This window comes from Magnolia sinica, chromosome 13 (assembly GCF_029962835.1).
Source record: "Magnolia sinica isolate HGM2019 chromosome 13, MsV1, whole genome shotgun sequence".
Lineage (NCBI taxonomy): Eukaryota > Viridiplantae > Streptophyta > Magnoliopsida > Magnoliales > Magnoliaceae > Magnolia > Magnolia sinica.
The window spans coordinates 70,257,435-70,329,523 of NC_080585.1; the positions used below are offsets into that span (position 1 = coordinate 70,257,435).

A 72,089-nucleotide genomic window follows, 5' to 3' on the forward strand; every position below is an offset into this window, starting at 1 on the left:
TGCGAAGCCATGCAATGGGGTCCTAACAGGTCAGAGGCCTGACCTGTCAATGCCCATTTTTTGAGCGCATCGGAGTACAAGATGTTGGCTGAGCTCCTATTATCAACCAGGATGCGGTACACCTTACGATTGGTTATCGTCATCGTGACTACCAAAGCATCATCATGGGGTCATCCTCTATAAACATGAGACTACACAGGCTCGCTCGGAGCTCCTTTCTCGACCTATCAGCCAAATGGATGTAGTGATCAGGGTCGATGTTCCGAGCATGAGCTTTGCGAGCTTGGTTCGAGTTACTGCCTCTGGACGGACCTCCGTATATCATCTGGATCTCAGTACCATCGTCTGTAGCTCTACCTGGTTACTCATCCTTCTGAGCTTCTCTTTCTTCTTTTATGTACTGATGCAACTGACCCTTGCAGATGAGGGTCTTGATCTCCTCCTTCAAGTTGACGCAATCACTTGTGTTATGCCCATGGTCGCAATAAAAGTGACAATATCTGTGCTTATCTCGCTGACCTGCTTCTATCTTCATACAACTCGGCAAATGAAACAACTTTTATCTTGGATATCCAATAAAATCTACTCTAGAGATGTATTGAGAGGGGTTTATGAACTGAACTTACTTTCAGGCCTTCTATTCAGCCTCTGACTTCATGAGGAACCTTCATCAAATCTCCTTTTACATGGCTGGGTGGGGTTTCCTCCTTTCGCTTCTTGTCTTGGGATGAATGCTCCGAGGCTTGGGCACTTTTCCTCGAGCTAAAGGACTCCTCAGTGTTAGTATACTTCTGGGCTCGATTTATGAGATCTCTCAGAGTGGTTGGGGGTTCTTCCCTATCGAGAAGAGGAACCTCCCATCTTTGAGTTCGTTGATCATTGTGGTTAGAGCCATCTTGTCAGAGTAATCATCGACCTGCAAAGCTTCCTCATTGAATCGAGAGATGTAGTCCTTCAATGATTCTCCGCTTTTCTGTTTGACCGTGAGTAGATGAGTTGACAACTTTCAACTCATCTTCTTGACAATGAACTGCGTCAAGAAAGGTCTGCTGAGCTCAGCGAACATGCTGATTGACTTTGGTTTGAGTTGTCGGTACCAGTTTCTCACAGCCCCTGTGAGGGTTATGGAGAATGCTCTAACGTCATCGCCTCCGATGCTGACTGGATCTGCATCCAGGAGCGATAAGACTCCATGTGTTCTGTCGGGTTCCCAGAACCTGAATATTGAATGATGAGGGGCATCCTGAACCTTTAAGGCATTGCTACATCCATGATTTCACTAGTAAACGGAGGCTTGGTCTCCTCCATCCTTGCTTCTACTATAGTTGAAGTCTGCGTCTGGTGATCCCTGTGTATGCTTGTAACGCCCTGAAATTCAGGGGTCGAGTATAACTTAGCTCCCGAGTTCCAAAACATCACTTATGCAACATATGCAATGATGGATGTATGTTGTCTGTATGAGTGCATAAAACATGGAATAGATTAAGCCAAACTGCAACATAATTCAGGGATAACTGAAAGTCGTAAGCGAAAGACTTAAAGAAATATATGTATCAATATATGTCCCTGAGATATGCATACTCTGCCAGGTTATAATTACATTCATGTGTGTCTCTAATGCAAGTATCAAGTAAAATAAACCATTACAAAATAAACTCTGTATCCCCGTAGATCAGGACAAGGCTCATATGAACCCGCCTGAGAACTGCATAAAAGAAAATGCGTCCTCATCATCCTCATACTCTTGCTCTGCCTCAGGGGTCGCGTCATCATCTGCATCTAAGACAGAGTCTGGTTGGTGTTGAAACACCGTCCTAGAATGTGGGAGTGAGTGATCAACTCAGTGGAACTATACAGTAATAGTTAACATGTTATCAAATCAATCAAGCAGTAATGATAAGGCAATACAATCAAACACGTCCTAATTACTCTTGTTAATGCAAGGATGTATGAAGAAATGATACATGCCCTCGCCTGCACTCCCTCAGCGTCTTCATCATACGGTATGCATGACAACTTCTCGCAGTGCCAACGACGCCAACGCACATGCAATGTGGTGCATGAATATGATTACCAAGTTGTTATTAGTCCTTTTCATACAGCAGGATTGTGAAGCTAAGGTACCTTCCTCATATCAATTTCCACACAGTGATCCATTCTAGGGTCGTCAATCCTAGGCAGTCTCATACAATCATATGGTTCTAGGTCGCTCCAAAGGGCTCGTCACCAATCAATGCATGCCTATCATACCTTAGTTACTACGTTAAGGCTCGTCGCCTCAATGCAGTATCAAGGTATGCTCGAGGTCACTACAAAGGGCTCTTCACCAATCAATGTAGGCCGACAGCGCGAATATAGTGTCCTTTACCACCATAAGCTCACGAGTCTAGTGTGCTCACTGGTCACTACGGGGAGGCTCGTCACCCCAGCGTAGGCCGACAGCTCGACCACGGTGTCCCATACCACCATGCCCGGCTTATGAGTCTTAGCGGATCAAGGTACAATGGTTAACGGGATTGCATTGGTAAGTTTGGTACCCTAGATTCAAACAATAGCATCCATACACGGTGTACATCCACCGGAACAATCGGGTTATGTGACGAACTCGACTAGCACGAGTGCACGTTGAGTTGAACGACATAAAGTGCACAAACACTCCGTATGGCCAAACCACTGCCAACAACACTAATATGACTTAGGTTCGTCAAACACGTCTTACATGGCGAAAACAACCTCAGCCACAAACTCAAGGTTTGTTACCGATTTCCTGGACTATTTCATAGTCCCAAACACATTCGATTATAACAGATATTCATATTAACAATTTAGAATAGTAATGGAACAACAATTCTAATCATACAATATGGAAGCATTTGATGAATATCAACTTAACATGGATTTACACATAAGTAGTACTTAAAGTTAAACAACAAAGAATGTAAATTGCATGTAGGAAATCATACACACCAATAGGATAGTTGAGAATCTCTCCTCAATGACCGTAAATAGGATAATATATTACACATTAGATCATTCAGACATTTCTACAAACACTTAGACTACATATTCCAACATACATGACGTTTGTTGGTGATAACACACATTTGGACAATTCCTTTCGCCAAGGAGTTGACACACATATAACTAGCACAAATACACGACAATTAATCATGGCAAACACATGTTCGTATTTCATACGTATACGATACTTTCTACATATACTAGGAATACACAAATTTCAATATATCTCATATATATCAGGAACGCAATATAAACATCGCATTTGGTATGTGAAATTGCACCCACAACAATAATAAACCATTATCTGACATTGAAAGCCTTGAAAACCATAACCTATACGAATATAGTCTGCACCTTAAACCAGAAAAAGTGCACAGATCTGATTCAGACGATAAGTCTTCGTCAACGGTGACTAGATAACCTAAGGCATGAATAGAAATGAGCTACATCAACACTTAGACTATTCTAAGCCCTAAAACAGACTAGGATTTGATTAACTTACTCAAGAATGAACTTAGAATCGCCGGAATAACGATTCAGAAGTGACGGTTTAGGGATGTAGAGTAACAAAGAAGAATCTCAAGATGATTCACCAGCTTCTCTCTCACTCTCTGTCTTTTCCTCTCTATTTCTTAGCTAGGGTTAGAAAATTCGTATGGAATTGAGAGTAAGGGTTTTAAGGTCTTTATATAGGCCTAATATAGATGAAAATAGCCCAGGGCCAAGGTATACTTAGGTTATAACCAAATCAGGTCTATATTGGTCTAACAGAGCACTTCTGGTGGTCCTTTTCCCACGTGCGGTCGGACTTAAGCTCACTGACCATGGATCTAGGTCAGTCTGAGTTTTTGTACCGATTGGATTTACAGATCAGCCATGGCGGACCAGTCTCAATTCAACGGTCACTGAAACTCGATCAGGTCCACCGGCACTATGACATGCCTGGGCCATCTTCCCTGATCCGAGGGTGAAATGGGGTCAGAATCCAATAGTCAGAAAGCTTAAAATCGACGCGCAAGTGACACGACTCAGATTTCATAAATTTATATTTAATTTCTCAGCTTTCTCACACTCTTTACTTCGGACTCAAGCAAATCGACCCACGACATCATCTGGACTTGATTTTTGAGGTGATGGCCAAGCCCAACCAGGAGATTATAATTGTCTAAGATCATCGCTATCGGACTTTCGACGCGCGATCCAGGTCCGATACAAAGATTCCAAGTACTCCCGAGAGCAACTAGGTTTAGCATTGAATCCCAGATTTCAGGGTAACATAGCGTTAACGATCCTACAGGTTTTGAGTCCTGCAGATCAAATTTAAAGTGATTGATGCTAATTTCATAAGTAATCAAGTTTAACACTAATTAACCCACATTAAACTTCAACGAAATTTGAGGTAGTAGTCGGGTCTTTGCACGAAATTTTCTAGGTCATTATAATCTACCCCCCTTAAAGAAAAATTTTGTCCTCGAAATTCGTACCTTCTCATACTCCTCAAGGATCTGAGGGTAACTCTTTTTGACCTCAGCTTCAGTCTCCCAAGTAGCCTCTTCTTCACCATGATGCGTCCACAATACTTTCACAAGAGGGATGACCTTGCTACGCAATACCTGCTCCTTCCTATATACGATACGTGTTGGTCACATAATATATGTGGCATCCTCGCTCAACTGCACCTGCTCCCAACTGATAATATGCGAAGGATCAGGAATGTACTTCTTCAGCATAGAAACATGAAATACGTTATACACGCCCGCAAGTAGTGTGGGCAAAGCAAGGTGGTATGCTACCGCTCCCACTCGATCTAGAATTTGAAATGGACCAATAAATCTCGGCGTGAACTTTCCCTTCTTACCGAACTGCAGAACACCCTTCATAGGGGAAACCTTAAGAAATACATGGTCTCCAACCTCAAACTCAAGCGGTCGCCGCCTCGTATCAGCGTAACTCTTCTGCCTGCTCTGGGCTGTCAGAAGTCGACATCAAATAATGTCAGCTTTCTCTAAAGTCGCTTGCATCAATTCTGGGCCAATCAAACTACGCTCGCCAACTTCTGCCCAGCAATGCGGTGCTCTACACGGCTGACCATACAATGCCTCGTAGGGAGACATGCCAATACTCGCCTGGAAACAGTTGTTATACCCGAACTCTGCATAAGGGAGACAGTCATCCCAACTATCCTTGAAATTGAAAACACAAGCTCGCAACATGTCTTCCAGAACCTGATTCACACATTCCGTATGCCCGTCTGTCTACGGATGAAACGCGGTGCTGAACTTCAATTTCACACCCATCACTTCTTGGATACGAGTCCAGAAGATAGATGTGAATCGCTTGTCTCCGTTAGACATAATCTCCAAGGGAACTTCGTGCAGACGTACAATCTCCTTGATGTATAACCTAGCTAACTCGTCTGCAGAGTTTGTGACTCTGATCGGTAAGAAATGAGCGGACTTCGTCAATCGGTCGACGATCACCTAAATAGAGTCATGTCCCTTCCTCGTTCTCGGTAACCCTGAAATAAAATCCATAGAGATGAAGTCCCACTTCCATTCTGCTATGGGCATGAGCTGAAGCAGTCTAGGAGGTCGACGATGCTTTGCCTTGACCTGCTGGCACGTGAGACAACGAGATACAAACTTTGCAATGTGAACCTTCATGTTGTCCCACCAATAAGATCTTCTCATATCTTGATACATCTTCATGCTACCAGGATGCATTGCAAGCTTAGAATTATGGGCTGACTCGAGAACCTCCCGTCTCAAGTCAGGAATGTCTGAGACACATAGCCGGCCACGATATCGAAGGCCCCCATCTGAACCAACACTCCACTCGGAGTCCTCATCTGTACCAACCCGCTCTCTCATCTTCACCAATAGCTCATCATCTGCCTGAGCTGCAATGATCCTTTCATCAATGAGGGGCTGTACTTAAATGTGTGCGATAACCTCATACGGCTCTTCCACCGTAAGTTTCTGCTCAAAGTCCCGCACAAACTCTATCATGTCCCATTCTGCTATCATTAGCGGAGCAACAAACTCTATAGCCTTCTTGTGACTCAAAGTGTCTGCCACAAGGTTTGCCTTGCCCGGATGGTAAGAGACATCGAACTTAAAGTCTTTCAATGTTTCCATCTATCGGCGTTACCTCATATTTAAGTCACGCTGCGTGAAGATATACTTAAGGCTCTTGTGGTCGCAAAAGAGCTCGAACTCCTCTCCGTAGAGATAATGTCTCTAGAGCTTTAATGCGAAAATGACAGTTGCCAACTCCAAGTCGTGTGTGGGGTAATTCTCTTCGTGTTTCCTCAACTGTCTCGAGGTATATGCAATCACCCTATCCTTCTGTATAAGGACATAACTCAGACTAATGCGAGAGGCATCAGTATATATCGTATACTTAACCCCTTGCTCTGGCAATACTAGCACAGGGGCGGACGTCAACATGTCCTTCAGCTCCTGAAAAGTTATTTCCGCCTTTTCATTCCAAGCAAACTTCAAGTCTTTCTGTGTCAACTAAGACAACGGTCTAGCTATCTTAGAGAAGTCTCATATGAAATGTCGATAATAGCCTGCTAGACCCATAAAGCTTCTCACCTCAGTAACCGAACTAGGCTACTTCCAGTCCTGAACTGCAGCTACCTTAGCGAGATCGACAGTTATCCCTTCCTTAGACACCACATGTCCTAGGAACTTGACTTTCTCTTTCTAGAAATCACATTTCTTGAACTATGCAAATAGCTGATTCTTCCTAAAAGTATCCAAGACTGCTCTTAAGTGCTCCTTGTGCTCTTCCCGACTTGCAGAGTATATCAAAATGTCATCGATAAATACAATGACGAATCGGAACAAAAATGGCCGAAACACCCTGTTCATCAAATCCATGAACACGGCTGGTGGGTTCATAAGAGCGAACGACATCACAAGGAACTTATAATGGCCAAAGCTAGTCCTGAATGCGGTCTTCTGCATGTCCTCATTCTTGACGCATAACTGATGATACCCTGACTGCAAATCAGCCTTCGAAAAGTACCGTGCCCCCTTCAACTGATCAAATAGATCATCGATCCTGGGCAAGGGATACTTGTTCTTCACAATCACTTGATTTAACCAGTGATAATCTATACATAATCGCAAGGAACCATCCTTCTTCTTGACAAACAGAACAGGTGCTCTCTAAGGGGACACACTAGGTCGAATAAATCCCAACTTCAACAAGCCATCTATCTGCTTCTTCAATTCCTCCATTTCACTCGGAGGCATACGATGGATGGGCAAAGAAATAGGTGTGGCACCAGGCATGAGATCGATAGTAAATTCAATCTCGTGCTGAGGGGGTAATCCAGGAATCGACTTGAAATATCTTTAAAATCTCGAACTACTGGCGTGCTTTCAAGCGCCGAACTAGCAATATTATCCAACAAAGAAGTATAATATCCAAAACGGAAAGGGTAACTGACCTGAACAAGGAAAGTAAATGTCTCACCCTCAGGTCCATGGACTGTCACCAGCCTAGTTTCACAATCAATCTCTGCTCGCATCTTCGTGAGCCAATCCATACTCAAAATGACATCGTAATGGTATAGAGGTGCGACAAACAGGTCAACATGAATCGATCTACTCCCTAGATCAATCAAACAACCCATACAAATCTTGGTAATATCAGAGGAGGTCCCTATAGCGGTAGTGAGCGTTACTCCCTTCATAGTAACAGTGCCCAAACTCAGGCGCTTAACTGTCGCATACGATATAATAGAGGTAGTGGACCCTGTATCCACCAACATAGAAATGAGAATACCTTGAATGTGAGCTATAACCTCAAAGGATCTCATTGCCAAGTCAGCCCCAGGGGCTTCAGCTATAAGCGCGTGAACTCAAGCCTGCTGTGGGCGATTCGGCGGAGGAACTATGGGCCGTTAAGGTGGCCTGAAACGAGGCACAGAAGGTCTGAAGGATGGGTGTGTTCGCGCTGACCGAAGGGGTGGAGATGATATGACCTGAGGCATCGGACGACTAATCATCTACGGTGGAGTAAATCCACTGTCCCGCATTCGCGTAAAGTAATTACTATCTGAATGCCCAATCTTCCCTCATCATGAACAGCATAAGTCAGAACGCATTGGCTGAGCGGGCGGCGCTGAACGCCTTGGAGGAGAATCCGCCAGTGGCCTCTTGCCGAGAAATGGTGTACTCGGAAAGTCAGGTCGTGGTTTGGGAATCATAAGTGCTCGCATATGGGACGACCTGTCCCCATCCTGCTCAGCTCGCGGGGACATGCTCACCAACTTAGTGTAAGAAGATATGCTAGCACAACACATCTTCGATCGAATCTCAGGCCTCAACCCCTCAGAAAAATGCCGCATCCGCATCGGCTGATCACCCAGAAGCAATAGAGCATAACGACCCAGCTTAGTAAACCGATTCTCATACTCAGTTACCAACATCCCTCCCTGACGGAGGCGAAGGAACTTACTCTCCTTCTCGTGTCGGTAAGTGACCGGAAAATACTTCTCGTGGAAGCGTGCCTCAAATGCCTGCCATGTCCACTCAAAGCCCTCCGCAACTGTGAGGAGAACACTGTCCCACCATAAACTGGCCTCCTTCTCAAACATGAAGGAGGCAAGCACGACCTGCTCAGCCTCAGAATAGTAAAGCGGCCTTAGCATCTTAGAGATGCAATCAATCCAATACTCGGCCTCCTTAGGTCTATGAGAACCCACAAATGTGGGAGGTCGTAAGCGGTGGAATCGCTCGAATGTGCCGCTAGCACTAGCGTTCCCAGATGGGTGCATAGGTGAAGCAGGTAGAGTCGCCCCCATCGACTGAGTAAAGATGTCAGCCATGGAAGATAAAAACTACTGCTGCTGCTGCTGCTGGATCTGCTACTGCTACATCAATAGTATCATCTCCTCAAACCTATCAGGAGGCGAAGCGGACGAAGATGCATAAGGCGTCGACGCAGATGCACGGTTCGACTTAGGAACCGAAGGCGTGACTGGTGTAGCCATGGGTGGTATCACAGGAGTCGGCCTAGCAGCGGGGCCAGTAGCTGGCTAAGAGTCTGGCCCAGCACCGAAATGAGACGGGCCCGACCGTGGATCCGTCGGGATATCACTTAGGGGAGAAACCCTGGCAAGCGACTCGCCCAAAGAGAGATGGGCCGAAGTCTTTGAACCCTTAGGAGGCATACCCTACATTCAATAGAGGATGCAACCTGTGAGATTCAACATCCACATAATCCACCCACACAGCATTTACATCACAACTCAAGGAAAAGCAACATGCATTTCATTTAACAAAATTGTCGCAATATAAGAAGTACAACATTACATGAATCGTGACAAAGAGAGCATGCGAACTAATACATCTAAAGCTTCAAACAATAAACAACTTCCAAACTACTACGCCTGTAACGGCTACACATAATAACAAACAACAAACAGAGCAAAGGACGATTAAATCTACAACTACTCGTCAGAACCAGGAGATGGAGGATGGGCACCCTTATCCTGTGGACAACACAGGATAGACTTCAGAGTTCAAGACATCTTCTTGAACTTATGCTTCATGAGGCCTCGAAAATCCATAATATCCTGGCGTAGGATAGCTTGACCCTCCTCAAGCCGAGCTATACGAGCATACCTGGTGGCCTGATGTGTGCCCTGCTCTGGTGCCGTAGGAGGAGAACTCTCACTCGTGTCTTGGGCCTCCACTTCTTCCTCATCCTGCTCTTCTTCTTCTTCCTCTATCTCAGCTCCACCTTCTTCATAACTCTCTTCCTCATCGTTCTCAGTCTCATCCTCACATTCTTCAAGTGAGGCTTGTCATCGACCAGGCCCAACGTCCATCTGATTAAGGGTCATCTCATTAATATAACAAACAGGTACCAGCTTTTCCGCCCCAAACCTGTAGCCAAACTCATGTGCAAGCTTACAGATGATTCGGCCAAATAGGAGCGATTCGGTCCTCCTATTCGAACGAGCGATAAGGATAATCTGACGCAAGCTGTACGTTGGCACATGTAGCTTCTTTCCTTGCCCCACCTGATATAGAAAATCCACCATCAGGCACGTACACTTGCTGCGGTTGCTCCACCTTGGATAAATATTGAATGTGCACATATGGTGAAGCAAGCGGAAGTCATCCGTCATGTTGGTAGCTAAAAGGCTTCTGTTAGGCTGCCATTTGACCAGACGACTACACAGGAACCGCGTGCGGCGATCCCTCTTATGCGCACTACTCAGATTCTTCTCACTAGCATGAACCTCGCCAAGTGGCACGTTCAAAAGTCGGGATATCAAGGCGACGTTAATCGTGGCCTCCCGATCTCTTTCGCAAGAGATCTTGAACTGCAAAGGCTCCAGTGAAAGTTCCCAAATGTGGGCATAAAAAGCTCGGACAGTACCCACATTGGCACGGTATTCACCCTCGAATAGGGGACACCAACCGGCCCCTTCCAGGTGCTCCAATAAGAGAAATTCGCCAAATAGCTGCGGATCTACATGAGCTTCAAAAAGGACCCTGCGGCTTTCATAAACTCCATGAGATAGCTCTGCCAACAAGGTTCTTCCAACAGGTTCCACTACAAAAATATTCATATCTATAATTTAGAATAGTAATGGAACAACAACTCAAATCATATGATATGTAAGCATTTGAAGAATATCAACTCAACAAGGATTTAAGAATAAGTAATACTTGAAATTAAACAATAAGGAATATAACTTGCATGAAGGAAATCATACATACTAGTGGGAGAGTTGAGAATCTCTTCTCGACGCCCATACTAGATTGATATATTACACTTTAGATCATTCAGGCATTTCTACAAACACTTAGAATACATAATACAACATACATGACGTATATTAAAATACACACATTTGGACAATTCCTTTTACCAAGGAGTTGTCACACATACAATTAGCACAAGTATACGACAATTAATCATGGCAAACACAGGTTCGTATTTTATACGTATACGGTACTTTATACATACACAGAATACACAAATCTCAATGTAACACATGCATATCAGGAACGCAAAATAAACATAACATTTGGCATGTGAAATTGCACCCATAACAAGAATAAACTATTACATGGCATTGAAAGCCTTGAAAACCATAACCTATACAATTAAAGTCCGCACCTTAAACCAGAAAAGAACACCGAACTGATTTTAGACGATATGTCTTCGTTAACGGCGACAAGATAACCTAAAGCAAGAATAGAGATGAGCTACAACAACACAAAAACTATTCTAAGCTCTAACACAGATTAGGGTTAGGTTAACTTACCCAAAGATGAACTCAGAATCACCGGAATAACGATTCTAAAGTGAAGGTTTAAGGATGAAGAAGAACAGGAAAGAATCGAAGATGATTCACCAACTTCTCTCTCACTTTCTCTCTCTTTTCCTCTCTCTTTCTTAGCTAGGGTTAGGAAATTCGTATGGAAAAGAGAACTAGGGTTTTAAGGTCTATAAATAGGCCTAACATTGATGAAAATAACCCCAGGGCCAAGGTATACTTAGGGTATAACCAAAACAAGCCTCTCTCGATCCAACGAAGCACTTCCGGTGGGCCTATTACCACGAAAGGTCAGACTTAAGCTACTGACCATGGATCTAGGTCAAGTTGAGTTTTTGTACCGATCGGATCTTCAGATCTGCCGTGGTGGACCACACTCAATTCAACGGTCACCGAATCTTGATCAGGACCACAAGCACTATAACATGCCTGGGCCACCTTCCCTGATCTGAGGGTGAAATTGGGTCAGAATCCAACGGTCAGATTGCTTAAAATCATCGCGCAAGCGACACGACTCAGATTTCATAAAATCTTAATTAATTTCCAACCGTTCTCACACTCTTCACTTTGGACTCAATCAAATCGACCCAGAACATCACATGGACTTAATTTTTGAGGCGATGGTCAAGCCCAACATGGTGACCGCAACAGCTTAAGATCATCACTATCGGACTTTCGACGCGCGGTACAGGTCCGATTCAAAACTTCCAAAAATTCCCAAGAGCAACCAGATTTAGCGATGGATCCTAGATTTCAGAGTAACCTAGCGCCAACTATTCTACAGATTTTGAGTCATGCAGATCCAATTTAAAGTGATTGATGCAAATTTCACAAGCAAATGAGTTAAGCGCTAATTACCCCAAAAAGCTTATAAGGACAATAGAGGTAGTACTCGGGTCTTGGCACAAAATTTTCAGGGTCATTACAACCAATTCCAGTTTAGGGGATACGAAATGCTCTACCACTCACTGAATTCAGACGACCAGAGTGGGATGCTAAAAATTCTGTTCATGAGATTCGAAATCAGGGTTTAATGGGAGGACAACCTTTCTAATAATTACTTAGGATTCTATTCTTTCACGAGGGACAAAACTGAGTAGGTCTTGATCCACAACCAATTGCTGAACCTCAACGAGTGGATCGTAACCAAATCATGCAGATGGTTTAAGAGATAGTAAGCCAAGTACTTGGCCGCAATACTATCTTGTCCTTTTATAAGCCATATCCCAAATGGATTGAACGATAACACCCATTGGATCGGCACACCGTGCCTATTGCGATATAGGATTAGAGGAATGCTATACCGCCCGCCGAGTTCATGCAACCAGAGCGGGTGGTCAAGAATTTTTTCACTGAAGAAGGAAACCAGGATATACCTGGGGGGTAACCCTTTCTTGGGAATTATCATGGATGACAAAACTAGGTAGACCATGAATCACCTCCAATGGCTGAATCACGCTGTTTTAATTACGACCAAATTATTCAAATGGTTTAGGAAATAATAGACTAAGTTCATGACCATATTATTACTATGTCACCCATAAGCTCTATTTGGAATGGATTGACTAAGGTCTCCATTGCATGGTCAAATTTACCATTTTTTTATCAGGACAACTGAATTTGATCAAGCCGATCGAATTTGTTGTCTCTTGATCAAGATGGCTGATTTCGACCAAGACGGTTGAATTTACTATTTTTCAATCAGGACTTCTGAATTTGTTGTCTCTCGATCAAGATGGTCGAGTTTGACGTAGACGACCAAATTTACTATTTTTTAATCACAATGGCTGAGTTTGACCAAGACGGCCGAATTTATTGTCTATCGATCAAGACGTTCGAGTTCGACCAAGACGACCAAATTTATCATTTTTCGATCGCGATGGCCAAATTCGACCAAGATAGCCAAATTTGTTTTCTCACGATCAAGATGGCCGAATTCGACTAAGATGACCGAATTTACCGTTATTTGATCACGATAGCTGAGTTTGACCAAGATGGTCAAATTTGTTATCTCGATTAAGATGACCGAGTTTAACCAAGATGACCGAATTTACCGTTTTCGATCACAATAACCAAGTTCGACCAAGATAGCTGAATTTGTTGTCTCTCGATCTAAATGGCTGAGTTCGACCAGGAAGGCCGTTTTTGCCATTTTTCGATAAAGATGGCTGAGTTTGGCCAAGTCGGCCGACTTTGATGTTTTTCGATCAAGATGCTCGAGTTTGACCAAGATGGCAGAAATTGATACTTTTACATGGCTAAACAATCATTTTTTTTTGTTAGCTTGTTAGTACACCCACTGTCAGTTCACACTTCACCGTTAGCCACCCCCATTAGGTAATCGATACCAAGATGTCAGTGTTGAAACGAGGTTTCTTTCAATCAGTCTATATGGCTAAGTAATCATATTTATTACGCCAAACAACAAATTAACATTGCATTCACCTTTTACCAAAGGAGAAGTTTTATAGGGGGAAATATTGTACAATATTTTTTTACTGTTATTGGGAAACCCAATTTGAAAGGATATGTGTTATAACAAGGAAAAAATATTATAGGCTAAAGATCTTCAAGGATACTTGAAGTGCTTTTTACACAGTCACAACTGACAAGATGATAAGACATGAGTAGTTGAAGGGAATTTAAAAGCAAACCAAGCAGTCGACCAAACAACTGATAGCTATCCAGGAGGTCAAGCAAGTGGTTGATATTCATCCAAGAAATCGATCAAGCAGCCGATGGTCATCCAGGAGCTCGACCAAGCGGCCAATAGCCATTTATGAGGTTGAGCAAGCGATCAATATTCATCCAGGAGGTTAATTAAGTGGATGATGGTCATATAGGAGGCCGATCAAGCAATTGATAGTAATCTAAGATCTCGATCGAGCGACCGTGTGGAATCTGGTCGAATCAGTAAGGAGGCCTAAAATGATTACTAGAACATGTGATAAGGAAGTCTCCATAAGGTAGTGTAGTGCCGAACGATTATAATAACCGTTGGAACAAAAGCATCCAAAAGGTTAGGTAGTGTTGAACGGTTAAAACAATCGTCAGACCATAGAAATGATCCAGATGGCCGGATCAAGGCTATAAATAGCAAAGGAATTAAGCCAAAAGAAGAATATCATACCAACCCAATCAAAACCATCCTCTCAATTACCAGTCCTTATACATTTCTTAGTGTAATCCTTTACTTCTTTCTAATTAAATTACATTTCTTAGTGTAATCCTTTACTTTCAACTTGCCATTTACATTCTTTAGTGTAATCCTTTACTTCTTACTAATTAAATTATATTTCTTAGTGTAATCCTTTACTTTTAGCTTGCCATTTACATTCCGTAGTGTAATCCATAGCATTAATCAAGTAGCTGATAATCTTAGCTGTAATTCCCCTTTGAATGATAATCAAGTCCGCCCGAATCTTTTGGGCTGTAAAGTTTTTTATTTTTCCCCCCTTTGAATGAATATATCTTTAAAAAAAATAAAAATAAAATCTTAGCTGTAATTTAAGTTTACACTCACACGTTAGATTCAATTCTGCATCAGGAGAGGTATTTTACAACAATTTTTCATCACTGATTATAAGAATCTTTTCGTTTCTCTTTATCTGCATAAAAAAAAAATAAAAAAAAATCATTTTATACGGAAGGCAAAGGTGTAACCTATCATCATAAGATTAACCCTATCATTTGCATATCGCCTAATCTTATTTACATGTTGATCGAGTGGCTGAATAGGCGGCTGATATCATCATAACTCAGTCTTATATTATATGTGTGCATATCTTAACGCTTGGAGTCATAGTTGTCCAATTTGAATTCAAATTGGAACTCCCCTTTCCAACTCTCGAAAACAAGCAGCAACACAATTGATGCTTAGATATTCCTCATTTTTGATATCATGATCTAAAATGATATGAAAAAAATTGTATGAACATGACAGATAAACACATACATCACAGTGGGCCCCACAGAGCCCCCCGTGGCAGGACGCAATCCATTTTCCTTAGTCTGAACACACTCCAAACCATAATAATAATAAAAAACGTCAGAAGGAAAAAGCGTGTTGTCCTCATCCTACCGCTGGGGATTGGAACACTACCTAGTTTAGTCTATTTGATTCGACAACCCAACCTTCGGCCCGGTCAATCATGTTAGGATTTTCCGAATTCTTCGAGGCCCAAGCGTCCTCTCACATGATCTTGGTTGCGATCGCTCTAATTTCCTTCTTCTTCCTCTCAAATCTCCTCCGTCGAAGGGATGATCATCGGTTGAAGAATCTTCCACAAGGATCACTTGGGCTTCCGATAATCGGCGAGTCATGGAGTTTCTTAAGGGCCATAAAGAACAACCGAGGCGCTGATTGGGTTAATGAGAGGGTTGCCAAACATGGCCCAGTATTCAAGACATCCATTTTGGGGTCTTCCACCGTAGTGCTCACCGGTCAGGCGGGCAACAAGTTCGTACTCAGTACCGATGAGGTGGCCCTATCCATGAAACAGCCGCCATCATCTGTAAGGATTGTTGGAAAACAGAACATCTTCGAGCTCAACGGAAACAGGTACTTGATCACAGTTATTGGATGATTCAAACCATTTCATTAATTTAAATGGCAACTGCATGGTTCAACTAAGTCTAACTGCAATCCTAATAATGTGTTAGATCGCTTCCAATGTACAGAAATTTAAACATTCACATAACAAAATAAATTAGCTATTAAATTTATTTAGAAAATATACTAATTATTGTACATCTTATAAATATTTCTTCACAATTTTTATTTCTACAAATTCCGTGGTGTGTAGGTACAAATTGGTGAAGGGTGCCATGATGAGGTTCCTTAAACCCGAAAGCCTACAAGAATACATAGGAATTATGGATGATTTGGTTAAAACCAATCTTCTAATGAAAATTAAAGAAGAGGAAACCATTAAGTTGGTACCTCTTCTAAAAGTGCTCACATTCGATGTTTCATGTAGTCTACTATTTGGGATCCACGACAAGCCCACCAAAGAAGCCTTGTTTGAGGATTTCGCCACAGCTCTCCGTGGGGTGTGGTCCATTCCAGTGAATTTCCCTGGGACCGTCTTCTGGCGGGCCCTTAGGGCACGGTCAAGGATTGACAAGCGGCTATTCCCAATTATAAGGAGGAGGAAGGATTTGCTTGAGGAGGGTATCGTTAGTTCCAGGAATGATGTGATTTCTTACCTAATTGCTTTGAGAGATGAAAATCAACAGCCCCTCACCGAAGATGCAATTATGGACAACATTGTCGCATTGCTCATGGCTAGCCATGACACCACAACGTGCCTAGTGAGCTTGGTGGTGTGGAAGTTGGCTAGAGATCCCAGGCTTCAGCAGAACATCCTGCAAGGTAAAGGATTACAGCCTCCTAGTGATAGGAAAATTTAGCTAACTCAAAAGTACTTGGTAATCATCATAGGTCAAATAGCGTGTTTGGTTTTCATGATCAATTCCATGCTAGGTTGATAATGGGCTAATTCTGAAAGCCCGGCATAAAATGGGCCATCTTGGAGTTAGCGAGCAAGTGTTTTTGTTTGCTCCCAGAGCACTATAGTGATTCTAATGGACAACTCAATTGTCAATCTCTCAAATCTAGGCTGTCCATTAGATCCAGGGAACACCTCATGGGCCTACATTCCAATACCAAACAGATCATTTAGTTCTAACCATTAGATCAACAGCCTATGAAATGAAAGGTCAAGATTCTTTATGGAAAATATTTCCAATTGACAGTCTGAATGATCAATTTGGTAGGACCAGGATTCGTAGAACCAGCTATTGATGGCTTATTGTTCCGAAGAATCATGGTAATTGACATCCAGGGCTTGTTTAGACTGTTGGAAAAGAGTAGAAATACTCAGGATTTTCCAATGTCTATGCCTTTGGCATTGTTTGGATGGCAAAGGAGACGTTACTATTGGAAGTATCAATTATTAGCCTCTTTCATGCTTCAAATTCTCATTCAAACGTTTTTAGAGGTAACCATTATAAAAAGGGTTATACGATTTTAATTTACTACTCAACGTTACTCTTAAAATTAGATTCCATATTTCAATAATGCTCATAAAAAAATACATTATGAAATAATTATTACACTTTTCATTTCTTTCTCACTTTCCACCATCCAAACATGTAATAAATATTTCGTTTCAAGTGGTAGACTGAGTGAAAGATACCTCGTTTCAACACTTGAGGTCTTGGTAACGATCCCTAGTGGGGTTGGCTAACAGTGAAGTGTCAACTGACAGTGGGGTGTACCAAGCTAGCAAAAAAGAAAAGAAAAGTGCAATGGTGGTTTCAGGCCGAGAGAAACATTCACATACATCCATTATGTACAATCATCTGGAGTCCATGAAAACTATTTGAAGTAATTACAAGTAGAGAGCTGCTATTTGAAATTATTGTAGGCAGAGAGTCGGTTCCTTCACAATAAGCTTATTCTACCAGTTGTACGCATGGAACCCAAAAGTCCAGTGAATGGCATCAAACCTGTCCGGCAGGGTCACCCGGCCATAAAAGTTGGACACTTGATAAATTAGCTGAATGCAGTCATCATAGCCAACAGGTGAATTTGGAAATTTTACGTCGTTGTCCGTTATTTTTATGGTGTGACCCACTTATATATATATATATATATATATATATATATATATATATATATATATATATATATATATATATATATATATATATATATATATATATATATATATATATATATATATATGTGGCATCCCATTGTCAACATGGTGGTCATTTAATGCATAGGTTAGATGGCATGTATATAACATAGTAGGCCTCACCCTAGCATGTTTGGTAGTCCAACTTTTAATGATGGGGAATCCCGATGGATACATTGGGTGTTACATGCACAACCTGGTTGATCTCACGTGTAGCAATTGTAGAATAACCTTCTTACCCAAGCACTTGTGGAGTTAATGTCCTCATGATCACAATATAATATTCCATTATAAAAAGATACCCATTATATTATTTATCCAGTTCCACATGGATAACGAGTTCTTTGATTGTTGGGAAATTGATTATCAATTTTTGTTATACTAGAGAAGGTTCATCGGATCAAGGATGTGTCGCCAATCAAGGATGGGATGCACAAGATGGATAGGCAACATGAATTATTGGACCTTCTGTAGTATAACAAATATTGATAATCAATTTCCTAAGCCATTTATCAGATGGTTATGAGTTCTTTGCTTCCACATTAGTAATATTCATTATAATGGATAAGGTCAATAATTTATTTTGTCTGCCCATCATGTGCATCCCATCCTTGAATGGCTATACATCCTAAAATTTACTTGGATCAAATGTCTTAACTGTTGATGTAGTTTTTTGGTCGTCTCGGCTAGACCTTCATGTACCTACAAAACCAAATCACAAGGGGGACCGTGGCTGCTGCAGGGGACCCTCCGATGCCAAAGTTAGAATATGCACTCTGGGTCTAGTAGAACTAGAATTTTCGTGCATACCTCCTACTATTGGCGGGTTCTTATTTATAGCCCTATGGTGCTAGTTATGTATATGGCAATGAATCTACAATACTGTCGCGTATCATGCAAGGAGTCGTTCTCGGGATCCCAAGCATTGTTCTCGGCATGATTCTCAGTGAAGATCTCGAGGAATCAATCCTCCCTATGTTGGCAATAGATCTCCTGGTGGTCGGGTCCCGAGGAGGCTGGTGGATGGTCGATGCTGCTTCTAAACTGAGGTGTTTGGCTTCTGAGGACGTTGTGGTCGACAATCAAGACCGACCTCTAAGCTAGTTTGGCCAAGGTTCTACAGACCTAGCTGAACAGTTGATTGTGGTCGGAGCTTGTCTTTAAGGTTGAGTCGATACTCATAGTCGTTCCTTGGTCGTGATAGTGAGATATTACCTAGAGCCGAGGTCGCTACATGTGGATAGTGCTCGAGCTAATCACGAAGGTCAGGCTCGGTGGTCCAAGCCGAGCTTCTTATCCGATCTTCCTTTACAAGCCATTGGCCTTCCGTTGCTTCCATGTGATTCTAGTTGCTTGGTCAATCCGTTTTTACCCATAAAAGTAGCCCCCCTACTTCTGAACGTTTTTTAGAAGCTCGGGAAGTAAGTCGAGTTGGACTTATATTTATGTAATGCCTTATGCGCAGGAGGTCGGAAGCACTCATCATTATGGTGGAAGAGGGTAAGGTGGCAAGTGAGGGAATCAAGGTGGATCCACTAATGATCATGACGGGCCGCTCGATGAGACGTGTGCTGAAATGACGCCTCTTCGACTTTTAGAATATAAGGCGAGGATACGTGGTCTTGCCTTGGTAGTTGGGTCTATGAGTGAACTAGAGGCGGCCCGTTTTCTTTCACTACTTCTCATTTCCTCCCCTCTCCACAGGACTAAAAAAATTTCAATAAGTTAGAAATCCTTCTGTTTTATACTTTTCCGACCATCCTTTCTTCTCTTTGACTTTTTTTTTTTCGTTTCTTGTCATGGTCGGGATGTCAAACACGTCGGACGTGTTGTTATTGTCGGGGGGTGTTCCGCGGGGATTCCCTTCCTCGAATCAATGACTCCTAGCTGGGCACCCCTTCTCCTGCATCGTCTCCGATGTCGAGAGGCCAGGGGACGGTGGTGCAGTCCCCTCCAACAAGGTTGGTAGTTGCGCCCCCTGTGGGGCCTTCTCAGGAGAGTGGCCTCTTTAGGTCGACATTAAAGGATGCCGACTTAATTCGAATCAGGTCAGAGCTTCACATCCTCGAGTTGGTAGTATTACAAGCTCTTAAGTTCAGGGAAGTCCCAGGCACCCTCGAGAGGCCGAGGTGGCCATATATGTTGTAGCTTTACAGTGTGGCCTCCAGCTCCCTCTCCATCTCATAGTACTCTCTAACTCTCTCTTATCCTTCTCCATTTTCTTTCGCTACTTCTCATTTCCTACCCTCTCTACAGGACTAAAAAAATTCCGATAAGTTAGAAATCCTTTTGTTTTATGCTTTTCCGACCATCCTTTCTCCTCTTCGACTTTTTTTTTTTCATTTCTTGTCATGGTCGAGATGTCAGACACCTCGGACATGTTGTTATTGTCGAGGGTGTTCCACGGGAATTCTCTTCCTCGAATTAATGACTCCTGGCCGGGCACTCCTCCTTCATCGTCTCCGATGTCAAGAGGCTAGGGGGTGGTGGTGTAGCCCCCTCCAGCAAGGTTGGTAGTTGCGCCCGCTACAGAGCCTTTTCAGGAGAGTGGCCTCTTTGGGTCAAGATTAAAGAATGCTGACTTAATTCGAATCAGGTCGGAGTTTCACATCCTAAAGTTGGTAGTATTACTAGCTCTTAAGTTCAGGGAAGTCCCAGGCTCCCTCGAGAGGGCGAGGTGGCCTTATATGTCGTAACTTTGCAGTGTGGCCAACCTTAGGATTATGGTGACCTCCTATACTATGGGATGGGGGGTCGCCTTAGCCTTCTCCAATTTCTTTCACTACTTCTCATTTCCTCCCCTCTCCATAGGACCAAAAAAATTTCGATAAGTTAGAAATCCTTCTGTTTTATGCTTTTCCTACCATCCATTCTCCTCTTTGACTTTTTTTTTTCCGTTTCTTGTCATGGTTGGGATGTCAAACACCTTAGACGTGTTGTTATTGTTAGGGGGTGTTCCATGGGGATTCCCTTCCTTGAATCGATGACTCCTGGCTGGGCACCCCTTCTCCTGCATCGTCTCCAATGCCAAGAGGCCAGGGGGCGGTGGTGTAGCCCCCTCCAGCAAGATTGGTAGTTGCGCCCGCTGCGGGGCCTTCTCAGGAGAGTGGCCTCTTTGGGTCGAGATTAAAGGATGCCGACTTAATTCGAATTAGGTTAGAGTTTCACATCCTTGAGTTGGTAGTATTACAGGCTCTTAAGTTTAGGGAAGTCCTAGGCACCCTCGAGAGGGCGAGGTGGCCATATTTGTTTTAGCTTTGCAGTGTGGCCTCCTGCTCCCTCTCCATCCCATAGTATAAGAAGAGGGGGGGTTCGCCTTAGCCTTAGATCAAAAAAATTCCGAAAAGTCAGAAATCCTTTTGTTTTATGCTTTTCCGACCATCCTTTCTCTTATTCGACTTTTTTTTTTGTTTCTTGTCATAGTTGAGATGTCAGACACCTCGGACATATTGTTATTGTTGGGGGTGTTCCACAGGGATTCCCTTCCTCGAATCGATGACTCCTGGCCGAGCACCCCTTCCCTGCATCGTCTCCGATGCCGAGAGGCCAGGGGGCAGTGGTGCAACCCCCTCCAGTAAGGTTGGTAGTTGTGCCCGCTGCGGGGCTTTTTCGGGAGAGTGGCCTCTTTGGGTCGAGATTAAAGGATGCCGACTTAATTCGAATCAGGTCGGAGTTTCATATCCTCGAGTTGGTAGTATTACGAGTTCTTAAGTTTAGGGAAGTCCCAAGCACCCTCGAGAGGGTGAGGTGGCCATATATGTCATAGCTTTGCAGTGTGCCCTCCGGCTTCCTCTCCATCCCATAGTACAGGAGGTCACCAAAATCCTAAGGTTGGCCACATGCCAGTTGATCTCAAATGCTTAGAGGGCCTTATTTGGGACCTACATCCCGTGACATCAGCTCGGGCATTGCAAGATGACTGTGGATGAGTACGTGTACTTATACAGGGCGAAGGCCAGCCCTACCCATCGTGGCCGGTTCTATTTCTCCACTTGGGCAAACCAAGGACAGGCTCTCATTACCGACAACCCTTCCTCCGACAAAGGATGGAAAGATAAATAGTTCTTTGCATTGGGGGGGTGGGAGGTGATAGACATTGTGTGCTGTCATGTCCCTACCCTCAATGCTATTGAATAACATTATCGATCCTCGTGTTGATCACCTTTAACTTGGCTGACACCATGCTCAGTCAGGAGCTTTTTCGTGAGATGATAGGTAGACACTAGAGCTCGCATGACATTGAGGGATGGTCGTCCCAGAATGATATTGTAGATGGAGGGATAGTAGCTATTAGGAAGTTGATCATCACGGTAATTTGGTTGTGACCCTCTCCTGCGGTCACGGGTAGTAGTATACTTCCTTTGGATGCAACCTTCTTTCTTGCAAATCTGAGTAGTAGAGTTCAGATAGGACGTAGTCAGGATCTCTCAATCCCCATCTTATCGAAAGTAACAACGAAGAGGATGTCGGCCGAGCTACCCATGTCCACCAATATGCTATGCACGTTGTGGTTGGCCACTGTCATGGTCACCACTAGGGCGTTGTCGTGAGGGTGGTGGATTCCTTGAGCGTCCTCCTCAGTAAAAGTCAAGCTACAGGGAATCAACTTTTGCTCCTTCACAGTGTTAATTGTGAGGTTGATGTGATGCTTGGTGTTGCTGCCACTGATGCCCCGGGCATGAGCCCTACAAGCTCTATTCGAATCCTCACCCCCTGCGAGGCCTTTGAATATTGTGCGGATTTAGTATGTTGCTTCATTGTCGCTCCTGTCGCTTCTTTGCTCGTGCCTCTTATCTGGTTGCTCATCCCCATTCCTATGGACACTCCCGGAGATGTCTGCTGCAAGTGAAGGATTCAATCTCTTCCTTAAGATCAAAATAGTCAGTAGTAGTGTGGTCGTGGTCACGGTGGAAGGGACGATACTTCCTTTCATCTCTTTTATCGGCATCAACTTTCATCTTGCTCAGCCATTTCAGAATCCTTTTGTTGTGGACCTCCATAAGGACTTGCTTGGGAGTCGCATTTAGTGGAGTATAAGAATAAAACTTACTCTCTAGTCGTTGGTTCGGGTGTTGTCCTCTGCTTGAGTCATCGTCCCTTTTCTTCTTACTACTAACGGTGGGTGGCTGCTCCTTACACTTTTTGTCCCTAGCAAAGTTCTCGACACTCTGAGTAGCTTTTTGCAAGTTAAAGAGCTCCTCTTTGTTAGAGTATTTTTGTGCTCGGTTAAGGAGATTAACCAATGTGGTTGGAGGGTTCTTACCGATTGAGAAGAGGAATCTCCCTTCCCCAAGAATGGATATCATGGCGACCAAGGCTATCTGGCCTAAATACCCCTTTACCTACATTGCCTCCTCATTGAAATGAATGATGTAATCTTTCAATAGTTCATCTTCTTCCTGGGTAATCATGAGGAGGTGGGTTGCTAGCATTTATCTATCCTTTCCTCTGATAAATTCTGTGATAAAGGTCTTGCTGAGCCGCAAGAAAGAGCATATGGACCTCGACTTCACCTGCCTTAAAAATTTTTGTGCTGCTCCTAACAAGGTCAGGGAAGAATGCTCAGCACATCACCAAACTGGTTGCACCATGCAATTCCATCCAAGCTTGTAGGACTCTAAATGCTCGGCTGGGTCTCCGGTTCCATAGTTGGGAGTAATCTGTGGCATTCAAAATCTCAGTGGAAGTGGAGCCCCCATAATGTCATCAGTAAATAGTGGCTTCGTTTCCTCCATTGTGGCCTCGACTGAAGTTGGTACCCGGGCGCAGTATGCTTGTCAGATGTCGTCGATTTGTCCTTATATCTCCCTGAGCTTGGCCTCCCATGGGACCTTATTTTATGAGATCACTTCGGGAGACTTCCCATGCCTTATTTTCTCCAGCGTGTGGCATAAGTTGGAGTTAGCAAGCGCGGTAGTTCCCGCGATATGAGTGGGCACGTGGCTATGCTACCTGGGTTGTTGCTTAGCTCTATGTGAATCAATGGGTTCTTGAGGAGGTCGAGAGAGCTCAATTTTTACTGGTGCTTCCTTTCCATGGTCAGGAGGTTGATTTTGCCTTTCTAATATCTGCATTATACAATTCATGTTGCCAGTTAAGGCCTCGACTTGGTTTTCCAGAGAAACAAGCCATCCTCCCCGATTGTGGGACCTCTGCACGAGAATTGCAAGAGCAAACTCGGCTTGATGTTGTGAAGGGGCATCCTGGAGATTAGTTAGTTACTCTTCTAGTGCTGGGGTTTCTGCAGTAATGGTGGCCAAAGCTCTCTTCCTCCCTTTTGCCATTGTAGGTGGATGGAAACAAAAGGCGAATTTGGGAATGGCTTGACTTATCGTTCCCACAGATGACACTAAACTGTTTGTATAGTTTTCTAGTCATCCTAGCTAGATCTTCGTCTACTTACAAAACCAAATCACAAGGGGGACCTTGGCTGCTGCAGAGGACCCTCTAATGCCAAAGTTAGGATATGCATTCTGGGTCTAATAGAACTAGGATTTTCGTGCATACCTCCTACTATGGGCGGGGTTCTTATTTATAGCCCTGTGGTGCTAGTTACGTATATGGCAATGAATCTGTTATACCGTCGCGTATCATGCAAGGAGTCGTTCTCGGTATCCTAGGCGCTGTCCTCGGCATGATCTTGGGGAATTAATCCTCCTTATGTTGGAAATGGATCTCCGGGTGGTCAGGTCTCGAGGAGATTGGTGGACGGTCGATGATGTCATCTAAACCAAGGTGATCAGCTTCTGAGGACGTCATGGTCGACAATCGAGGGCGACCTCTAAGCTGGTTTGGCTTAGGTCCTATAGACCTAGCATTACTGTTGATTGTGGTTGGAGCTTGTCTTTAAAGTTGGGTCGATACTCATAGTCGTTCGTTGGTCGTGATAGTGATATATTAGCCAGAGCCGAGGTCTCTGCTTGTAAATAATGCTCAGGATAATCACAGAGGTCATGCTAGGTGGTCCAAGTCGGGCTTCTTATTCAATATTCCTTTTCAAGCCATTGTCCTTTTATTGCTTCCATACGATTCCAGTTACTTGGTCGGTCAATTTTTACCCATAACATTTACTATTCGATCAATGGCTAGTAAATTGGATGATCTACACTGATTATAATAAAAGGGTAATTGATAACTGATATGGGATTAGTGTTGTGTGCCTTACAAAGCCAATGTGTTAATCTAAACATTGGTTAGTTAATCTTGACCTAGATAATGATAATCATTAGTCTTGTGTGAATATGAATTACCTGACTATTATGTGGCTACATCTTAAATTATACATGTATAAAGGTTAAAGAAGAGTGATTCCTCTTATTGTCCTTCATAGTTTGATATTTGAAACAACGACCACTTGTTAGGGAAGAGTTGCCATCCATCGACCTTAATATCATGTTATTCTATGAAAGCCTAACAGGTTGCTGGACAAACTTGTGGTAGTTGTCCTTTTTAAGGGGTCATCCTATATGAGGTAACCAATGATGAATTGGGATAGGAAGTCTTCAGCATCGGGTTTGATGATGAGTTGGACTCCTTGTGCCTTAACTTACATAGGAGTGTAAGTGTGCATGAGAATAATGTCACGCTCCAAACCCAGAAATCGGATTCATAGGAATCCCGATCGCCGAATCCGGTGCCGACATCCTTCGTAGTACCCCATTCTCGGCTCCCAGCACCCATATGCCAGGTTCCGATCCTGGGATCCTACAAGGAGGATTTTCCAACGTACATTTAACTCGTAAGAAACATAACCACAAGTTTACCTAAATCACAAAGGCAACATCATTATCACATATCCACTAATATAAACATTTGAATACAATGCTGAAAGGGAAATACATATATCAAAATCAAAGCTCCAAAAGTCAGGTACATGCTCCAAGCTCCATGCTGTTATAACCTAACATCACCTGCACGCATCTATCTTGCATAAGCTTATAGAAAGTTTAGAAGGTGGTGTAAGTGTGTGCACAAGGTAAGTGCCAAGTATACAATACAATGCCATAATCAAACAATATTGGAAATACTGGTAAGATCATGAATCATACAATATCAGAGTAAGCGGAAATACTAACAAGTCCATGAGTCAAACAATATCAGAGTATGCAATACAGATCAGCTATGTAAATGAAGAGTCACAAAGATCTAAATATCAGATGTCGAGGATGTAATGCAATATACAATTCCTGATGAGTTCATAAATACCGTCAGTCGTATCTAAACCATATAAATGCAGAAACATAGTAACCCAAAATGACATATGCCGAGGATGTAATGCAATATGCAATATGTAGTGCGAATGAAATGACTAAGCTGCAATGTGAAGTCGGGATGATAGTACGTGGTACCGCAGGCTATAGGGCCTATCACAAAGGACTTCTATTCAAACCAGTCTCATACCTAAATTTGGATAGATAAACTCAATGTGGTAAGCTCCTGATCTCAGGTTAGTCGCGCGCCCTAACCGAAATCCTAGCCATTACGAAAGTACACATAACAATTAGTTGGGCATCACTAGCCCGAGTAGATAGTGAATGAATGAATATGATGCTGAATATGTAACTCCTACTCCACTAATCAGTACTGTACATCTCTGGGATCATCATCGGGGTCTAGTACACTCCAAGTTGGCTACCACCTAAGCTGGCCGCGTGGCCGAGTGAGTAAAAAAGACCTCACTACTCGCCTGTTAGTAGAATACCAATGCCTACCCGGCTCGTCGATAGCAGACCTATTTGGGAGCTGGTCAAACTCAGCCTAGCTTACAGCCCCCTCACTTGGGCGGATAAGGCCACACCCCCTCCCAATCGACCACGACACAGTGGGAGACGCAGCCTACTGGTATTTGGTACTCGGGCGCTCATATATCCACTCAGTCTAGACGTTGGGGCGTCTCCTGGCCACGGAGGTTTAGGGACTTTCACACATGGACATCCAAAGTGCCCAGATACTCGAACCAAATATTTTTGGTATCTCATCTAGCCATCCATGACATGCCTATGAAGGCTACGACCCTGATGTCCCTAGGGCATACAGTAATCACAACACACAATGAAAGGTGCATGAGTCATACAATCCAGTCACGTATCAATCCTGGGCATACCGTGCGCTCATGTAAGATAACCTCCGCTTATCAGGAAGTCTCATAACAATCTGCCCAATGACATATGCAATGGTCAACCACATCTCACAACAAAAATGCAGATGATGCGTATAGGCATGTATCATGATGCTATGCTGTCACATACTCATAATCGGTATCAATAACTGGCATCGACAATCGACCTCGACAATGTGAACATTTAACCAACATTACCCTCAAGGAATGACCCACATAGAGCATAACATATAGTGGACCCATGACCTCACACAAGGGTCAAATATATAACACCATGGGCCTCACTCAAGAGCTTAATACACATCACAATGGGCCTTTCACATGGGCCTAATATACATCACAACGGGCTTCATAGCCTAGCTCTCAAATGCATCACAATGTGCTTCATCACATAGGCCTCATATACATCACATTAGGCCTTAAACACGGGCTGAATACACATTACAATGGGCCTCAAATACGAATCGTATATATATCACATTAGGCCTCAAACACGGGCCACGTATACATCACATTGGGCCTCAAACACAGGCCTAATACACATCACAATGGGCCTCGACTACGGGCCGCAATTGCATCACATTGGGCCTCAAACATAGGCCAAATACTCATTACAATGGGCCTCAACTATGGGCCACATATACATCACATTGGGCCTTAAACACAAGCTGAATACCCATCACAATGGGACTCAACCACGGGCCGCATATACATCACATGGGTCTCGACAATCGGCCACGGCAATCAAAATCGGCCTCGACAATCGAAATTGGACTCGATAATTGGCCTTGACAATCGAAATCGTCCTCGACAATCGGAACAACCTCAATAATAGGAACCGGCCTCAACAAACAGATTCGGCCTCGACAATCGGCCTCGAAAATTGGAATCAGTATCGACAATCGGAATCGGCCTCGACAATCGAAATTGGAATCGATTTCAACAATCGGCCTCGATAATCGAAATCAGAATCGGCCTCGACAATCAAAATTGAAATCGGCCTCAATATTCGGCATCGACAATCGGAATCGAAATCAGCTTCAACAATTAGCCTCAACAATCGGCCTTGACAATCGAAATCAGAATCGTCCTCAACAATCAGCCTCAACAATCGGAATCAGTATCGTCAATCGAAATCGACCTCAATAATCAGAATCAGAATCGGCCTCAACAATCGGCTCGACAATCAGAATCGGCCTCGACAATCGAAATCAGAATCGGCCTCGATAATCAGCATCGACAATCAGAATCGACCTTGACAATTGGAATCAACCTCGATAATCGGAATGGGCCTAACAAGGCCTAAGTTAAGGTCACAATGTGGACATTCAACCATCATTGCCCATCAATGTGGACATTTAACCAACCATTGCTCACAAGGAGTGGCCCATATAAACATCATTACATCGGTCCACACATTCATTAGCATTGGGCCTCATATAAGGGCTACATACACATCACTATGGGCCGCATCACATGGTCCTAATACAAGTCACGATGGGTCACATCACATAGGGCCAATACGCATCATGATGGGTCGCATCATATGGGCCTATATACATTAGATGGGCAACCTCCCATAAGCCTAATACATCACAATGGGCCTCAACTCATGGGCTCTAAATACATCTCAATGGGCCACCTACAATCACAATGGGCCACATACAAGTCTCAATCGGCCTTACACAAGGGTCTCATACATCAAGCGGGCTGAATCGCATGGGCCTTATACATCACATCGGGCCTCGTCATATGGGCCTCATACAAAGGGCCAATGTACATCATAATGGGGCTCATAGTAGGTGGGCCTCTACCTCCCAAATGGGCCCCACCAGATGAATATGGATAACATGGATGTAACTTGGACATCAGGTGGGCCTCTTTGGATGGTCAGCCCAGCTGTATGCTGGACCTGATGGGTGCACAAACAGGTGGGCAGCCTGAATATGCAAAACATACATACAAGGTGGGCCACATGTGCAATCTAGGTAGGGCCCACCATAACGTTTATTTTCCATCCGATCTTTTCATAAGGTTACATGGACCTGTCATAAGAAGAAAAACAAATTTCATACTAATCCAAAACTTTTGTGACCCTAAAATTAGGTTTCAATGGTAGCCATTCAATCCCCACTGATTTGAAGCATGGTCCACCTGATAGACAGCGTGGATATACAACATATTCATCAAAGGTGGACCCCACCATCCAGCAGCTACTGGACGGTGTGGATGATGATCATCAAGGCGGGCGCGAAAGATGAACGGCGTGGAGTATACATCATGCAGGACCCATGGAGCTTGGTGACGTCACAAATAGCAGTAGCATAGGAGGGTGTGGATGATGGGGATCATCAACGTGGGATCCATGTCCAGCTGGTCTGAAGGGCGTGGATATACAACACATACATCACATTTTGGCTCCACATGTTGGACAACATGTATGTACAACACAAACATCAGTGGCCCCACCGTCATTTGTTAGACGGTGGGTGGGTGCAATACACACATCATGTGAGTCCACGTGGGTGTGGCCCACAGTAGATGGATGACATAAATAATACATACATACATACATATATATATATATATATATTACGCTGGGGTCCACAAGATGGACGGTCTGGACGATCAGGCCCCGGTGTTGATGTTTGTGCAGTGATCCCACCGTCCTGAAAGCTGATGGATGGCGTGAATGAAAAACATATCATGGTGGGTCCCTCCCCCCAAAACAGATGAACGGCTTGGATCCAAAACGCATAGCTCAAGGTGGGTACCCACCGTCTAGACCTGCTGGACAATGCAGGTAAGACCCATACATTAAGGTGGGTCCACACGTGTGGCCCACCAGTTATATATATATATTATATTGTATATATATATATAATCTTATTTTATTTATTATATGGTTTAAACGTCCAGGGCCTGGACGTCTATTGACGAACGGCTTGGATATAGCAATTCATACATCTGTGGGGTCTATTCCCCTCGACGGTGGTGACCCCACACGCTGCCATGGTGGGTCCATGTCTAAAGGGTGGACGGTGTAGATACAAGGCATACATCAAGGTGCGTCCTATGTCAGCATGGCCCACTGCTTGGATCAAACTAATATTTACGATTCCCTTCATCCAAGGCAGTGGGAAGGGGGGGGGGATGGATGGTCTAGATCAAGTGGGCCACAATCCAACACAAAAGAGAGAGGAAGAGAGATAGAGAGAGAGAGAGAGAGAGAGAAAGAAAGAAAGAGGAACGTGTAAAGGGGAGGGACCCCACCACTATGGGTCTTCCCAATACAATGCATACTTCAAGTGGGTCCCACCATATGTGGGCCCTCAAATCATAAAAACAACAGTAGAAAATCACCCACCTTTAATCTTCTCTTCCTTCTTTCGCTAATGCGATATAGAGCTCCAAGGGGTGCTATTCAATGGTCGAGATGGACTTTGGATGGTGGGGATGGGAGATAAGAAGGTGGACCACACCAAGCTCTCTCTCATGGAGGTTTGGATGTGAGTTGCTTGGGAGAAATGAGAGAGATAAGAGAGATGAGAGAGATGTGATGTAAAGAGAGAGAGAGAGGGATGGGTGAGTGAGTGATGGGTGATGGGGAGAGTTGACTTTGGGGAGGGTGGTTGTACTTAGGGATGGGTGTGAGTGATGGGAGTGATGGGGTGAGTACTTGACATTTAATGGGACAGATTTTCTTGGGATTTGCAATGTGCGATGTTTTTCTCGAATTGAACGCGGTCCCACATCTTCTAGCCCGGGTATCGCCTCGGCTCGCGAGATGCGGCGTCGGAACCGTGGCGACGGCGTGATTGTGAGGGGACAAGTTTTGAGTCAAGCTGACTTAGATATATATGATGCAGCTCAGGGATACACACAACTGCTATTTACGTGTCGCAGGTTACCGAAATTCAACCTAGAGGACCGCAGAAGCCTACGGAATGGTACATGCTAGGATATGGGCCTCACAAATAAACTCCTTGTGTTGGATCTGTTGGACGCTTGCATTAAAGTATTAATTCAAGTCTCTAGACAAGGAGACCCATCATACTTGGATTATGATAGATTTATGTATTTTAATTTTAACTAATCCTTAGCCTGAGGATATATGGGGAGATCATGTTTTTAATGTAATATACTATGGCTTGTCGTACAAAGCTAATTGCAGTGGTTCATGTGTAGGTGTTTTTGGATTTATGCATTAGGTTATGGTTGAGGTCCATATGGTCTAAGAAGAGATCCCACATGCCTCTTAAGGACACTCTTATGGCTAAGATTTAGGAGATCACACTATTCATCAAGTGATTTTAGTGTTATGGATACACCAAAGGTTTCAAATAGTTTATGAATATTTTCAACTATTTTTTTGAACCCTTAAGATGTTTTCATGACATTTGATAATAGTTTCGAAGGTTGGGACTTTGTGACCATCAATTGATTTGTGTAGGAATTTGGAGTGAGGATAGATGGCCATGTTCAACGGAGGTGTTGTGATAGATATCTTATATTCTGTAGAAATGTGTAGGAAAATTTATAGATACGAGACCCAATCCGACTAAAAAAACTAATTTTGGGTATTTGTATGTATCGAGTATAAATATTATTTATGAGGTCGAATCAGGGTTTCACCGGAAACTCTTTTTAGTTTTTTTTTTCCTTCTTCTAGAATATTGTTGGGCTTGTAATCCTTTTAAAAAATATTATTATTATTGTTATTTTTCTAGAGGGGCTCATTAGTAGAGTAAGCACAACGCCGAACCATATAAATCCTTTGGATTTTCTGTGTTTGATTTTTTTATTTTTTTATTTTTTTCATTTTCTCATAGGAGGGATGGAGTCAATTTAAGTGCATGCTTACATTGGATTATGAAATTTAGATATAGAGTGCATTTACTAAACTGAATCAAAAAAGTCTAAAATTAATTTAACTATTGGATCCATTGTGCACTGAATTTTAATATAGTGATGTGCTGGAATGCTTGTTTGGTAAACCGTTTGAAAAAATCTTGAACAGTTAAATTTAGTACTAAATCCAAAATTTTCTGTTTGGTAAAAACGTCTAAAATTTGACAATTTTACTTAATGGGCCCATGTCCTAACATGATCTAGAAAAATTGATGGACCGGGTGAATTTCTCACAAATATCATAGTGGGCCCCCACTTAACTTCTCGTGGGTGTTGCCTTGATCGTAGGGCCCACCTTGATGTATGTATTGTACATCCACACCATCCATCACCTTTATAGCTCATTTTATGCCATGGTTTGAAGAATAAAGTAATTCCAAATCTCAAGTGGGACAAACAACAAGGATTGGATGTCAACAATGAAATTTTTTTATGGACCATAAAAGTTTTGGATCAAGCTAATATTCATTTTTTCCTTCTCCTATTGTTTGTGACCTTATCAATAAGTTGGATGGCAAATCAACATCACGTTGGGGCTTAGTAAGTTTTTAATGGTGAGCGTTCATTGACCACTATTTCCTGTGGTGTGGTCCACTTAAGATTTCGATCCGCTTAATTTTTGGGACCATGGCCTAAAATAAGTTATAAAACTGATGGATGACGTAAATGTACAATACATACATCAAGGTGGGCCCCACCTAACTTCCAAGCACATGAACTTCCCTTTATATGTTGTAGCAGGAAATTTGCATTGGTCCGCAATTCGCGTTAGTAACCACCTTTTGATTGTGTTGATGTGACAAAGTTTTGTGGGCCCCACCATGATATATTTGTTAGATCCTCACCATCCATTCATTTTTTTATGTCATTTTAGGTTATGAGCCAAAAAATGAGGTAGATACAAAGCTCAAGTGAACCACGTCATAGAAAATAATGCGGACTGAATGTATGCCCTTAAAAGCTTCTCGGGGGCCATAGTGGTTTTAGAGTAAGCCTGATATTTGTGTTTTCCCTTTCATCTTGGTCTATGTGACCTTATGAATATGTCAGATGGAAAATAAACATCATGGTGGACCCTAGGAAGGTTTCAATGATGGATGTCATTGACCCCACTAGTTTTTATATTGTGGTCTACTTGAGTTTTGTATCTGCCGCATTTTTAAGTCATGCCATATGATGAATAGAAAAATTGGATGGATGGTGTCGATATAGAAAATACATTATAATGGGGCCTACAAGACTCTGCCATATCAAAATGTAGTTGGTTCCTGAATCAGATCACATATGGAAGAGGCAAAGTTGTCATTTTTATAAATTTTTTTAACCTAAAGCCACTTACCACATTTTGGACACCTCACTTACTGCTTTCGGTGCATACATCACCCTTGAAATAATTTCGTGATTAATTTTACTTAAGAACCATTTTTAAGTGTGTTTAACAAACACTCACAATATCATATTAAGTGGCTGAAATCTCCTCTTTTTAAAGATTTCGGTCACATATTAAGTAGTATACAAACAACCCCATTGTGGGGCATACTAAATTTTGTATGAAAGTGGAGAACCATACTAATGTCTCTCCTTAACTTAGAATTCCTCCTTATAAATAAAATCCTATTTCAGAGGGAAATGTACCCTAAAAGAGAGAGCCTTAGATGCTCAAAACCCTAAGGGGCGTCACCAACTCTGAGAGAGAGAGAGAGAGAGAGAGAGAGGTGGGTTATGAGAGAGAGAGAGAGAGTATGCCACTTCTCCTCCTTCATACATCCACACAATCACACTTGTGGTCCACTATGTGTATGTCTGTCTTAACATGACCCTAGACCCGCTATAAGGATTCTACATATTGACTTTTCTCCTCTCCTCATCTATAATAGATCTCATAGAGTATCTTCTATCTTAAAGGGTTGATATCAACCATTTAATGGTATTTATTAGAATATAAGGATGACGATGAAAGGTATGACTAGTTCTAGAATATTTGTTTTGAATAATTATAAAAACTTGATTATATCTAAACCAAGATTTATATGGCATGATCTATTAATATAGATTTTTAGAAAAATTTATTTTTCCTCAAAGTTTCCTAAACTCAAATATCTAGACCATCTACCGTGTGGCCAACTTTGATTACATGGCCCTCTTAACAGTCGCTTTAACTAAATGAGCATAGTAATGTAATCAATAGCCAAGAAAATGGTTGGTCCATGCAGATTGTAATAGAGAAGGACGATATGGACTATTAATGGTGAATTGGGAGTTGAGTTTGCATTGGAAATGCTTAGAAGCTTTATTGAATCAATTTTATCCTCGTTAGAAACAAGAGATCCCAAGGGAAAATAGGCACTGGCTTCAAAAAAATGTTTGTAATGAAGACATATGCTATTTGAGAATCTTATCGTTTACTCAAGTATTGCAATAAGAAGCATGAGGCTTAATGGACATAGATATGGTACATGCTATGCATGTGAAAAAAGGGACATAGGTCATCCTTAGGGAAGGATGCAGACTAGATGCAAAGAAAGAAAGGGTACAAATTCTGGAGGTTAGCGTAAGGAATACATGTTACATGAAATGAAATATGGGTGTGGGTTACTTAAAGATAAAAAAGATAGGCGGGCTACATGCACAAATATATTACATATGGGGGTAATATCTAACTGGTTTGCTGGCTTTTGCAAGTGAAATCTGAGTCAAAGGTTGGTAAGAAACCATACCTTCAAAGTAACAAGGTACCCTTGAGTTTATTTAAAACGTCTTCCATGCCCTTTAAATATATAAAGTGCATTGTGAAAAATTGAATTGCCCAATAAAATTATTCTCCACTGTTATGGGTAAAATGGAGCTAAACAAATATATGAGATAGATGAGCCGAACAACGAGACTCGATGACTATGTATTGCTTGAGGGTCGAAAAATCACACCAACCATTGGTGCCGACCAATGACTTTAGAGGTCAGCCTTATTCATCGACCTCAAAAGATGACCTCGATCTCAGGTACCTCAGGTACTGACCTCGGCCTCGAGGGATACCTCGACTGTTATCTTTGAAGACCAGCCTCGACCATAGATCTTAACCTCGGAGGTCGGCCTCGGCCATAAACCTTGATCTCGGAGGTTGGCCTTGACCTCAGATACCTAACTCAGCCTCAGAATAGAAAGAATAATCCTCTCCATAAAAAATCATGCCAATCGAAGTAAAGTCGGAGATATTCTCTGAATTAGAGTTCGAATCCAATACGGGCCCCTCAAATCAACTTAGATATGCGGACAACCTAGAAAGCCTATAAATACACTCCCAGCCATGGGTAAAGGTACACACAAATATATTGATTCTACTATACCTACTTTAAGTTCATATGCCTACCATAAGCATCAGAGGATCATCGACCTTAACCGACACGCCCAGTGTATTCTCTTATACCTCCATTAATTTGCAGGCACTTAGTGGCTCGCATGAGGCGAGGCATGACTTCTCTAGTTCTCCATTAAATTATAGGTGGAAGGCTGACTAACAAGGATAACCGGATTTCAACATCAATAGTTTGGCACCATTTGTGGGAAACGGTAGTGAAGTCATTGCTTATCATGTCTCCATCTACCTTGCAATGGCTAAAGGAATAAAGCGAGCTTTGTTCGCCATTACTGTGCCAATCCCTACACCAGATGAGCAGCTTGAGGAATCACCTTTGGAAAATCATACTCATCCCATTTTAGTGGTGGCCTTCGATATGCCCTACAACAGAGTTAGTCGACTTATCTCCCTGGAGAATCAAGTTGAGGCCCTGACTGGCACCGTGGATTGAATAATGTGGATATTTGACGCAGGGGAGGATGTGAGGTCCAGCACCATCTTCCTCAAGAGGATAACTATTCCGAATCCACGGAACTTCTCTGGACTCCTCACAGAGACTTCTCGAATCCATGAGGAAAGAAAGCAGAAAATAGAAATAAATTCTAATAAATTCAAACTTGATTAATGAATGAGTAAAAATGAGTTCACAACCCTTTAAATAGGGGTACCAAGCAATGGGAAAGAAATCAGAATCAAACTACAACTCAAACTCCTAGAATCTGTGACTTACTATAAATAGTAAACTTATTATTTATAGATGGTCGTGATGTCTACTAGTGCGCAAGGTTTTCTGCCAAAAATAGTAACTGTCCTATTTGACTTCACCAAACCATTCTCATAATTATTCTAAGCTCTTTTCACGTTCGGCGCAACTCCTAAAGCCCGACGGATGAAGAGTTATAATCAAACTAAAACTTACTATTTATAGTAAAAATGAAATTAAAACAAGGAAATGACCGTTGATCAAGGGGTTTTTCACAATTTCGGGCTGCATAACTCGGCATAGCCGGGTTGGTTGGCTAAAGTAGCTCGTTCTACCCCAAAATCATATATTTTACGTCAGATAACTCATTCCGGATTGCGAGATACGCCCGATCTAAGGTCCGATGGTCCGGATCACTTCTGTCGTCGACCGGGCCTTTTCTGATCCATCTTGGCCATGAAACTCGTGACCCGCTCTACATTAGTCCCCTCCACTTCAAAAGAACTCATCCTTGAGTTCTCATCCTACGCTGGTTCATGATACTTGATCAGCTTTGCGACGTTGAAAGTCAGTGAGATTGCCATGTCATCTGAAAGATCAACAACATAAGTGTTGTCATTGATCTTTCGGATGATTGGTACCAGTCTAATCATTTTATTCTTCAACTTGTTGTACGTTCCAGTCGAAAATCTTTCTTTGCGCAGATGGACTATTACTTGGTCGCCCACCTCAAACACTTTTTGTCGTCGATGCTTATCCGCTTGCTCCTTGTACTTTTCGTTCGAGGCATGTAGCTTGGTTTGTACCTCCGCATGAATGCCAATGATCTTGTCAGCCATATGTTCCACTGTAATGCTCATGCTTGGGAGCTTGGGTAGCTTGGGCAGAGGGACTAAGTCTAGTGTGTGGCGAGGTACTCGTCCATAAATAACCTGGAACGAGGATTTTCCTGTTGAGCGGTTCACCATGTTGTTGAATGCAAACTCTGCTTGAGACAAGGCCAAATCTCACTGCTTCTGTTTTTCTCTTGAAATACATCGAAGGAGGTTTCCCAACGTGCGATTCACAACCTCAGTTTGACTGTCAGTCTGTGGGTGGTAGGCACTGCTGAACTGAAGTCGTGTATCGAATCGAGTTCACAAAGTCTGTCAAAAGTGGCTTATGAACTTCGTGTCACGGTCAGAAGTAATAGTCTTGGGAACCCCGTGTAGCTGTACAATTTCTCTGAATAATAGATTCGCCACGTGTATTACATCGAAAGTCTTCTTGCATGAAATAAAGTGCGCCATCTTGGAGAAACGATCTACTACCACGAACACTGAATCCATGCCGCGTTGTGTTCGTGGGAGACCAAGCACGAAGTCCATAGATAAATCCTCCCAAGGCCTGTCAGGCACGGGTAAGGGAGTGTAGAGGCCCGTATTATGAGATTGCCCCTTAGAAGCCTGACAAATATAACAACGTTGGACTGCCTTTCCCACATCACATACCAATTGCGGCCAGTAATACTATTCTTCCACAAGAGCTCGCGTCTTGTCTCTCCCAAGGTGTCCACTGAGGCCACCTCCATGTAGCTCTTGGATTATCTGTTCCCTTAGCAAACTGTTTGGGATGCACAATCGATTTCCCTTAAAAAGGAACCCGTCTTGCATATGTAAGTCGCCTGGGTGACCTTCTTCGCATCTAACCCATGCGTCCTTGAAGTCGTCGTCATCGGCATATATGTCTTTGAGGCATTTGAACCCAACAACCTCATTGCTCATAGTGACTAACAAAGTTGCACGGTGACTCAGTGCATCAGCTACTTTGTTCTGTTGCCCTGATTTATGTTTTAGTACGAACGTGAATTCTTGCAAAAATGAGATCCATCTAGCATTCACACGAGTAATGTTAGCTTGACTATTAATGAATTTGAGAGCTTGATGGTCTGTGTAAAGTATGAATTCTCTTTGAATCAAATAATGTCGCCAGTGCCGCAGTGCCTGGACCACCGCGTATAACTCGATCTCATATGTAGACCACTTCTTACGTGCATTGCTAAGTTTCTCGCTGTAGAAGGCTACCGGCCTACCTTCTTGAGACAAAACTCCCCCAATTCTAACATATGAGGCATCACATTCGACTTCAAACAGTTTGTCGAAGTTGGAAAGTACAAGAACTGGGGTCGTGGATAATCTGCGCTTAATTTCGGAAAAGCTCCTATCGGCTTCGTCAGTCCACTAAAACTACCATTTCTTCATGCAATCTGTGATTGGTGACACAATGGTACTGAAATTTTTCATGAACCAACGATAGAATGTCGCCAGTCCATGAAAACTTCGCACTTTATGAATATTTGTAGGAACCGACCATTCTCTGATTGCCTTCACCTTTTCCTCATCCACTCGAATGCCCGTGGATGTTATGACCAAACCCAGGAACAATAGGCTATCAGTCATAAAGCTGCACTTTTTAAAATTGAGGTACAGTTTATTTTTAGTGAGCACTTGAAGGACCTTCTTGAGGTGTTCCATATGGGTGGTTTCGTCTTGACTATATATCAAAATATCATCGAAGTAAACCACAACGAATTGCTCAATGAAAGGTTTTAGAACTTGGTTCATCAATCGCATAAATGTGCTAGGCGCATTCGAAAGACCGAAGGGCATGACCATCCATTCGTATAATCCTTCCTTGGTCTTAAAGGCCGTTTTCCACTCATCACCCGACCGTATTCGAATCTAATAGTAGCCGCTCCTTAGGTCCAATTTAGAGAATATTTTTGCACCCTCTAGCATGTCCAGCAAATCATCCAATCATGGTATAGGAAACCTGTATTTTATGGTGATTTTGTTGATGGCTCGGCTGTCGACACACATGCGCCAACTCCCATCTTTCTTTGGAGTTAATAGAGCTGGTACAACACATGGACTCATGCTCTCTCGAATAAGACCCTTACGGATCAACTCCTCTACTTGTCCCTACAGAATCTCGCACTCATTTGGACTCAATCGATAATGGAGACGATTAGGTAAACTAGATCTAGGGACAAAGTCGATATGGTGTTGGATATCCCGCATGGGGGGTAACCTATCGGGAAGGTCATCGGGCCAGATTTCTTTAAATTCATATACCAGGGGCCTTAGTCTTTTAGAGATGCTGTTAGGCTCGAGTTCTTTCCCTTTTACAATTAATGCATAAGTCTGTCCTGTTTTCTTGGATTCTTCCACGAAGTCTCGTATAATTAAGAGAAACGACCCTCCACTTTAGAAGTTTCAGGTGGTCCCTCTGGATCCATAGGGGCCAATATGGTCTTCCGGCCGTCCTTGATGAAGATATATATATTATCTCGCCCTTTATGAGTGGCGTCACGGTCAGATTGCTAGGGCCGACCGAGTAGTATGTGACATGCTTCCATGTCAACCACATCGCATACTACTTCATCCTTATAATGTTTGCCAATAAAAAAGGATATGGTGCACCGTTCAGTTACCTTTGTTTCACTGACGTTCTTGATCCAACCGATTGTATATGGAGAGAGATGATGCTCCATTTTCAATTGTAATTTTTTCACCATAACCTTGGAGACGATGTTCTCGCTGCTCCCACTGTCAATGATCACATCACAAACCTTTCGATTCACCGTACACCTAGTGGGGAAGATGTTATGCCGCTGTGGATGCACTTCTTTTCTTAGCGCATATAATAGTCGCCTCACGACGAGCGACTCGCCGTGATCTTGTTGAACCCAACCTGAATCATCTGCCTTGTCCTCGGTGGTATGCCCTTATTCTTCAATATCTGGATCTTCATAAGCGTTATCAGCACTATCATCATTGATGGCGAGGTTTGCCACTTTTCTATGGGGACAAGTATTTGATAGGTGGCCCGGTTGGCCATAACAATAACAGTTATCGAACCTTGGCCGAGCATAGGAGTTCGAAATTCTACTTAGACCAGCAGCAGTCGATACGCCCCTTTGGGGTCTAGCTTGCCCGCTTCCCTAGTCTCGGTTCTCAAACGTAGGAGGTTGAGTGCGTGCTCCTACGGACTCCTTCCTCTTAGGTTGTACAGTTCCCTGGGGCAGACTTACCACAGGGATCCTTACAGTAGGAAAGGTCCGTGTGTTAGGACGTTCAAGTTGTGCTTCTGCCCAAGTAGCCAACTTGATTGCATCATTCATTGTCTAGACGGACTACATCTGGACCCGATCCTGGATAGCCAAAGGCAATCCACCGTTGAATCGGACGACTTGCTGCGATTCAGTCTTGACCAAATCGTTACGCGCCGCCAGGCGGTAAAATTCTTCTGCGTATTCTCTCACGGACTGACTACCCTGTTGATAATTTTGGTATTGTTGGAATAATACCTGATCGTAATCGCTAGGGAGGAATCGGGCACGTAGTAGCTGCTTTATCCGCTGTCAGGTGCGGATTGGTGCTTTCGTCTGCCTGGTTCGCGCGAGTTGCAGTTGTTCCCACCAAGCTGAAGCTTCTCCTTTCAACTTGTAGGCCACAAGCTTGACTTTCTTTGCTTCGAGGATGTCCATATAGTTGAAAAATTGCTCAACTTCTGAAAGCCAATCAAGAAAATCTTTAATGTGTAGTTGGCCATTGAAGCTAGGAATATCAACCCTCATCTTGAATTCTCGATCCATTCGATCTACTCAATCACCGCCATGTCTGGGGTGTTGGAAGATTATGTCGTCGATTTCCTCCTCACTGGAGCCCCCTTCCTCAGGAATGACCCTTAGATGCACTACCGGTATTATCCTGCGATCAGGGCGATTAATTGGGGGTGGAGGATTGCCACCAGGAACACGGAGTTTCCTTAGATTTTTCGCCAAGAGATCCGCTATGTGGTCGATGAAAGCCTACAGCCCTTGCATGGCTTGCTGATTCTCTCGTTGCGCTACTTCGAAAGCTGCCGCCATTAATGGTAAATTCCCTAGAGCACCGCCCATGGGATTGTTGCCCGACCTGTCGTTAGAAGCCATCAATCCGAGGAGAAACCTCGCTTTGATACCAAACTGACGCAAGGGAGGACGTGAGGTCAAGCACCGTCTTCCTCAAGAGGATAACTATTCCGAATCCACAGAACTTCTCTGGACTCCTCACAGAGACTTCTCGAATCCACGAGGAAAGAAAGCAGAAAATAGAAATAAATTCTAATAAATTTGAAATTGATTAATGAATGAGTAAAAATGAGTTCACAACCCTTTAAATAGGGGTACTAAGCAATGGGAGAGAAATGAGAATCAAACTACAACTCAAACTCCTATAATCCACGACTTACTATAAATAGTAAACTTACTATTTATAGATGGTCGTGATGTCTACTAGTGCGCAAGGTTTTCAACCAAAAATAGTAAGTGTCCTATTTGGCTTCACCAAACCGTCCTCCTAATTATTCTAAGCTCTTTTCACGTTGGGCGCAACAACAATCGATCAAGGGGTTTTTCGCAATTCCGGGCTACGCAATTGCCTAAAATAGCTTGTTCTACCCCAAAATCATATATTTTACGTCAGATAACTCATTCCGGATTGCAAGATACGCCCGATCTAAGGTCCGATTGTCCGGATCACTTCTGTCGTCGACCGGGCCTTTCCTGATCCATCTTGGCCATGAAACTGTCTGCGACCCACTCTACATCAATATTGGAGAAACAATAACCATTTCCTGACCAAGGCATGGAAGTGGAAGCAACAACCAAGTAGTCTTGAACTCCATAGATACCTCATAGTTCTTATGCAGTAAAGGACCGTTCAGCGCAATGCATGCGAATCCCCATGCAAACAATGAGAGCAAACGAGCTGGCTGAGTTTGACCTACTCCATACTATAGAGAAGAGAGGGCGTGGGAAGACTCCTGAGGTCATCGCTGAGAGCGAGGTCCAGTCAGGGGTAGAGCTGAAAGAGATCCGAGATCAATTAGGCGACATCCAGCGAACAAGCCGAGCAAAAGCTTTAGCCTCCGTTGAAGCCATGTTCGAGGAAATCGAGCCCCCATTTATTGACAACAGCATGAGATATCAACTATCGTTTAGGTTCCAAATGCCCCAGATCACCCCCTACTCTAGATCTGGGGACCCGACCAAACACCTGGAATCGTTCAGATCTTGGATGGAAGTTCACAGCACCTTTGAGTTCGTGATGTGTAAAGCATTTTCCCTGACTTCGTCCGGGACTGCACGAAAATGGTACAAGCAATTAAAGCCAAAGTCCATCAGCTTCTTCACTCAACTTAGCAAAGCCTTTGTCACACAGTTCATCGGTGGAAAAAGCAAAAGAAAGTTATCAACTCATCTTCTCACAATCGCATAGAGGGAGGATGAGTTGTTAAGAGATTATATCATTCGATTCAATGTGAATGTAGTGCAGGTCGACGATTACTCCTACCAGATAACTCTGACCGTCATGGTAGTCAGCCTTAAACAAGGAAATTTCTTCTTCTCTATTGGTAAGAACACCTTTACCATTGCTAACCAACTAAATCGATCTAAATAATATTCCAATGCTGAGGAGCTCTTCAGTTCACAAAGAGCAACTCGAGGATGAAATAACTCGGCTAAGGATAGGAAGTAAAAGAAAGAATGGGAGCCCTCTATCGCTAACGCCAAAAGAAGGGAGGGCGACCAAAACGGAGGCCAACATGCCAACTGACATCCGGAAAGTTGCTTCTATACGTACACTTCCTTGAACACTAAGCCGGAGCAGGTATTTAAGGAAGATGGGCTGAGTAAGGAAACCTGCTGACCGAGATAAACCAGTCAACCAAGCTCGATAATAAAGCTCTTCGGCCAACCCCGACATCAACCTCAAATACTAAGAGACATATTGACTAAAAGACATGGAAGGTAAGCTCTTACCTCACCCACATAACGCCGATTATCTAAAGATCTGCTACCCATGAGGAACTCCAACAGGTGAAATGACTGTGATCGATTGATTGCCTCAATAGAAGCTACTTGTGTTTGACCATGAGAAACCTCCTTCAGTTAAAGGGAAGAAGGTTCTTCCCTTTATTTCTACTATTTTATCTACCGTTTTTATCTAAATGCTCGACTGTGAGTGACCTCCCTTTGTAAAAGGGAAAAAGGTGCTCGTGATATTATTACCGTTTCTTCTCTACTATTTTAAAATTTCTATAATAAAAGAGCTTTTCCAGGTCAAGAGAAGGGAATTTCTTTTAAAATTATTATCCTGACTATCCGAGCTATATGACGGACCACAAGGACTTCCCTTAATTTAAAGGAAGAAAGTCCTATTGAGTACTCGGTCTACTACTATATGGTCGACTTATTAATTCTACTGTGCATGACCTATCTCTACATGCTCAATTATCGTATCTACAAAGTTATCATTCACGACCACCTACACATAAATGCAAAAAAATAGAGGAACATACATGGAACGAGCTGACCATCTTATACATTAGTTCAAAAGTTACTTCCCAAGCTCATAAAGTATAGAGCTTAGTAGTAGGGGGGCCGTTGTTATGGGTAAAATGAAGCTAAACAAATGTATGAGACAAATGAAACAAACAACGAGACTCGATGACTATGTATTGCTTGAGGGCCGGAAAGTCACCCCGACCATTGGTGCCGACTAATGACTTTAGAGGTTGGCCTTGTTTACCGACCTCAAAAGATGACCTTGACCTCAGGTATCTCAGGTACCGACCTCGGCCTGGAGGGACGACCTCGACTGTCAGCTTCGAAGACCAGCCACGACCATATACCTCGATCTCGGAAGTCGACCTCAACCATAAACCTCGACCTTGAAGGTTGGCCTCGGATAATGACCTTGGCCCTGGGTACCAACCTCAACCTTGGATACCGATCTCAACCTCATAATGGAAAGAAGAATTCTCTCTATATACTGGTGAGATTACCTCTTGAGATCTCTGTTGAAAATTATGCCGATCGAAGTAAAGTCGGAGATGTTATTAGAATTAGAGTTTGACTATAATACGACCCCCTCAAATCAACTCAGATATGCAGACCGCCTAGAAATCTGATAAATACACCCCTGCCATGGGTAAAGGTACACACAAATACACTGATTCTATTATGCCTACTCTGTGTCCATATACCTAACTTAAGTATCAGGGAGTGTTCGACCTTAACTAGTGTACCCAATGTATTCTCTTATACGTTCGTTAATTTATAAGTACTTAGCGGCTCGCAAGAGGTGATGAAAAACTTCTCGTCCTCTATTAAATTAAGGTCGGAAAACAGGATAACAAGGATAACTAGATTCCAGTATCAACACTCGGTACTCACCACATATGTACGATTCAACGGGTTATAGCACATGCACGTGTGTGGAGATAGCAAAGGAGAGATTGAGTGAGTGAAAGTCGATTCATTTTTAGTTAATAAAAGAGTTGAGTGCATCGTCCATATCGACCCTCAAGTAAGGAAATCCCGACCCGCAGATGCATGGGGGAAAAGAAATCGGATTGCGTACTGAGTTACACAATATGCGCTTATCCTGTTAACGTATCGAGTATACTCGGTTGAGCCCACTGTGAATGCACATGGTTTATCCAAGCCATCCATCCAGATAATTTCAGTGGTTGATCTCAAAATTTAAGCATATCCAAATCTCAAGTGGACCATACCACAGTAAACAGTGGAAACATTGATTTCCACCATTGAAACCTACCTAAGGCCCATGGTGAATTTTCTTTTCATCCAACCTGTTCATATGATTATACGGACATGGATGAAAGGAAAACGCAGATATCAGCTTGATCTCAAACTTCTGTGGTCTCGAGAAGTTTTCAATGGTAGATGTTCAATTTACTCTGTTTTGGGTGGTGTGGTCCACTTGAGCTTTGGATATTCTTTATTTTTGAACAAAAGCTCTAAACTTTTCTGATAAAATGGATGGAAGGAGTGAATAAAATGTACGAGTGACGGTGGGCCCCACAGAGTTTACTCGGTACGCAATCGGATTCCGGTGGGAAAACAGGACTGTACGTCATGAAGTACATGGTTAGGCACGTGCAAGTGCACATGGAATGATTAAAAGATTTATTATTAGAAAAAAATCATTAATTTTTTTTAAAATGAAATTTACTTATAAATGAAATTTATAATAAATTATTTAAAATATTTTATCTTTCTTGGTGAATTTATCTTATTTAAAATATTTAAAGTAGTGCATAATATTTCAAAACTGAATGTTTGAAATATTGAACAATAAATAAATTTATATTTATTAAGAGATACCAAGATTCTAAAACATTTAAAATTTAAATGGCTTTAAAATATTGCACACTAAAAATTTTTAATATAAAGAGAATATAAGCTTATTCATCTTTTTTTTTTTTTAAATTTTTTTTTTTTTTTTTTAGTTTTTTGGTTAGAAACAGAAAATTCATTCATTAGAAACGAGCAGGGATACTATACAGCAAACTTAAATTCGGGCAGCCCCTACCACCCAAAAGAAATAATAATAATAATAATAATAATAATAATAACTAGAGATAAGGGCTACGTATCATATACCCAAAGAAGGAAAACACTAACTCTAATGATCCCCGTACCAACGCGATCAAGGAATAGGAACCCTCGGATTATGCTTCTTTTCCAATTGTGGGTGGGTCTCCACTATGATGTGTGCATGAAATCCACTTCATCCATCATGTGACCCACTTCTTCATCTTGGAGCATAAAATAAGCTGATCCAAAACTCAGGCAAGGCACATCATTTTACAATCATGCCTAAAACCTAAGCTTATTCTACAATTTTGTGATCCATGATGTGTATGAAATCCACTTTGTCGATCATGCATGTGAGCTCACTCATGCTTTCCTTGGAGTACAAAAATTGTGTAGATCCAGAACCAGGGTCGCCACACCAATCCTAAAATCACAATGTGTGGCCCACTTCAGTATTGGAATGGCATAAATTTTGGGTTTTCCATTCATTCTAGTGGGATTTTTATTTTTTTATTTTTATTATTATTTTTTGAATGGTTTGTCATATGAAAAACAAGCTAGGCCATTCACAATCTGAAAGGCTATAATGGCGTGCATCCCCATCCTGTTCTCCTGTGGAGTGATCCATGTGTTTTGGGTCAGCTTGATTTTTGGATACTGGGTGAAACTGAGGAAATGCACCTTATGATTGTAGTAGATGTGTGCACATCATAGTTGAGCCCGCACAAGAAATTGTATAATAAAATTTGCATAAGCCTTTAGCAATTTACTAAAACGCCCTTAATATAGTAGTATATACTGTTAAAGCCAAAAGGGTAGAATCAGGAACGTAAAATGCCTTGAACTCTTTTATTGATAGACTAAGATATATTCTCCCAGAGCATATGGAAATTCTGGGGGAGAGACGAGGAGCAGAAGATAAGCTCACATGCAGTGAAGCCCAAAAGATGAAATACACATGGAGAGTTGCCCAAGAGATGTTGCGAGTCATTCCTATTCTATTTGCTAACTCTAGAAAGGCTCTTCAAGACATTAACTTCGGAGGTTACGATATCCCCAAAGGATGGCAGGTATGCACATCCCCAATTCTCCATCTTTGAAAGGCCCTTAATCATATTACAAAGGTCATCATATTTCTAATTTCTTCATACATGCCAAATTGGCACATGTGCATGACATTTGTGACATTAATACAGCTGAATGAATCTGCTGTGTTCTCTGACCTGAAATCCAGGCTAGTCAAGTTATCAGGTGGGCCATCTACAATAAAATGGAATGCTAAATACATCAGCTAGCAACCACATTTACTTTAATTACATGGCCCAGCTGATGAAAGAATTGGTGACAATTTAGCCCAACTGATGAATTGTCCCTCACATGAAAATGAAACATCACCATGCGTGAAAAGGGCGGGATTCATATGGCTAGTAAGCCAAGTAGCCATAATAACACTGTCTTGCTCATGTTCATTCCAAATGCTTGTGATCCTTATTTCAGGTGATATGTATGGCAAGTACCACCCACTTGGACGAAAACATCTTCAACAATTCGATGGAGTTCGATCCATCTCGATTTCAAAATTCATCAAAGCCTATCCCTCCGTTCACTTTCATTCCTTTCGGTGGTGGACCACGCATGTGCATCGGCATTGAATTCGGCAGGATTGAAGCGCTTACCATCATTCACCATATGGTGACAAACTTTGATTGGTTATTGGTTAATCCTGATGAAACGATTACATATCAACCATTTCCATATCCATCTATGGGCCTTCCCATCAAGGTTAAACCAAGGAACCCATCACAGTAAGGTAGACTTGAGGTTTTTTTTTTTTTTTTTTCAGTGCTTATCACACGGACTACTGCATGTCTGTACTTCCGTAAACATTATCATTTCGAAGTACTCCTGTTGTGTGCTAGAGACCAACATATTTTATTGTAGACAGTTGTTTTTTTTTTTTTTTTTTCGTACCTACTTTTATAGCTTTGATAGTGCTTACGACGCGGACTACTGCATGCCTGTATTTCTGTAAAGATTATCATTTTGAAGCACTCATGTTGTGAGCTAGAGACCAACATATTTTAGGGTAGGATTGATTTTTCCTGCGTCACAACTTCTATAGCTTTTATAGTGCTTATAACATAGATTACTACATGCGTGTACTTGTGTAAACCTTATCATTTGAAGCGCTCGTATTGTGAACTAGAGACCGACACATTTACTTACAGGAGGCGACTTGCCTATAAACCAGGGTCATAAAAGCTCTTGTAACCCAGGCTTTGTGGGGCTCACCGTGATTTGTGTTAGATCCACTCTATCCATCTGTTTGGCCAGCTTATTTAAAGACAATTCCAAACACAAGGGAGATCCAGAATTCAAGGGGGCCACACCACCAAAAGAGGGGAACAGAATACCAACCATTGAAACCTTATTGGGCACTACAAAAGTTTTGGATCAGGCTGTGATGTTTTCCACCTTATGATCGGGTGTTGATCCTTCAATTCCGCCATGTGGAACGTATGCGAGGGTTGCTGGCGTGCCAGAACCAATTTGCTCCGATTCAAACTGTGAAGACTGACCTCTGATGTCGAGATAGAGCATGGCTCGGTCGTGACTCAGTCGTTCATCTATTCAGCTAATTGTCGTGCGCTCATTACTAAGATAATTGGCAGAGGTTGGGGATCTTCCTCCAAATGAGCTGTTTTTGCCTTAGAAATTTAAGAACTTGTGAAGACGTAACAGTTGTATGGTTGAAATAAACGAAGAGGAGAATTGTCAAAATGAACAAGGAGAAGAATGAATGTGGTTAAGGAAAATGCGAATAAATTACCGCTATGTAGAATCACCTGTCTGCCTGAGAGTAGCAGGGTGCTTCCAAGAGCAACGTGCTGATAAATGAAGCAGAAGCAATGCCGAGAATTACAATCTATAGTTGGCCCAACATTGGAGCATAGGCGGACGGGTTCCTAAACTACTATCTTCCTTCAGATCCGGCATAAAGCCTATATACATAGCGTTGTGCTGAATTGATAGTTGTGTTTGTTGTCGGGTTCTAGATCATTTCTCTCATATTTGCTTCTTGTAATCATAAGGTTCAAGGAGAAGGATAAGAAAACAATCATCCATCCGCATGGCTCCATCATGTGCAACCAGTTGGGAAAAGAGCAGTTACGCTTTATTGACTATGATCTTATCTACGAATGTGCCTTTATAAGTTGACATGTTTGGGACAGCCATCTATCTTTATCCAAGAGAGCTACAATACCAAAAATTTCCCGAGACAAGTCTATCCTTGGCCTCATGCTATTTTCCTTCTCAAATACCTTCTTTGCCACGTGGGAACATCAACACTGTCCATCTAATCCATACAAAATTTGGTACAAATACTACCCCCTCACTTTTATGGCTATTCAACAAACAATAGCTGAAAATGTAATTATCAATTGATTTTGTAACACGTGTCAGATCTTCTACTTTCAACGATATTGACTAGAATCGTCATCCTATCATTCTCTGTTAATGAGCGCCACATGTACCATAGATGCTTTATATATGTCATCTCTTCGGGATGGAATTCACTCCATTCATCATGCGGCAATTAACCTCGCATGTAGATGCTTTATATATGTCATCTCTTCAACTTTTTTTTTTCTTTTCTAAAAAACCTAAACTCTTTTCACATCTCTCATGGCTATGGCTTCAAAGATGATGAATGTAACATCCCGAACTTTTCAATACCCAAGTATTGAAAATTCTTGAGTGTTACCATGAAATTTAACTTATTATATACATACATACGATACCAATTTAGCTATCCTAATCTTATATTCATTCTCCAACCTAAATCTGACTGTTGAAAATAATCTTCATTCATAGATCAAGCCATCTGACTGTTGATTTTAAGATAGGATCATCATATACTCAAGTATTCTCACTTGTCCATCATAACCAACCGTTCAGCCAACTATTCAATACTAGGTAAAAATATTTGACCATCCACTCTGAGTTTGGACAACCTGATCACAGTAAACTAGTTACTTGATCTTAACATCTGCTTGTACACAAATCAAATTGAGATTCTGATCCGTTTATCTTGTTCACCACCATGAATATGCTTAACCCACCATCAAAACTACAATATGAGAAACTTACACATATGAACAAGTCACTTGAATCTAACAGTATACATGTTCTACCTCTTGATCACTCCAGAAATTAACTTGTGATCATTCGTTTGCAAAACTGACCGTACACCCACTTACACACATGATCAGAGTACTAACCATCAAGTTTTTCTATGTTTAACATGTCATCTGACAATCCATTATGTTGGTTAATATATGTACATTCTCTTAATTAGTTTGGAGAATAATTCATTATTCATAATAATTTAGATGTAAGTTCTTTTATAAGAATTACTTAGAAATGTGCCTACAATCATGTAAGACTATTTGATTTTTCAAAACTCTCATATCAGCGATAATTACAATTCTCACGATCCGTTTGATGCGAAATTTTATAACATGCTTATGTATCATAAATTAACTATATATGTCAAATTTTGGCTCTTAGATCATTGTAAAAGTAACCCAATTGACAAATCAACCCTTTAACCATTGATTTTGATGTCCATTGAGTGAAGAAACCTCGTGGGTAGTCATAGTCAAATATTTTCATTTATATGAACAACTTGGATTGCCCATCATATAGACCATATATGAAATATAAAGACCCCACTTTAGTAGGCTTTTCCTTAGGCATGAAGTTATCCACCTCCTGATAAATTTGGATATTCTGATTTAACCACTTCCTTCCGTCCATCGCAACTCAAATTTAGACCACACTTTGGTCTCATATATGACTACGAGGTTATACAAAATTTAGACATCGATTTATGATACTACACCATTGAATGTTGAGGCCAGTTCCATCTTTTTGGCATAGTAGGTGAAATTTTAAATTTAAGCCTTTTCCATAATCGATTAACCACCAAATTTTGCCCAACAGTTTGCTTATCATGATTGCATATTCCCTCCAAAATTGAGCCCTGATTATTAAGTGTGGACCGTTAATTAATATCAAGTCCTTTTTGGCACCTGTTAGGAGAATTTCCAAGATAAGATTATGTAAGGCTCTGATCTACTTCATATTTGGGCCCATAGGAAAATGCAATGCACTAAAGCTGATGAAGGGAGTGGATCTTATGAAAGATCAATAGAAGTGGACCCCACTTACTCTAACAACTGAACCAAGTCGAGTCACCTCTGCATTGTAACAACGCCCGTGAAAACCATGCGCACTAAGTAAATTTCACGCCAAAACTTCTGGATTTTTTAATCAACCACTGATCTGTGCCATATAATTTTCAAAGGAGAGAGTTCTAATCCTTCCCAACAAGAAAAGGAGATGGAAAAGAAGGGAAGTCACGACATTATGCCATTTTTCACGCAAGATAGCTGCAACGTGCCAAAGGGTGTTTCATGCAAACCATCCAACAACTACATCAAGGTCATCAATTTCATGGGCCGAGAAGTACCAGGTATCTAATTCGGACCATCCAAAAGAAACAACATGAAGAAATAAGGGTTGGAATGAAATCTACCATTGGAGAGGATGTCATCTTCCTCGAGAAAACGTTGGGTGTTAATCATTGTAATTAACACCATTCAAAGATCAAAACTGTGTACTTGATGGCCCACCCAAGCATATTACATTCTCTGAAACGCTAAAAAGAAATGATCCAAAAATTTGGACTGTAATTGTAAGATCAAAACGGTGTTTAAACATACATGCGGAAACACATCGTGTGCACAACTCTTATAGTTGAACCAGAATTCCTTGGCATAACCGACGTAAACATATATAAAACAACACCTAAAGTAAAGGAGTTTAGAAGTAGAAGAATCAGGAAAAGATCGCAGGAAAGGGAATGTGAGAGAGAGGGAGAGAGAAAGAGATCGAGCGCCACGAGCGGAGCCATGATCGACTGATTCTAACAACGAGTCAAGATCGGATTAGAGCAGTCCTAGCCACCCATCTTAAGCAAGTAAGGCACACTCATTAAGTCCCCATTGAGCTTCTTTCCATTACATCTAGATTCTCATTAGATCTGAGTTGATAATCGAGTAGATCAATCTGCAAAGTATATCGAACCAAGTTGACTTAGTGAAGGAATCGCTGAAACACTGACTCGGGGAGTTAAAACATTGGTTGATTGCCACCATTCACTCATATGGAAAATTCTAAATGAGAAAACTTATTCAAATCTAACCCTAAAACTAAATCATAATTCAAAAGTAATCATAATTCCTTAATTCATGTAAGGCGACAATCTAATCATAACAACCCTGTCGATTATGTTGGAGTTAGGAAACAATTACGGAAATTTAGATGGTGATCAAGTTTAAAATGTGGGGGTTTTATTCCTTTAAATTTTACATTTAAATTGAATTGACTACATGTAACACCTCGAACATTTCAATACCCGAGTATTAAAAGTTCACGAGTGTGACCATGAGAAAAGAAAAAGCTAATATGTACATGTGTATGATACCAATCTAACTATCATAACCTTCCATCTACTCCCTAACATGAATCTAACTGTTGGGAATGATCTCTATTCATAGATCAATCCATCTGACCATTGATTTTAAGACAAGACCATCCATCACCTGATTTGACATATGTATCTTCCCTTAAACGAATTGGCGGATAACTCCTTATCCATAATGATTTAGGTGTAAGTTCTCTTGTAAGAATTGTTTGTGAAGGTGCATATAACCATGTAAAACCATTAGATTTCACAAAAGTCTTAGATCAATAATAATTATGAAAATGCCATTAAATTGGACTTCGAATTCTAGATCACAAGGTTCTCACGATCCGTTTAATGGGAAACCTTACATCATGCCAATTTATCATAAATTAATTGTACATGCCAGATTTTAACTCTTGGATCAGCAAGATCAATAATTGAAATAAATATTCACCTGAGGGTGGCCCACTTGAGCTTTGGACCTACATGATCTCTAACCAGGGGCCTGTTTGGACCTTAATATGGGCTGACAAATCGAATGGATGAAGTAGATTTCTCAAAAAAACATCACTGTGGGCCCCACAATCAGCCGGGATGTGCATGTTACACAAGCACTGGCGGTGCACTGAACTAAATATAGGGTTAAACTAGGTTTAACCCGATAAAATCCCAAAGGAAATCCTTCCCATAGTACGTTAACAACAGACTACCCTCTGTGTTTAGGATGGTGGGCCACTACCTTGAACTCTCTCCCTTATCCAAACCGTCCATCACCTTTGGGGACTTGATCTGATCAAAACCTGCTGGCCAGGTGTGCGAGGCCTATATCCTATCCCGTACCATTCTGTAGGCTTTTGCGGTTCTCCCAGTCGAATTTCGGTGACCCGCAATGCGTAGATAGTAGTTGCACACGACCTTGAGTCATATCTCGTATTCTAGAGTTGGGTCGACCCGAGACTTGTACCCTTGCGACCGCACCGTCATCGCGGTTCTGATGCCGTGTCTCAAGCGTCAAGGCGATACCCAGACCGGAAGATGTATGCCCACATTCAGTTCGAGAAAAACACCATGCATTTGCTAAACCCAATGAACATGTCTCATCAATCAAGTACACATCACATCATGTCAAGTGCAAAAGCAACTCAAAGTCAACTCTCTCTCTCGACCCATACCTAGCCAAGTACACCCATTACTCACTCACATATCACTCACCCATCACCCATCTCTCTCTCTCTCTTGAAACCTCTCTCTCTCTCTCTCTTCTCTCTCTTATTACTCCCAAGTAACCCCATGAGATTCCAACGTCCAAGCTCTATGAGGGAGAGCTAGGTGTGGCCCACCTCCCTACCACCCAATCTCACCATCCAAGCTTCATCTCAACCCTTAAACCTTGTTCCTTTGGAGCTAAAGATGAGGAGAAATCCAAGAAGATCAAAGGTGGGTGTTCATCATCTCGATCTTTGATGATTTAAGGGCCCACATGTGGTGGGACACATCTTGATGTATGCATTGTATAGGGACGACCCATAGTGGTGGGGTCCCTCCCCTTCTCACATTTCTTTATCTCTCTCTCTCTCTCTCTCTCTCTCTCTCTCTCTCTCTCTCTCCTTCCTCGTTGATGTGGCTCACCTATTTTATACATGCATGATTCAGACCGTCCAGCCAATGGGCCAGCCTCGCTGCCTGATCTAGATGAAGGGAAATCACAAATATCAGCTTGATCCCGGCTCGGGTGGGCCACCACGTGGATCCACCATATTGTATGTATTTTATCAACGCCATCCATCTGTTTTATCCAGGCCGTCCAGTGAGCCCGGACAATGAGAAAACACAAATATCTGCTTGATCAAAACTTTGATGGGCAACACTGGTGTGGGAACCCACCTGTTGGAGAAGCAGATTGGCTGGTCTACCACACCAACTATATAGTTGATGACATCAGCTAGCCTTGTGGGCCCCTTGTGATGTATATGTTATATCCTAGCTGTCCATCATCTGGACGGTGGGCCCCAGCAGCGTGGCTACTATGCGGAAGGACGTCAGTAAGATCTGTGGAGCCCACCTGATTTATGTGTTATATGCACCGCCCATTGCTGGATGGTGCTGTACAGGGGCTACCATGGTGTACCGATATGCCACACCATCCATCTGCAGGTCCCACCCTACACGTGTGAAACCCCACACCGTCCATCTGTTCCGGCAGCATCTAGACGGTGCTGTGGGACCCACCTTTATAGTGTGTTTTATCCAGCTGTCCACCCAGATTGGACGGTGATGGGTGGGGTCCTCTTGATATATTTATTCTATACATGCCATCCATCCATTTTATCTGGGTATGGGACCCGCCCACACATGTTGCACGCGTGGGGTGAGGCCCTACCTTGACGTATGTATTTTATGCCCACACCGTCCATTTCTCGATAATGCTGTGGGGCTAACCGTGATGTGTTTATTTCATCCACAATGTCCAGATTGTACTGGATGGTGTTAGATGACGTTTGGATAGTGCTGATTTACATGGATGATGTTTTGATGGTGTTGTCATGCCAAGCACACCGTGATGTTTGTGTTTCATGCAGGCCATTCATCTGCAAGCCCACCTGTAGCGTGCAGGGCCCAACTTGATGTATCTATTCTATATTCACTCCGTCCATATGTCAGATGGGTGGGGCCCACCTTAAGGTGTGTGTTTATCCATACTGTTCACATGGAAAAGCCACCTGTGATGTATATTTGAGGCCCACTTATGATGTATTGAGGCTCATGTGTAGGGCCCACCTATTGTGTATTTGAAGTCCATGGGTTGTGGCCCAATGTGATATTTTCGAGGCCCATGGGTAAGGCCCAATGTGATGTATTCAACGCCCATGGGCAAGGCCTGATGTAATGTATTTATGGCCCATGTGGAAAGTGTAAGTGTTATGTTTTCTAGCTCCTATGATTGTCAATTTTTGTAGTGCCAAAACCTGTTGGAATCTCTGTCTTGTGTAGCTCATCTACATATTTAAGATCATGCATCTCATGTACAAGAACAAAGGTCTTTCCCTCAAGAACTTCAAATGCAAGATCAAGAGATATTCAAGTTCAAGTACAACACCAGGTGTTAGTTCAATCTTTCAAGATGCAATAGTTAAAGGTTTCAAAGCTTCATCCATGTCAAGACAAAGTTCTTTGCTTGAACCTCAAATCTCAAGATGAAATACAAGTCAATTACTTCAAGTTCAAACTTTAAATTGTTTCAAGCTCAAGCTTCAAAGTGTTACAAGTTCAAGCTTCAACATACGTCAAGATATTATGCTTCGTGTACTTCAAGATCTACTATCAACCGAAGCAAAAGATGTTTTAATGTTCAAACATCGCTTATAAGGTATGAATGACCTAAATTGACCATAGGTCAGGTCATATTGATTGCATACTTTAATTAGGTCACTTTATAAGTGTATAGGCTGTTTTTCAACTTGTCTTAGCCGGTGTTTAACTAGTCCTAGTACTGGCTCGACCAGTCCAAGAAATTCCTTGACCAGTCCAAGATTTGTTACTAATTTTTAGGATTTTTTATTATAGCCTCAACCAGTCATGGAAACTACTCGACCAGACAAGTAAATAGTGCTTGACTAGTCAAGCAGGCTTGAATCAAAGTCTAGCAACTAAATTGGGTCCCACAAGACCCGTCGTGGATAGGACTCGACTGGTCGAGTAGGCCCTTCGACCAGTCGTGGAACGACTTTATCTTATCGCGCTCGAAATTTCAAAAGTTTTTTGGTCCTTCGACCAGTCGAGCTGACCTCTGGGCCAGTCGAGTGATTAATTTTTGCACTTATAAATAGAGCATGATTTTCAGAGTTTTGTAACTAATTCAAGCAAAATCAAGACACCACTCTGAGAGATAAGTTGGTGATATTCTTAAGCTATTTATTGCTCATTTAATATTCTCTTTAATTAACTTTTTGCATTTGATTTTGTATTCTACATTCCAATCTTATTTGAAAAAGGGATTGAAGTTTTCCTATTTCTTGGAATTAAAATCAAATCAAGCTAGCCCAATGTGATTTAATCTAAGAATCATTTAGAACATAGAACCTTTTCATAAGTGAGTGTGCACATTGAACATCTACGTTGAACTTATCCTTCGAATTGATTCTACCAGGCTGCATCAAAGGAGAATATCCAGATAAGTATTTTACTTTTTTTGTAAATCTATTCTTTTGGTTTCTTTGAGATTATGCCAAAAAAAATCTCTTTCTTTTGGTTTGTCTGAAGTGATCTAGAAAACTCAGTGTGGGGTTTTTGAATTGTGTAAACCCACTTGAAAGACACATTTGTGAAGGTTTTAGGTGAACCTTGAAAAACCTATTACATAGTGAACACTGATATCCACTGTGTGAGGATATTGGGAGTGGAGTAGTTGTGTAGCTATTTTTTTAAACAGTTGGTGTACACACAAGCGAACCACTATAATTTCTAGCCTTGTGGTGAATGATTAATTGTGATATTGTGTGGATGTTGTAATTTCCTTTTTATGCATTTGTAGAGAATGTTGTAATCCTTTTTATGCAAGTGTGGGAATGTTGTAATAGCTTAGTTATTTTCTTTGCTATTTATCTCTTTATTCATTTGTATTAGTTTGAGATTTTGATACACAGACCGTTCTAGGAATCAAGTTATCCTGCCATAAACCATTAGTTTTTGGTGTAAGGTTGTTCTTAGAACAACATCTATATCAATCTCTCAATACCTGTACACTTAAGGTTGTTATTCATTTCTGCATTGTGGGATTGTTTAAGTGCTATCTTTATTTATATTTGTTAAATTTTGCATATATTTTTTTAATTTGGTATAGTCCTATTCACCCTTCCCCCTCCCTCTAGGACTCTTAGCTCGGCCTTTTCAAGTGGTATCAGAGCCTAATAGCTTGCTTTACTTATTTTCTTTAGATTTATTTCCCGAGCTAATTGATCTGAGTTTTTTAAGATGTCAAATTTTGATAGCCTTTCAGTCACTAGGCCTCCACCATTTGATAGCTCCAATTATGCCTATTGGAAAGCCAGAATGAGGATTTTCTTGAAATACATGGATGAGAGCGTATGATAAGCCACAGTGACCAATTGGACCCCTCCTATCACTAAAGTGACTGGTACCAATGGATCCGTAACTGTAAAAGTAACACCTTATTTTACTTGGACTAATCTTCAAGAGAGTGAAAGTAGTGTCAATACAAAGGCTCCAAATGCAATTACCTGTGCACTATCACTGGATGAATTCAAAACAATTATATCCTGTAATACTGAAAGCAAGCCTGGGATATTTTGGAAATGACACATGAGGGAACAACAATTGTCAAGAAATCTAAAGTCCAAATCCTCACAACCAAATTTGAGGAAATACGTATGGAAGAAAGTGAAACTTTCATGGACTTCTATACTAGATTGAATGACATTGTTAACTCTATGTGAGGTCTTGTAATAGAATCCCAGAAAGTAAATTTTGTATAAAGATACTACGCTTACTGCCTGAATAGTTCAATTCAAAGGTACTGCGATCCAAGAACTTCGTGATACAGATAATATGAGGGTAGAAGAATTGGTTGGTTCTTTACAGACCTATGAGTTAAACTTTAAAGCTCCTAAAGGTATCCAACGCCCTTAAATCTTCTAAACTTATTTCTCAAGAAAATAACAATTCTGATTTAGAAAATTCTGAAGATGATATGACCCTTTTAGCTAAAAAGTTTTATAAGATTTTCAAAACTAAAAAGAGGGTTGATTTGCAAAAACCTAATGAAAAGAAAAGGTCTAGATCTAAAACTTGAAAATTTTTAAAAGACATCCAATGTTACAACTGCCATGAATATGAGCATTTAGCAAACAAGTGTCTTAAAAAGGACAAACCGAAAAAAAAAAGGTATGTTGGCTACATAACATGAATCTTCCTGCTCTGAAGCTACTTCTGAGTCAAAAGATTATGAAACTGAGTCGGGTAATGAACAATAGACTTCCTAGATTTTCGGCCAGAATCTTGGTAGGAGGTGGTCTGATCTGACCTGAAGTATATCGACCTAGGGCACGCCGACCTAGGCATGCCAAGCTAGATCATGTAGAGCTATTTCCCTAGTCGAGCGGTTGGATCCCTCTCATAGAGGTTTGTGGTCTCTTTTGTTGATGGGACATCGAGCTCGACATTGTCTCCTTTTCGACTTCGAAATTGGAAGTCGGGTATGGAGTTTCTGTTATTTGCACGGCTTGGTTGAATGCATAAGGTTCCGACCTGACCTTTTCCAATTGGTCGGCCCTTTTTCCCTGTAACAAGCAACAAAAAGTTCGGATCAAGCTGATATTTGTTTTTTTCCTTTCATTCAAATCTGTGTGACCTTGTCAATAGGTTGGATGGTCAATATATATTGCGGTGGATGCTAGGAAATGTTTAACTGTGGGTGTTCAATGTCCAGTCTCCCATGGTGTGGTCCACCTCAAATTTGTATTTACTTCATTTTTGGGACTATATCCTAAAATAAGGTGGAAAAAATGATGGATGACATAGATATATAATGAATAATACATCAAGGTGGGCCTACAGTCACGGTCTCACTTACATTGATCGTTTGGGGTCACATACAAGTTGAGCTGATTTTAGAGTATGAACCTAAAAATGCAACACATCCAGATTCAAATCTCCACCGCAAGAAATAGTGGTTATTGGCCATTAAAGAGTTCTCTAGGGTACAAAAGTTTTGGATCAAGTTGATATTTAGCAAATAAACGTTTGGAGGTCTCCAGGAAGTTTTTAATGGTGTGAGTTCAATCACCTCTGTTTCCGGAGGTGTGGTCCACATAAATTTGGATCTAATGCATTTTTTTTTCCCTCATACTTTGTATTAAGACACATATATTGGGGTGTGGGCACCACGGCCACAAAATTCGCGTGGTGGGATGAAAGTTTGACTTTCCCTCTATCTAATCTTTCACAAGTCCGCGTGTGCCTGTACCTGACGGCGGCGGATTATGTGCGGCCCGGGCTTCACCCAAGACGGTGCGGACCTTACCTTGGGGCATGCCTCGATATATTTATTATAAATCCATTCCGTCCATACGTTCTATATGATTATTTTAGATCATGAAACCAACAATGAATCAGATCCAAAACTCAGGTGGACGACAATAAAAAAAATTCCTACGGCCCTACATAATGGTTCCATAATGTTTATTTACCATCCAAACTGTTGATAATGTCAGAAAATCCTGGATTAAGGGGTAAAAATTAGCTTGATGCGAAAATTTTGTGGCCCCAAGAAGATTTTAATGGTTAATTAACCACCACCGTTTCCAATGTTATGGTCCAAATGAGATTTGGATCTACTTCGTTTTTGGGCTCATGCCTTAAATGATATGGTAAAGCGGATAAACGGCATGGATGTAGAATAAATGTATCAAGGTACGCTCCACGGTAAGGGCTACACCGTCCGTGTGAGGCCCGGGCCGCACATCATCCTCTGCCGCGTTACGACAAGAGCAAAACACTGTGTTAGGACTTTCCTTTCTTACGTTGATTGTTGGGGGCTGCCGATGGATATCCCAACCTGACCAGGAGCGATGTTTTCCCGTACAATATACGTCAGTCCTGTGGAATTCGGATGCCAGATTTGAGGAATTGTTTGGTAAAATGCATATGATGTATTGCAACATGATGCGCTAGGACTTTATCCCCTGAATCTAAGGTCACTACAAATGATCCAAACCATTTACTCGATGGGTCACACTTTGTATGTGGTATAGAGATAAAATAAAAGCTCTTATATAAATTGAAATATTTCAGCCCTTAATAATTTTGGCTCTTTAAATGTTAATATGGCCATCATCATGACCTTTACAGATAGAAATCTAAGAATTTTATTTTATTTTTTCTTTTTCTCGTATCTTTTATCTTTACATCCCCTTCTAAGTTGAGTCCTATCACAAATAAGATGGTGACGCATCGCATTGATACGTTGGATGCGTTCTAGCATGCCTCCGAGAGGAAGTACATCGTTCTTCCAAAACTAAAAACATTTCGTACTCCACCAGTATATAGCATATCATGTGCATGCAGCATATGCCGAGCATATGTCACATGTATCGGTTCATACCTATTGTCCCCGTTATTCGTGAGAACCAATCTAGATGGATCCGTGTGTTGTCTTTGAAGATCCCCATGGATATATAAAGATGATTGTAGATAATATAGTTAAAGAACACCAAATAATGCCACATTATTGTTTAAGTGGCCAATGAAATAACAATCATGAAGAAGCGGTTACAAGATAGATGATAGAAGAAGAAATAGAGAAAGCCACAAAGTATTAAGTGGTTATAATAACCGTCAAAAATTGGAAAGAATTTAAATGGCTGGATTAAGGGTATAAATAGCAAATGGATTCAACAAAAAGTTTTCTTCTCGTACCTACCTAATCAAAACCAAATATTATCTTTCAATATTATCCTTTCAATTAACAGTCTTCTTACATTCCGTATTATAATAATTTACTTCTTACCAAGTAAATTAAATTTATTAGTGTAAGCCTTTACCTTCAACTTGCCATTTACAACCCATAGTATAATCTGTAGCTTTAATCAAGTAGCTGATAATCTGAGCAATAATTTGAGTTTACACTCGCATGTTGAATTCACTTATGCTTTAAGAGAGGTGTTTTACAACCATTCCTCACGACCAACTGTAAGAATCCCTTTCTCATTTCTCCTTTTGTTTTGAAAAGTCTTTTCATGAGGAAGGCAAAGGTGTAACCCATCATCTGAGGATGAACCCTACTCTCTGAATATTGCTTAATCTTATTTTACACATTGAGCAAGTGGCTAAAGAATGAAGAAAAATAAATGAAAAGGGAAAGAATGGAAGAAAATTGATGATCAAGACAGGAAGTTGCACAAGGGACCTGAGTTGCGCAGGTCTGCGCAACTCATCATAGTAGTTGTGCGGTGTTACACCCCAAACTCGGAAACTGGGCTCACAAAATTTTTGATCACTGAATCCGGCGACGACAGCCTCTGTAGAACCTCATTCTCAACTCCCAACACCCATTCGCCAACCTCCGATCCTGGGATGCTACAAGAAAGATTTTCAACATCAGTTTAATTCGTAATAAGCATAACAAAAGGCATAACCCATAAATAACAACCAAAAACTCATCACATTTCCACTATGATAAAAAACTTTACAAGTACAATGAGCATAAAGGAAAATAAAATGATAATGGACAAAAAGCTCTAAGATGATCTGTTATGCGCTCCTGCCTCAGCGCTGCAGTGGTCCAACGTCACCTGCACGCAACGGTTGTGCATAAGCTTATAGAAGGCTTAGAGGGTGGTGTGAGTGTGTACATAAGGTAGTAATACAAGTATGGAGTATTAGAATAATGCAGAATATGCTAATGAATCCATGAAAACTATTAGTCGTACAAAGGGCATGCGGTGCAAGGTATGAATGATGTCGACCATACCAGGGCTATGCGGTATGAAATGTAACTCAAGCATGCGAATCCTCATCTAAGTCCACATATCAATATAGCTCAACTCTGGAATATCACTGGGGTCTGGTACACTCCAACCAGATTGCTGCCCCATCGCGGGCAATAAGGTGAGTGGAAAAGACCTCACTATCTGCCTACTAATATCGGGCTCGGCTCGTCGATAGTGGACCCATTCCTTGAGCTGGTCAAACTCAGCCTAGCTTTGCCCCCTCCTCTCAGGCGAGTAAGGCCGTAGCCCCTTCCAACCGACCACGACACAATGGAAAGCACGACAGTCTGGTAATCGACACTCGGCGCTCATGCACCCACTCGGTCTAGACGTTGGAGCAACCTCCTGGTACTATAAGGGTTTAAGGACTTTCACCGAGGGATATCTATAACACCCCATCTAGAATAAGATTTTCGGTATCCAATCTGCCAACCACGATATGCCTGTAGAGGCTACGGCCCTGATGTCGCTAGGGTATATAGTAGCCATGTCACACAATGCGAAATGTATGAATCACGCAATCCAATCACACAGTAAACATGTACATATCGCGCGCTCGTGCGGGTAACTTCCCTTACCAGGGAGTCCAAACAATCCACTTAATGGCATGTTCGATGATCAATCACTCATTTCATCATAAGCATGCAAATGATGCATATGAACATGTATCATGATGCTATGTTGTTATATACTCATAATTGGAATCGATAATCACATACGGTGAATGGGGCCCACTTATTTGGGTTAACCCACGCAGAGAAATGGGACTAACAAGGCCTAAGGGAAGGTCATAATGAGGACATCAAACCATCATTGCCCATTAATGTGGATGTCAAACCAGCATTGCTCCCAAGGCATGACCGCCAAAAATATCATCACGTATATCATTGTGGAATCTTACTTAGATGGGCCGATCAACGGGCCAAGTAGAATGGGCCGATCAATGGGCCAAGTCAAATGGGTCGAATCAAATGAGCCGAGTCAAATGGGTCGATCAATGGGCCAAGTTGAATGGGCTGATCAATGTGTCAAGTCAAATGGGCCGAATCAAATGGACCAAGTCAAACGAGCCGATCAAATGGGCCTCAGGTATACCAATCAGGCCCACCCTTATGCATTTGAGATCCGACCTATTCATAAGTTATCATAGAGATAGATGAAATGAAAACAATTATTAGCTTATTGGAAACTACTGTGGCCCTTAGAAATTTTGAACGGTGGATGTCACTGTCCACTATTTCGATGGCGGGGCCCATTTGAATTTTAATTCTAACTTATTCTTTACCTCATACCATAAATGATATCTCAAAATGGTTGGATGGTATGGATACAACACATCCATCATGCGTGATGGGCCCCACCGTCCAAATAGTGGATGGTGTAGATAAACATATGTATCATGGGGGCTACAGAACTTGTTGATGTCGATGCACCAGCCATGCAGCTGGTATGAGGTACCCCAACCAATCCGTTCTCCTACTGGTGGGTCCCACCGTCCCATCCTAATGGACGGTGGATATAACACATGTATCATGATAGTGTGGTCCACGTCCCACGTTAGACGTACACAACAGCCATATAGTTGTTGTACGTTGCAGCCACAGTTGCTTAGGAAGGCAGAGGTGGGTCCCACATAGGGCCCACCCACATGCATGTATATAATACATATATTATATAATATAAACATAGTTGCTGTTATGTGTGTGTGTGTGTGTGTGTGTATTATAAAGTAGCTGCTGTCATGCAGCTTTATGTCTTAAAAAAGGAACAGAGGTGGGTCCCATGTAGGGCCCACCCTTCTCACCTATTATATGATATTATATCATACATTAATATAATATAATATAATATAATATATTAATATTATATTAAATATTATGCAACGTCCAGGCCATGGATGGCCTGAACATACGTATTCATCAAGGGATGCCCCCACATGTGGGGTGGGTCCCACCGTCCAGGGATGATGGAGACCTCACACGCACCACGGTGTGGCCCACCAAATGGATGGACGGTGTGGGTGGGTCCCATGGACCCCACTGTCCCATCACACTTCACCGTTAACCACCCTACTAGGGAATCCAAGACCTCAGCGTTGACACGAGGTACCTCCATTCAGTCTGCCAGTTGAGCTATGGATCTGAGTGTGCACACGCACCAAGGAGGGTCCACACGGACATGGCCCCACTATCTAGGGGTGGTGGACAGTTTGGATAAAATACATACAGTATGGTGTGGCCCACCAAAATGGATGGATGACGTGGGTGGGTTCCATGGACCCCACCGTCAGTCCACACCCAGGTCAGTACCCCCATGTCAGTACACACTCCATGTTAGCCACCTCCACGGGTATCAATACCAAGACCTCCAGTGTTGAAATGAGGCATCTTTCACTCGGTTTGCCACCTGAGCTATGGAGTTGGGTGGGCCCATGTTAGATCACACTTCACTGGCAGCCACCCCCACTATTAGCCACCTCAAGGTGGCCCCCCTATGGACGGTTGGGATGGCATATAAACATCATGGTGTGTCCCACATAGATGGGGTCCACCGGTAGCTGGCATGGATGATGTACACACATTAGGTGGGCCATAATCATAGAAAGAGAGAGAGAAAGAGGCATCGGCAATGTTAGAGGTGATGGAAGGGCCCCGCCACTATGGGCCCCTCTTTGATACAAAACATACATCAAGGTGGGTCCTAATAGATATGGACCCTTAAATCACAAAATAAATACATGAAAAAAAGGGGAAAATGTGGGTCCAAGATCACCCACCGTCCACTCCTTCTTGGTCCGATGGGAAGGTAGTCGCCTCGTCTTCGACTTCAACTGAAGAGATGGGGTTTGGATGGTTGAGATGGAAGATGAGAGGGTAGGAAGTGGGCTATACACAAAGCTCTCTTGGAGGAGAAAGAGCTTGGACGTGTGGTGTTTTCTTGCTTGGGAAAGAGAGTTTGAGAAATGAAATGAGAGAGATAGAGGGTTGTAGAGAGAGAAAGTGAGAGATGGGTGATGGATGTGGTGGGTGATGGATGTGTAAGAAGCTTTTTTGACTTCTATGGTAGATTGTGTAAGAAGGGGTATGGGCTTATAAGAAACTTTTGACTTTAGGGGTTGCTTGGGGAAGAGTGAGAAGTGATGTGTACTTGACATGTACTTGACATTATGAGATTGATTGGTTGATTGATTGATGTGACATATTGTAGAGATTCTCTCGAAATTCACACGCGCGGCATTTTTCTTGCACCGAATGCTTGCCCACATCTCCTGGCCAGAGTATCAGATCGACACGAGAGACGCGACATCGAAACCATGGCGATGGCGTGGTCGTAAGGGTACAAGTCTCGATTTGAGTCGATTCAGGTTGACGGCATGTGACGCAGGGTCGCGTGCAAATGTCGGTTAAGGATCGAAGGTTGCCGGAATTGGACCGGGAAGACTGCGAAAGTCCATGGAACGGTACGGTTTAGGATACGGGGCTTACACGTGAGACCGCGCAATTCATATTTACAATGACTAGTAAGTTGCGTGCAGTGCAAAGAAAAGATTTGCGAAGTGGGTCCCATGGCTAAATAATCGAGGATTTACATGTGCGAGTGTTGAGGGTCAAATATTGCATATCAGACCCAGTTATTGCCTGGATTTATGAACATGGTACCGTTGAATAGCCCATTTTAATCATGTTTGTGTTGCAAGGTGAAATTGTGAGCTAAGACTGGATCGGGATGCTAAAAGCATGGATTTAACGTTCAGAATGCACTAAGGCAAGGGACGGACTCCAGGGGACTAAGATTGACGGAATTACATGCCAAGGATCCGTGAAAATTGAGAAACTGAAGCTCAAGCGGCCTGAAAGTCAGCCAGAATGCAAGATCACTGGGTTTCCATCATCTGTTTGGCTCGAAACTTTATACATGGCTCGAGGACCAAAAACTAATTGTACACGTCAAATTTCAGCCATTGGAACCTCGTAAAAGTAACTGAACTAACAGATCAGTCCATAAAACCCTGATTTGGGGCCCACCCGCTGTCCAGATACTCTTTAACTTCGGCCCCCACGGCTCAAATGAAATGGGGAACAAGATGGATGTTGTGGATTTCTCATAATCATCATACAGTGTACATAGTACACTTTTTGCACTAAGACGTGCATGGCAACACAGGGACCGTCTGCTCCTTGCAAAATAACAGCGGACGGACGCTGTTCGTCCATTTTTTAGTAATACGGCCCACTCATCATCCAAATGGATGATCCAGACCATCCATTGAATCTCTTGGGTAGACGTAATCGTCACCTAGGTGTCCTTTTCGACCCATGAACGTACGGACAGGCAGATTACCGTTCAAACACAAGATGAACGGCGGAGTAGATAATCTCATGGGTCACACCGAATTCAATCAAAAAACAGTGATTCCCACTTGGTTTTTCGAGAATATTGCAATTAACAGAGTGGATTTCTCTGTCGAGTCCGATAAATGGACCCACCATCGTCACAACATCAATTGCGATGCTCTATTTCGCAGTGCGAAAATACCGGAGGTTCCAAGTCGTCCTGGCCCACTAGTGATGATTGGAGGTCCGATCTGAACCGTCCATCATATAGAGGCACCCTTTCTGGTCAGAACTATTCTGACTGTTTTCAGCTGTACACGCATACATGTCTGCTACAGTGATCTTAAGGGGACCATTCAAATGCCGTTACAGCAGTAGTTCCCTCTTGGGCCACATCAACGGACAATTAAAATAGACCATCTCCAGACGAAATTCTAAGGAGAAGATGATGAACAGTATGGATCTATCAAATGACAGCTAAAGTGGGCTCCACCAAATATCCAGCGTAAGTCTTTTACGCACTTTCTATTTCGCAGTGCGTAAAACCTCCACACCTATTTCTTCTGTGCGTAAAGGCTATGCACGCAAGTGGCCCCTGACGTAGATAATATAAAACAGAGAGAGAGAGAGAGAGAGAGAGAGAGAGAGAGAGGAGGAGGGGGAGGTGAGTAAGAGTTTGGCAGGGACATGGGCAGAGGCAGCCGTCGGAGACTCGGTTTGGGGCGCTCGGCTGGATGTGGAGCAGTCAAAGACAGAATAGTGAAGAGTTTGTTTTCTTTTATTTTTATTTATTTTAAAGAATCAGCCTAATTATGGCTATCTTAGGCTAAACCTCTTAGCTGGGGCTAAGAGGTGAAGCTTGTAGCCTGTTGGGAGTTTTTTTTTACTTATGTTTTTTTTTTCATTTAAACTAAACTGATGTTGTTCTTAGTTAAATTAAAGGAATATTTTTCTTTGTCTTTAATGGTCTGTTGTGACTGAAATTACAATGGATCTGTAATGGCCTTGAATATCTCCTTTTCCCTTTTAATGTATATGACGTCAGGAAGCCTTGTTGTTCACCATCGCCTCCTGGGCATGGTCGGATGATGACACCCTTCCTAACTTTCATGCATTGTTGACTGGTTGGTAATTAGTTTAATTTTGTTGTTTGCTTTGCCTCCTGGGCATGGATTGATGATGGAATCCATTCTAATTCATATACTTTTCATCTCTTTAAAAAAAACTATATTAAAAGAAGTTCAGTTTAGTTTACATGATGATGGCATAAGATCTCCCTGATCTCTACAAGTGGATCCTCTGAATCCCCAGTTTCCCTTCCTTTGAATTCCTTAAGTTTTATCTCTCACCATTACTCATCAATTTACATTGGATTTAGATTACATCTTCTTTTTTTTTGCTAGTTCTATATATAGTTAGTTTCAGATCACGTATAAGTTTCAGTCCCTGTGGATTCGACCTCGGTCTCACCGAGTTTATTACTACATCACAACCCTATACTTGGGGAGTGAACAAGTTTTTAGCGCCGTTGCCGGGGACTAACGGTTACGTTTTTCTGAAATTAATTAATTTTAGAATTAGGTTAGGATTAGGATTTTACTAACTTTAGGCTAAAGGTTTTTATTTTATTTTATTTTTTGAAACTAACTTGTTTCCATATTTTGTAGGATCCTGGCATAAGTTCCTAAATTGGCAATTCCTTCCTAGTTTCTCTACTTTTTCCACTTTTAAAGTTAGGGTTTAGATTTTTCTAATTCTAGTATTTTCCTATTTGTAGGAAATAGTTTTTAGAAATTTTCCTCTATTTGTTTTTAGAAACTTGGTTAGTTATTCCCCTTTTTAGAAATTAACCTTCTATTTTTATTTTAGTAACTTTCTAATTTTAACTCTTTTAGAATCTAATTTGTTTCCTAATTTATTTTTAGAATTTTTGTTTAGAAACTAACCTTTCTATTTTATAGGCCTTTAAAATAGAAATTTCTAATTCGGTAAGCTCCTTCTCTACTTCCTATTTTTCAGTTCTCTTTTAGTAATTTACTTTCTAGTTTAAGACTTTCCTAATTTATTTTAGAAGTTTCCACTTTCTTTTAGAAATCAGTTTACTGCTATCTTTCTTTTAAAGGATTGTTCCTCTCCTTTTTAGAATCTAACTTATTTTGTTTTATTTTGCAGGTCCTTAACTTAGGGGCTTTAATTTGGTAATTTCCTTCCAACTCTCCCTCTCTTTCTTTTTAGATTTTCTTTTCCTTTCTTAGGATTAGGCTTTGAATTTGATTGAGGGCTGCGAGTGTTTTATGCCCAAGTGGGCTCGTGACAACACTCGACGTCTCTTGACTGAAGGAGGATTGGTTGAGGGGTTGACTATCCATTGCAGGACTAGACACCACTCGAAATCCCCTGAGTTAATTGAAGTTATGGCTGAAGACCAACCTCCTCTACTTCCACCCAGGGTGGAGGATACCCAAGATGAGAATGAGGTGCAACAGGCACCCTCGCCTCGTACTTTACGAGATTATCTACAACCGGTGGGAGTGAGTACACCCTCATGCATGATTTTCCCTGAAAACACAGGACAAATGGACATCAAGCCAGGAGTTATCCAACTCCTTCCCAAATTCCATGGACTTGAATCAGAGAGTCCATATTTACATTTGAAAGAGTTCGATGAGATTATAGCTACATTATGTTTTCCTAATGTATCCGAGGATGCAATTAGGCTGAAACTCTTTCCTTTTTCCTTAAAAGAGAAAGCTAAGACGTGGTTACATTCACTGCGTCCTAGATCCATTGGCACATGGAACGACATGTAGAGGGAATTCATAAAAAAATTCTTCTCACATCATAAAACGATTACCCTCAGAAAAGCAATCATGAACTTTGCCTAAAAGGAAGATGAAACATTCTTCCAATGTTGGGAAAGGTTCAAAGATTTGGTCAGTTCATGCCCACAACACGGATTTGAAACGTGGCGCATTACAAATTTTTTCTACGATGGACTAACATCTTCCATGCGTCAAATGGTCGAGATAATGTGTAATGGGGAGTTCATTAATAAAGATGTTGACGAGGTATGGGATTACCTCGATAGTCTTGCTGAAAAAACACAATCATGGGACTATTACCCAAAGTCGAACACCACGTCTAGGCCGAATTAATTAAAGGAGAAAGGTGGATTATATCTCTTGAAAGAAGAGGATGATCTCAAGTGTAAAGTAACTACGCTCATAAGGAAAGTTGAGGCCATGGAAGGAAAGAAGGATAAGGTTAATGAAATTGTTTGCGGCATCTGTGATTGCAACATTCATACAACTGAAAATTATCCTACAATACCCGCCTTTCGAGGAGTGTTGAATGAACAAACTAATGCCGTAAACAACTATCAAAGACCTTTTACTGTACCTAACTCCAATACATACAATCCTGGTTGGAAAAATCATCCAAACTTTAGTTGGAGGAATGGACAAACGGCTACTCCTCAAGGTTTCTTCAATCAAAATCCAAATCAAGTGAAACCTCAAGAGGAACCGGTTCAAAATTCCATACAAGAGCTGGCTCAGGCAATGCGGGGAATTATAGATTTTATGTAAAAGATAGATTCTCGTATGACGGTTATAGAAAAGGGGATGCTTCCTGCACAACCTCTCCCCAATCCTAAACCGCAGTATGAGATTAATGATCCCAGCTCTTTAAATCAGATGGGGCACGCTAAATCCATCACCACTCTTAGGAGTGGAAAGATCATTGATAAAACTCTTCCGGTTAGGCCCGAAAAGCCTTAAGAACTAGAAGAGGACAACAATGATGGATACAGTGATACCCCACAAAAAATAGAACCGGAACTTCTAGAGAAGCCAGTTGCTCCGTTCCCCCAACGGTTGGTTTCACCAAAGCCTCTCTCTAACTCTCAAGATATTCTAGAGGTGTTGAAACAAGTGAAAGTCAACATTCCTCTACTTGATGTCGTGAAACAGATTCCTTCATATGCCAAATTTTTGAAAGACTTATGCACGACCAAAAGACGGCAAAGTATTCAAAAGAAAATTTTCTTGACTGAGAAAGTGAGTGCTATCCTAAAGCAAGACATGCCACAGAAATTCAAAGATCCCGATAGCCCAACCATATCATGTGTAATCGGGAACCATCGAATTGATCACGCACTTCTTGACTTAGGAGCGAGCGTCAATCTGATTCCCTACTCGGTATACAAACAGTTAGGTTTGGGTGAATTAAAACCCACCCTAACCACACTACAACTTGCTGATCGCTCTGTTCGTGTACCAAGAGGGATAATCGAGGATGTGTTGGTCCAAGTTGATAGATTTTACTACTCTGTAGATTTTATCATCCTGGACACCGAACCCATCAATAACATAAGCACTCAGATCCCCGTCATTCTTGGCCGCCCATTCCTTGCCACTTCAAATGCAATTATCAATTGCAGGAATGGTGTCATGACTATGTCTTTTGGGAATATGACATTAGAGTCAAACATCTTTTTCAATAACGGCAGAAACTTAGATGAGGATGACGATTTCCACGATATTAACATGATTGACTCTTTCGTGGAAGATACGACACTTCTAACCTTATCCTCCGACCATCTAGAGACGTGCCTGGCCCACTCCCATGATTTTGATGATGACATGATTAGGGAAACGTGTGCCTTGCTTGATACTACACCGGTACTTGAAGTTAACCGGTGGAGGCCACAATTTGAAGAATTGCCACAAACCGATGTAGTGCCTCTACCGTCTAACCTCAAGCCGCCGAAGCTTGACCTAAAACCTTTGCCCTCTGATTTGAAATATGCCTATTTAGGTCAAGATGAGACATACCCGGTGGTGATCTCTGCCCACCTAGAGAAAGAACAGGAGAGTATGCTCATATCTACTCTCATTGAGCATAAAGGAGCCCTGGGATGGACGATAGCGGACCTCAAGGGAATCGATCCCTCGATTTGTACTCACCGCATATATCTTGAGGATAATGCAAAAACCGCTCGGCAACCATAACGTAGACTAAATCCAAACATGAAGGAAGTGGTTAAGGCCGAGGTTCTTAAACTATTGGACGTGGGTATCATATACCCTATATCTGATAGTCAATGGGTGAGCCCAACTCAAGTGGTCCCTAAGAAGTCCGAAATCACCATCGTAGCCAATGCTAATAATGAACTCGTGCCAACTAGAGTCACTACTGGTTGGAGAATGTGCATTGACTACAGGAAGTTGAATACCGTCACAAGGAAAGAACACTTTCCTTTACCATTCATTGATCAGATCCTAGAAAGGTTAGCTGGTCATTCCTATTACAGTTTCCTTGACGGGTATTCGGGCTACAACTAGATAGAGATAGCCCCTGAAGACCAGGAAAAGACCACATTTACATGTCCCTACGGCACCTTTGCCTATCGAAGGATGTCATTCGGACTATGTAATGCCCCTGCCACTTTTCAGCGATGTATGCTTAGTATTTTTTCTGACATGGTGGGGCAATATCTAGAGGTCTTCATGGACGACTTCTCTGTTTATGGTCCATCTTTCAGCAAGTGCTTGGAAAGTCTTAAATGTGTACTGAAAAGATGTGAAGAAAAGAACTTGGTACTTAATTGGGAGAAGTGTCATTTTATAGTTCAGAAGGGAATTGTTCTTTGGCATATCATCTCGTCCAAGGGAATCGAGGTAGATAAGGCAAAAATCGATCTTATCTCTAACCTACCTCCACCCAAGAACATCAGAGACGTGCGATCCTTCTTAGGACACGTAGGATTTTACAGGCGATTCATAAAGGACTTTAGTCTCCTCTCTCGTCCTTTATGTAATCTTCTTCAAAAGGATGCTCCGTATGAGTGGACTGAGCGATGTCAGGAAGCTTTCACCAAGCTTAAGGGCACATTGACCACTGCACCTATCATGCAGCCACCTGACTGGAGCCTTCCTTTTGAGCTTATGTGCGACGCTTCTAATTATGCTCTTGGGGCGGTCCTAGGCCAAAGAAAAGATAAGAGGCCCTACGTCATTCATTACGCAAGTAGAACTTTAAATTCTGCCCAAGTGAACTACTCGACTACGGAAAAAGAACTCTTAGCCGTAGTGTTCGCCTTGGACAAATTTAGGTCCTACCTGATCGGATCCAAGATCATTATCTATACAGATCAT

General features: G+C 42.0%; 1 protein-coding gene and 1 non-coding gene across 2 annotated transcripts; one reads left to right on the forward strand and one right to left on the reverse strand.

Annotated features, from left to right (window-relative positions):
* Window positions 1-15,375: 15,375 nt before the first annotated feature.
* LOC131223847 (taxadiene 5-alpha hydroxylase-like) lies at window positions 15,376-47,650 on the forward strand. Its single transcript, XM_058219374.1, has 4 exons — window positions 15,376-15,896; window positions 16,141-16,709; window positions 46,436-46,626; window positions 47,054-47,650. Exons 1-4 carry the CDS (start codon window positions 15,487-15,489, stop codon window positions 47,363-47,365), a joined length of 1,482 nt encoding a protein of 493 aa, XP_058075357.1. The 5' UTR covers window positions 15,376-15,486; the 3' UTR covers window positions 47,366-47,650.
* A 21,133-nt stretch (window positions 47,651-68,783) lies between these two features.
* LOC131224409 (small nucleolar RNA R71) lies at window positions 68,784-68,890 on the reverse strand. The gene has a single exon (XR_009160896.1). It is a non-coding gene; the product is annotated as a small nucleolar RNA R71 (small nucleolar RNA).
* Between the last annotated feature and the right edge of the window lie 3,199 nt (window positions 68,891-72,089).

What these genes read in the sequence shown, in the direction of transcription:
- LOC131223847 (XM_058219374.1), top strand. Translation starts at nt 15,487, where the DNA reads ATGTTAGGATTTTCCGAATTCTTCGAGGCCCAAGCGTCCTCTCACATG. An exon ending in TTCGAGCTCAACGGAAACAG is followed by an intron (nt 15,897 to 16,140) that starts GTACTTGATCAC and finishes CGTGGTGTGTAG; the next exon opens with GTACAAATTGGTGAAGGGTG. An exon ending in TCAGCAGAACATCCTGCAAG is followed by an intron (nt 16,710 to 46,435) that starts GTAAAGGATTAC and finishes ATATTCTCCCAG; the next exon opens with AGCATATGGAAATTCTGGGG.